This window comes from Mixophyes fleayi, chromosome 5, assembly GCF_038048845.1.
Source record: "Mixophyes fleayi isolate aMixFle1 chromosome 5, aMixFle1.hap1, whole genome shotgun sequence".
In the NCBI taxonomy this organism is placed as follows: Eukaryota; Metazoa; Chordata; class Amphibia; order Anura; family Limnodynastidae; genus Mixophyes; species Mixophyes fleayi.
Window position 1 is genome coordinate 144271572 of NC_134406.1, and position 72089 is coordinate 144343660.

Consider the following 72089-nt stretch of genomic DNA (forward strand, 5'->3'; position numbering starts at 1 on the left):
GATGTATATGTCAGGTACCGCAGGCCTGGTCAGGGCACCCTGATAGACAATGCCTGGCTTAAATGCACTTTATTGATATTGCATCAAAACAATACAAAAAGTGATTATAGTATAATAACTAGAGAGGATTTTTTGAACAGGGCGATTGAAAGGTAAGTATAGGGGGGATTTGAAAAAAAAGTGATATATATATATATATATATATATATATATATCACTTTTTTTTTCATATATATATATATATATATATATATATATATATATATATATATATATGTTAACTATGTTTTCTATGTTTTTTTGGATGATTAGCTATCGTTCTTGTTAGTGTATCTTATGTGCGGCCCAAACCAACTCGTCGTCTTCCAATGTGGCCCAGGCAGGGCCTGATTAAGGGTTCCAGCCGCCCCAGGCTAATACACTGGTTGATGCCCCCCACCCCCCCTCACCACGCGTGCCTCTGCCCCCTGCCCCAACCAATACCTATATTTCCATATTTTTATATATATATATATATATATATATATATATTTATATATATATATATATATATATATATATATATATATTTATATATATATATAAATATATATATATATATATATATATATATATATATATATATATATATATATATGCACAAAATTGTAAAGTATTACCTAATACATAAAAACACACAGGCCCTGATTCATTAAGGAAAGGAAATCCAAAAAATTGTAACTTTGCACGTGGACATGACCATGTTGCATTGGAGAGGGATGTAAATTAAAATGTGGGGACAGGTTTATAGTTGGGGGTAGGGCATGTCCTAGATCAACTTTAAATTGCAGTGTAAACATAAAGCTATCAAGTATTTGTGTGCTACATGAAAAAACAGCCAGTATTTACCTTATGTGCAAAATAATAAACTAATATGCATCCCTTGCATTGTAACATGGTTTTGTCCAGGTGAAAACTCACTTATTTTTTTTTAATTACTTACATTCATGAATCAGGCCCACATTAGTTTGAAAACACATTATAATGTCACTAAAGTAAAAATCCACATTAAAGTTAAACAAGATGTGCTGTTCTCTCTTACCTGATCTTGCAGTGTAGACTACCTGATGTTCTCTCTTGTTCTTGAAGTGTTGTTGTCAGTTGGCTTCTAGAACATTGGGGTCCTGTACTGAAAATGTGCAAAAATGCAAAATGTTAACAAACCCTGAATGATTCAAACAAAACAGTCCATTATGACCAGATAAAACAACCCCTTAGTATGGGCATATATAATAAAATAAAAGATATGAAAATTATTTATAATCATAAACTAACATCTACCAACCCCTGACAGTCAGTTAATTAACCCCCCAGCCCTTAGACAATTTATAATTTTTATGCCTTCTGCAGCTTATCCCCCCCCCCCTGAGCCATGATCTCTCCTCTGGCCCCCATATAGAAAAAAATATTTATCCCCCTGCAGCTTACCCCCCCCCCCCCCCCCCGCATCATGATATGTGCCACTGACCCACCCATAGAGAATAATAAGTAAAGCCACTGAGCCTATTATCCCACTTCCAGTCATGATCTGTGCCACTGCCCCCCCATTAATTATTTGTGCCTAAAAATATGATAATCCTTCAATGCTGCCAGTGCCAGTCCCCCCCCCCCACCCCCTGAAAATGCCAGGTTCTTTCCCCCCATATTATGGCTGAAAATGCTCTCCTGCTCCCCCCCCCCACATTATGGATCAAAATGCTCTCCTGCTCCCCCCCCATATTATAGATCAAAATGTTCTCCTGCTCCCCCCCATATTAAGGATAAAAATGTTCTCCTGCTCCCCCCCCACCATATTAAGGATAAAAATGCTCCCTGTGCAGCCATTGACTCAAAGTACCTTACCTGCCTGTGAAATGCAGCTGCTCCTCGTCGTCTGGCGGTGTTTGTCCTTTCACTGCGGGCGCGGTCTGTCTGATTAGTGTGGTATCGTGAGATGTTAACATCTCACGTGACCACACTGAACAGCGCACCGCGGGCGCACTGACGGCAGATGACAGCGTCTTCAGCTTACCTTAGCCTGTGTATGGAGTCATAGGCGGACTCCATACACCCGCGGCGGACCCCGTTTGGTAACATTTTCTCGGGTGGCGGGCTGGCTTGAATCGGGGAAAAAAAAGAAAGAAAATTTTTGTAATCCCCAGCGCTTCTGCGCCCCCCCCCCCCCCCCCCCGCCCCGGCCCTGGGCCCAGGGAAGCTAAAAGGTTGGACACCCCTGCTTTAGAGGGTCTGCCTTAGCACACATTATGACTGTGGTATTCAGTATGTGTGTTTTCATTTCCATAGTATGTCTGTGCTCACCCCCATCCTGTGTTTGAATATTAGCTTTAAGATTGGAAATGTATGAGATTGTGTTTTGTAATCTATTACACTGTAGATGAGGTATTCATGCTATTCCTAGGGCTTCCTATTGTTTACTTATGCCAACAAAGTAAGACTAGGTCTGCAGAAAGAATACATCAATTAGTTATATTATCAGGTAGAGCAGACTATTGTTTAATAGAAGCTATCTTTGTTTACCTAAACAACAGGAGATCTAGCTAGGAGTAGTGTCCCCTCCTCTATTAAAATCTAGTCAGACAAGTGTTATGTTTAAAACACAATGGAGTGAATAGTCACCATTATATTATGCTGTAACTATTTATATAGATTGTGTATATTTGTCCCTGCTATTTACATAGCTAGTTAACCCCATGTCACATGCTAAAAATGAGAAACTGTAATATTGTGCTTTTTGCTACATATGTAGGCAAACAAGATAATGTTTAGTATTGTTTTCACAAGCCACACATGGTGGCTTTCTGTGTCTAGTTTAAGCACCTTAATTAGGAAATATGTATTGTATCCCTATGCCATGATATCCTAAGACACAGCTGACAGTCAACACACCCCTACAGCATGAGGCTATTCTGTGGGTATAAGAAAGAGCAGTGGAGTGTTAGGGGGGGTTGGTGGAGGAAATATCAGGCTGGTGTAGGAGGTATGGTTCCTTCCAGCTGACAGAGGACGGAGGTCGGGCAAAGGACTGCGAGAACCCTTGTTCCTCTTCCTTTGGATAAGTTACCCCAGGTCTTGTGAATCTGACTGCTCGCCAAAAGCGAGGTGACAGTGAAGCTAGACCACTGCCCTGCTGGCAGTCACTGGGGCTTCTCACTCCCAGGAAAGCCTAAGCCTATAGGCGGATTTCCCAAGATGGCCATAATAGGATCGGTATTGTATTGTATGTACTACTCTCATGTCCATTGTGCATACCTGTAATTGTTACTCCTGTACATATGTTGGTTTTGTGCCTGTTGTTGCTGTTCCATTAATAAAAGCTACCATTGGTTAAGTTGGATATCTGCCTGGGTGTAAGTATTTACCCACTATTCAGCCTTGGTAGACTCCTTTCCCTCACATGACTCATAACAAGGGGGCCTGTCACTGCCGGAGAATGCCTTTCTCCTCTCCGGAGTTGGGGGAGGGGGGATATCACATCATTGCAGTCACCAAACAATGACCTGGCCCATTGTCATTCCAGCCCAGTGCTTGACTGTGATATCTGTGCATTGGTTCAATATGCCAGACTAAATAGACTAGCATGTATGAATCAGTTGACTGTAAATATCATTCTAAGACATGAACAGGCAATGTAAAGAAATATGGTTCATTGATCCTACATAAAAACTTTTTGCCACACTTGATTGCTTGTATCTCACTGTATTCTATGCAAGGATTTGGGTGGATTTACTGTTGCCCTGATCTCCTTAGAGGGCAAGATAAAAACTATCCAATTCTTAATGAGTTCATAAGTAAATTGCACTGTCACTTGAATTCAGAATATATGACAATAGTTCATATTAATAGGTAATTTAAACAAAGTTTACAATTGTGCTGTTTTGCAATTTGTTGTGGCCAAAAATATTGGTGCCTTTGTACTTGCCACTTCAGTCCAGTATTTTGTATTGAACCCTTCCTGTGTGCTTTTAAGTGAAACTTCTTTGCTGACACCCAGTGAAAAGCCTTTGTGGAGATGAAAATTTATAACGGAAGTGATACACGCTCTGTTTGAATCCACCTAGCCTTGTGTCACTAAATTACTTTATTAACCTTCTATACCAAAACTTCAGTATTTTTCATACTGCTTGTTATACCTGGACCAGTACGTTAGTTTTGATGCCCTCCCAACAATGATTAAGAAATACCCCTGTCATTACCTGCCATATTCCCAGAGCGAGCAGCAGGAGGGATAGGGGAATAGTGGTGCCAGAAATATCATGTGTGGAGGTCATGTCATAATCCGTTTTATACAAGACCTCCAGTTTCAGGTGAATCAGGTCCTTGGCACAATGTTCCAAATAATGACCCACATCCAGATGACGATCAGTCACCAGCCCACAAACACATTCATGTTACAGATCCAGAAAAAGAAGGAGATGTAGAAGTACTCATTTCCCAGCTTGGTACCGAAAGTAAAAAGGTAATTGAGCAGCTGATTCCAGATGATAAACTGCTGGCCCACTTCCCCCTCAGAGAGCCCCTGCACAGTAGCTGCTACTTGTCCTCATACACCTGGGGAGGGATAGTCCCATTCTCCACCTCATTACAGTGAAGGTTCCTACATGCCCCGCCTCCTCTGTGTACATATTACAGCACTCCTCATGGAGTAATGTGGTGTGACCAGGTGGACAAGCTCTGCACCCAGTACAACCACTAGAAGCGGTACACTTTTTCCAGATCTCAGTGGTAGTCCATGAACCACTGCAGCCTATTGCAATGGTGCCCTGCATTCTGATAGCAGCTGATGTCGCTTAACAGCCCAGGGCAAACACAGGCTCCTGCCAGTCACTCTCTGCATCTCCTGTTTGTCAAATACCAGATTGTGGGGATGGGTCTGGAGCCACTGCTTGTAAAAGCAGAGAAGGTGAATGTTGTGGTGTGTTATGAAACTGCCACTGATTTCAGAGTATGATCTTGTCTGTCCTGTGGTTTGAACCCATGGCAGTAATACTCATATATTAACCAACATTACCTAAGGGAAAATTGGAATTTTAACTACTTATATCAAATTCCTGCCAGCTGAATTTATATTCAATTTTACAGTGTGCTTCTAGTCTGCTTCTGCTTTTCCTACTAATTTATTATGCCGTGCACACTTTCAAGACAGCCAGTGCCAGATGCAACACAGCAACCCCAAAACATCACTGAAACACTTACATGTTTGGTTGTAGGGAAGGTGTTGTTTTGATTTTTCTTTCTGTAAACATAGGCATAATGTGTTTTACCATAAAGTTGTAATTTGGTCTCATCTATCCACAGGACATTCTTCAAGAAGAAATTTGCCTTGATCAGGTGTGTTTTGACAAACTGCAGTTGGGCTTTCTCATGTCTCCCACTGCTGTTGCGTCTTTCCAGGGCCTCCTACCACATAACTCTCTTTCATTAAGATGGGGACTGATTGTGCGAGTTGAAACTTTCGTACCTTGTGTCTGAAGGTCAACTTGAATCTGTTTAACAGTTGATTTGAAGGTGATTTCTCCACCATTTGGACAATCCTGAACACTAAGAAATATATATGTGTATACCAAAACATGTTTTAGTTGCAACATGTTTTTAAATGAAATGTTGCTTTGTTAGAAAAAAAACTGTAAGCACTGAGAAGACGGTCAAACTTGACTAGAGGAAGTAAAAGTCGTAACAAGGTTTCCGTAGGTGAACCTGCAGAAGGATCACGCTGTCATGGGTATTTCCCATACAGTATAAATATAGCTCGCAGCTGTATTATACTCATTAGCGTCAGGCTACACTGTACAAGCAGACATTTGTTTGTTTGTGTACTGGGTTTATTTTTTTCACAAGCATGTTCCGGATTTGGATATAAAAATATGGGGGTCATTCTGACCTGAAGATATGAAGACTTCAATCAACATGGACATTTTGGAATTACAAATATGGGGGTAATTGTGACCGAAGATAAGAAGATGTTATTCAAACATGGACATTTCGGAATACAATTATTTTGGGACATAGTTGTCAAGCAAATTTGGATTAAAAGCTGCTGATAAAAGAAGAAGACATCTTACTGGTGAGTATATTGGGATTTATTTTTTTTAATAAATTGATGTGGTAATAAAGAGGTTGTGTTATGTTTTTATAGGGTTTTTAATTATTATTACATTTGTGTGGTATTAATCAGGATGTGGTGGTTTGTTTAATATTTTGTTTTGTGGAACCACAGGTTGCAGCCAGCCGTGGGTGTTCAGGCCATGTTGGCACTTGTGGTTCTACAAGTGCCAGCATGATCTGGATGCAATGGATATGCTGGTACTTGTAGTTATACAACCATCAGCATGCCCAGACTGTTTATGGCACCCTGACATGGCTGGGACTTGTGTTTCCACAAAACAAAATAGCATCCGTTTGTTTTATTCTTATTTTAATCACCCTATTACCCTACACCCATCATCCAGGGGTGAAGGAAGAGCTCTAGTGCTTTCAGCACTGAGGTGGTTATTCCTAGAGGAGGGCACACACGTTTTGGTTTTTTTGCGGACCCCACTCCCTAGAGAATCCAGCCCAGCGTTGAACAGCGCTGAACAGCGCCCCTACCGCGTGTCAACCACCCCGGCTGATTTGCCCATGCAAATTTTCCAATTTTCACGCAACCAGCAGTAGGCTGGCAGCACTAGGGTTAATAGTGGGTGGACGAGGAGATCCCACGCATTTTTTTTCAGCATTTAGCCGTCTTTAAACTTTTGACAGTCGCTGGGACCTGCGGCTCTATAGACAGGCAGTATAGCAGTAGCAGTGATGTGTTTAATAATCTTGACACATTTACTCTCTTCTAGAAAATACCAAGGGCCAATTTCATATACTACATATGTGGCCTGAAGTAATTTTTTATCTTTTACTTTCCTGGCCAGCAGATATTGTCAGTACCATCACATCAATCTATTTTTGTGAATGATTTATTGAACTGTAGTGTTGCCCACAGATGGCTAACATGGTGTAAAATTGATTAGCAATTGTGAGATGATACAGATAGAAGGATTGAAGGAGGAAAAGTTGCCAAACAGAATTGCAGGGCTAATTTAAAATTTGATGCTTTGTGTGCTCTGAAGATATGTGTAAAATTTCTGTTGCAAAAAAATTACTTACATAAATGGTGGTATGCCATACCGCCATTTCTCCTACTGCCTTCTTTGTAAAACTATCAGATTCCATTGTCTTACATTTTCCACACCGGTACTTCTAAATTTTCTCTTTGACTACTGGTCATTTGGAGAGGTCAATACCCAAGCAGACAGTGCTGATAGTGTCATCCTCATTATAAAGGCAAGTACATGCAAAAGATATGCCTCCTAAGATGAATATTTGGGGATGCATTAATGTCTTATTAGGTCGCAACTCCAGGAGGCATGCTATACTTATGGGAACATACATATGCAGTAATCAACTTACTCTTACCGGCCTCATCCCTTCTCTCCAGGAGTAAGACGCAGCAAGTTATATATTTAGATACAAGCCCATTTTTATGGGCTAAGCATGGAAATGCGTATTCTTATGCCACAAAAATAAATGCATGCCCAAATTTAAATAAGGCACACATTGTGCAGGTGCTTACCTAACCAAGTGATCATTTTTTACTACAAGGCAAACATGTTTTTCCTGCAAAGTTGTTTGGCCCATGTCACTAACCGCGGCTCCACTGCTCGCTCCTGTCTGCCTCGGGCGTCCCGGCCATCACCATGACGACCGGAACATCACTTCCGCCTACACGTCCTGGTTGTCATGGTGAGGGCTGGGACGCTTTTTCCTTTCACCGCCATGGCCTGGCTAGAATGACAGCAGGGCGCTCGCGCACACACTGAGGGGAAATTAATTAACAGCCTTATGGACTGATTACTGCAGTTGTAGACCCACTATTCTGATTGGCCCAATATGTGTATAAAAATCAGGGAGGGCTTAGTCTCTCTGCCGGTTATAGTTCTCAGTCTCTTTTTGCTGACCTGCCCTGTGCGAGTATCTGATTTGGATTGGATTGCTCGAGTATGTCCCTTGGCCTTGTTTACTGGACTTTGATTCTTTGCATGTTGCACTGACCTTTGCTTTGTTTGTGGAACCTCCTTGTTTGCTGCACACCCTGACATCTTGCCTGTTACTGACCATGGTACCTGCTTCGGACCTAAGACCTCAGCTTGTTTCCTGACCATGCCTTATTTACTATCATATGCTACTCGGCGCTACGGTACGTTCCTAAACTTGTACTACTCTGAGTGTAAGACCTGGAGGCATCCGAGTACCTGTGAGCATAGCAAGCTCTACGGGAAAGGCGGCTGCAATAGGTGAAAACCTCTTCATCTTGTTCTACAAGTTTATGATAGGACCGATAGCCGTAACATTATAACTAGAGATGCTCACTGACCCCCGTGTTTTGGTTTTGGATCTGAATTACCTTCGGGTTTTGGTTTTGGTTTTGGTTTTGGCAAAACCACCCATGTGTGTTTTGGTTTTGTTTGGTTTTGTTTTGCAATTTTGTTTAAAATTCAATTTTTTGGGCATAAAATAACCGAATGTAGTGCTCCATCTGTTTCTTGGATAAGTAATGTAATTGTAAAGCTAATAAATTATGAAAAAAACAGTTTAATTCCTGGTAGGCCTTCATTAATTCTACACACAAACTAGATTGTCTTCCTCTCCATCTATGCATATTGGCAATGCAGCTATCGTCTTTGGTTGTATATTACACACTACACTTATAGTTAAATATATAAAGAAATGGACAAAGGGAGATTGGTTTCTGTCTCTATTGGCCCCCGACCACTTGTAGAAAATAGTAAAAAATTCAGCCGTTATAGACTGTACAATATAAATTGAAATGGACAAAGCCAGTTTGGTTTCTGTCTCTATAGGCCCCCCTCCACTTGTAGAAAATAGTAAAAAATTCAGCCATTATAGACTGTACAATATAAATTCAAATGGACAAAGCCAGTTTGGGGTCAGTCTGTGTATGACACCCTACCCTTATTGAGAAATTGCCAAAACAGCAGCCTTTCAAGACTGTGCATGATATAGAAATGCCCCTTTCCTATTTGGGGGTAGATTGCACCCTACTCTTATACTTATACTAATACTTCTACTGATACTTATTTTTTTTGGGTGTGTTTTTTTCCCTGATTTAAAAAGGCTATGTACTTTTACATAGGCTTTACCAGATGACGTACAGGGAAGACTACCATCAGGACTGGTGCCAGCACCTGTTTGCTGATCCTGCTCTATTGTGGACTGATTTGAATCCATTTTAATGAGCCCAAAGCACTTGACGTGCAAAATATTCAATAGATAGTGCTGCTAGATATGACATGACTTTTTGCAGCCAGAAAAATTATTGTTTCACACTGGGGAATATGGGACACCCCAAAGCACTTGTAGTGCAAAATATTGTATAGATATTGCTGCTAAATATGACTTTTGGCAGCCAGAAAAATTAGTGTTTCACACTGGGGAATATGGGACACCCCAGAGCACTTGTGCAAAATATTGTATTAGATACTGCTGCTAAATATGATTTTTGGCAGCCAGAAAAATTATTGTTTCACACTGGGGAATATGGGACACCCCAAAGCACTTGTAGTGCAAAATATTGAAAAAAAAAATGCATCCTCCATCCTCCTCTCTTCCTGCTCTAACAATTGCTGATAGAATTGGTAATAATAATAGAATTGAATAGAATAGAATTGAAATAATAATAGAAAGAATAGGGTGTACAATTATTGCTCTGTCCCTGCTCTAATACAGCCTGTGACCTAACCCTGCTCTCTCCCTCTGTCAAATGGCGATGGATTGCTGTGTAGGCGGGTATTTACGCATTTCAAATATCGCGAGAACTGAGCCCCGAGATCCGACGACATCACGATGACGTTTTGCCTCGATTTCGATTCCGAAAGGGTGGGAGAGTACCAAGCCTGCTCGGCTCGGTACTCGGATAGGCAAAGTTCAGGTGGGTTCGGATATCGGGGAACCGAGCCCGCCCATCTCTAATTATAACCAGCCTGTGAAGTATTTCAAGAATTTGCTTCCATGGATGATAAGCGGGACGAATCCCTCTCCAGCCCAAGGGCCAGATTCCTTATCACAAATGGTCTAAGGTCTGGCACAGTGATTGTCTACCCAGGAAGAAGCCTCCAGAAATTCGCAAGCCCAGCAAGCTTCTTTAGGCCCCGTATTGGAGCCCAAATTGAATTTACCTGACCGCTTCTCTGGTGATAGAGCCTCTTTCCGCAATTTTAAAGAGAGTTGTAAACTCTATTTTCGCCTAAGACCATGCTCTTCTGATTCTGAGCAGCAAAGAGTCAGCATTATTATCTCTCTCCTCCAAGGTGATCCTCAGTCCTGGGGTTCGGCCTTCCATCTACGAGACCCTCTCTGCAATCAGTTGACGCCTTCTTCAATGCCTTGGGTATACTTTATCAGTTGGTAATCAAGACTGACTGTAGGATCAAGCAGAGGAAAGCGGAAAGAGATATCTATGTTCCTTCTGGCTTTCTGCCAATTTCTTACTCCACCCAGCTGGACACTCTGGAGCCCATGCAGTTAGGTGCCTACCATCTCTCTTCAGAGGAACATTCATGACGGCGCTCTCTGTGCCTCTGTATGTATTGTGGAAACAGGGGTCATCTACTCCGTGCACCCACTAATGTCTCCGCTTTCCTTGACTGTGGTGCAGCAGGTAACTTCTTGGATCTTCAGTTGGCTCAGACTCTCAGAATTCTTTCCATCAACTTGAACTCAAGCATCACCGTCTATGGATTGGATGGTAATCCCCTATCTGGGGGCAGAATTCTTGCTAAGACTCCTCCTATTCAGTTGTCAGTGGGTGCCCATCATACTTAGGTGCTCCCATTCTTCTTTATCTCGTGTCCCTCCAGGCCATTGATTCTGGGGTATCATTGGCTTCAGAGCCATAATCCCTTCATTGACTGGAAGAAGGGAGAGATCCTTTGTTGGAGTCTTGAGTGTTCGTCTACTTGCTTGATTTTGCCTCTCCGAGTTCTTCAGCCTGATCCGGAACACGTTCCTGCTCCATACCAAGAATTCCGCAATGTATTTTCTAAAAGGAAGGCAGATTCTCTCCCTCCTCATCGGGAGTATGACTGTGCAATTGATCTAATCCCTGGCTCTAAGTTACCTAAAGGTTGTTTGTATCCTCTCTCTATTCCCGAGACTCAAGCAATAGAGCAATATGTGAAGGAGAATCTCCAAAAAGGATTCATTCAGCCTTCCAAGTCTCCTGTGGGAGCCAGTTGCTTCTTCGTAGCCAAAAAAGATGGCATCCTGCGGCCCTGCATTGATTACCACTGTTTGAACAAAATCACGGTCAAGTACCATACCCTCTTCCCCTGATTTCTTCCCATGCCATTCGGACTCCGGCGGTGTTTCAGGATCTCATCAATGAATTTTTTACTGGAGTTCCTAGGCAAAATGGTTATGGCCTACCTGGACGACATATAGTCCGGACAGTTTAGGATTGGGTGCTTCCTACTAATTTAAAGGCCGTCCAGAGATTTCTGGGTTTTTCAAACTATTACCGGAGATTTATATGGTCAAAATCTGGGAAAATGTAGCTGGAGAAATAGAAAGGTAGCCCTGTATCATGACATGTAAGGAAGGGTCAGAAAACACATGTATATTTGTTTAGGGGAATAAAAAGAGGGGATTGTGAGAGTATAAAACAATTAACAGTTATTAAAAGGTACAAATATATGTGTGAAATACCTTAAAAAAAACTATACTACAGATATTGCCCTATAAATACATATAGGGCAACATCCTTTGTTCAGTACTAAGTAGTTTCCTCCAGGCCGTTTTTTTCAGTCTGGCATCCTGCTATTGTCTGGTCCATAGGAAACACTTGTTTTTCTTGAAGGGCGTAGTTCTGTAGTATAGTTTTTTTTAAGGTATTTCACACATATATTTATACCTTTTAATAACTGTTAATTGTTTTATACTCTCACAATCCCCTCTTTTTATTCCCCTAAACAAATATACATGTGTTTTCTGACCCTTCCTTTCATGTCATGATACAGGGCTACCTTTCTATTTCTCCAGCTACATTTTCCCAGATTTTGACTTAAAGTCTCCATGTGGATAGAGAATTAATCATTCACAAGAGAAGGTATCCTTGCATCATTTATTCTTTCCCTAGCAGTATTTCACTGCAGTATACACATGTCATTTTTGCTTGATTGGGGTTATTGCGTTTACATGAGGTACATACTTTTTGAGCTTGATTAATCTATGTTGGTACTGGAGTCATGGCCTTATTAACCATTTGTCTAAACTTACAGGACAAATAACAATTCCACACAATCAACAGGATTAAAACCACTATTATTACCAGTATTAGATGGAGCATTACCTTAAAAATACATGTTGCAGTGGGGGAATTACCTGTGAACACATCCCACCAATGGTGTTGCAGATTATCTTTTAATTGATGAGCTACATATTTTTATTCCTGTGCTTCTATTATTGTCTGCATTTGTGCATGATTAGCTGAATAGTTTACCTGTGCCAAATGCTCTGCCAGGCGCTGGGTGTTGTTTATAGCATTGATTATCCCCTGATGATTAATAGTCAAGTTATAGGAGGGTAGTTTAATTGGGATAAATTACTGATATATATTGTCTTTCCTATCTTTGTAGAATATATAAGTCTCATTTCTCCATTGGTTTGGATCTATAACTGTGTAGCTACATTAAACATATTTCTATATACCAGTTTGTTGTTAGTCATTTACTGTTAATAGTGCTATGCACATTATCACAAGAAAAGGATTCATGGTGCTACAATTTTCACTGTCAAATTTTTTTGTAGTGAAACGCGTGTACCCAGGTGTCTCTTCCTCCTAACGTAACAAAAGTTGGATATGGACCGTGAAATCTGGGTTTTCCTCATGTGCCTTTTTAGGTAGTCCCAATCTCCTGGTTGCAAGGCATGAGTTCCTGTATTGTTATTTGGATCTGGAATGGAGGAGAAAACTTGAAAGTGCACATTAGTCATTATCTTTGTAAACTGTATTAAATAATCAGTTAGATCTGCATAATTATGTTGCAATTGCTGAGGAAAATAACACCCTGTCTTGCCCCCCCCAAACAATATTTCATAAGGGGACAACTTATGCTTCTTTCCTGGGGGTAAATGTATGATACTCCTGTTTCTTCAACTCCCGCGAGTTCGGCGAGATGACAGCTAAAATTTAAAGCGGCGCTGCCTTGTAAAGGGAAACTTGCCTTTACAAGGCAGCGCCGCTTTAAATTTTAGCTGTCATCTCGCCGAACTCGCGGGAGTTGAAGAAACCGGAGTATCATACATTTACCCCCTGGTGTTGTTTTAACTGAATATAGAGCTAAAGGCCGACAATATACCCAGGTTTTTCCTGTTTCTGCAATCACTTTCTGAATTTTTAACTATATTGTGCCATTCAATCTTTCCACATTTCCCCTTGCCTGAGGCCTATAGGGGGTTATGAAAGGCTTGCTATATCCCCATATCCTTCATTATATTTTGCATTACTTCCCCCGTAAAGTGTGATTCTTGGTCTAACTTTATTGTTTCAGGTATTTCATACCTGCAAGTTACTTCACTTATCAGTTTCTTGGCAGTGTTTTTAACTGTTGCCATAGCCACTTCCCAGGCCTCTGGCCAATTTGAGAATAGATCTGTACACACAAAGACATACTCTTATGTTCCTACCTTAGGTAGCTGTATATAGTCAATCAGCAATCTCTGAAATGTGTACAATGACTTTGGTGTGTTCTTCTGTGGTGTTTTCACTACCTGACCTGGATTGTATTTTCCGCATATCACACAGGCTGCTGCATATGCCATAGCAGCTGCATTAAATCCTGGTGCTATCCAATGTCCTAAGACCAATAGCCAAAAAGAATGACCCTCTGAATTTAAAAGGCTTTCTCGAATTTCAACCAACACAAATACTGTTACCCCTAAATCCTTCAGTGGTTAATTTAAATATTATTGTACACTTATCTTCAACAACAGACATTTAAACAGGCAATATGTAACAAATACAAACAATAAATCTTACCAGAACCAGAAGGGTGAGTATTCTTGAACCTTCACAGCAAACTGACGAATCTTAGAAGACACAGAAATAACAACAACCTTTTTAGAGCAGAATAAAACTTCTACCCACCGCGGTTTTGTCGTTCCTAGTTCTGTTTCTCCTCGACTCTTTCACAGTTTTCAGGAAGATTTTTGAAGCTCACTGTGGCCTCTAAGTATGTTAAAGGCAATAGACCTTTTGCCACAAGTAAAATCCCTTCTAATTCAGGTGTACATTGCGCACTGGAGAATTGATCTGAGACACACACAGTTGTCTGGAATAATCAGTTCTGTTTTACTGAAACTGGTATACTAATATTTATACAGAAAACATGGCATACCCCCTTGTGGTTACATAGTATAATAATAAAAAAAAATCCTTTACATTGTAGTTATGACCTTCAATCAATTGTACAAATGCATCTGTAAGTCTTTCTTAAGCTGGGTACACACTGAAGAATTGTTCAGACCGACATGCTATCTCAAACGATTATACCTACGACTGAAGGTCCAATCAGTCTGACGATTCATCCATACACACAGACACGATTTACCTTCAGATCTGTGCTCTTCATCTGGTCCTTTGTCTGGTCCTCTAGTCCGGAGAATGACAGCACAATATTCATTCATTCACCACTGTCACATTGTCACACTGATTCAAACCGCCTTGTTATAGCTATCCACATGTCCTAACAAATTTCGTTAGCTTCTGTGACTCTGAAATTAAATATTCTGTCTCAGAACAAACAAATGAATTATTCCTTCTACAGCACTCTCTACATTTATTCACTCTGCCATTCATCGCTAACATCGGCTGAAAAGAGCCTGACTCTGTAAACTCTATGGAGATCGTCAGCATGAGTGCATACACACTACATGATCATTAGATGATTGATTGGAAAAAATTGAACGGCAAACTTTCGACCATTGTGTCACTACCCACACTGACCTGACTTTCGAACAAGTGGTCATATGTCGGCTGGTTGAGCCGATTATTGGACAAAAACCCTGTAGTGTGTACCCAGCTTAACTTAGAGCAGGATAGACAGCTTATCTTGCTTTTCTTTACTGAAAGTAACTTATATCTAAGTTTTTGAAGCATAACCGCTCATCCTTAAAACAGTTGATCTAATTGGAATTTCTTTAGCTATGAAGGTCTGTAGTTAGTCATTTTTAACAATTGACTTCTACATTAACTATTTCTATGAAAGCTATATATTGTTTAATTAAAAAGATCATAATTTTTTTTACAGGGGGTAGTTGTCCTGACGTCCCTTCTAATGGGTGATTATGTGGGTCTGATGGTGCACTTGGGGTTGCCTGAGCAGGAGGCGGGTTTACAGTTGTATGTCCATGGATGTCTTCTAACATCTCCTTCTTTACCATTTGTTCTTGTTGTATTTGTCTACATGCCCTTACCCATGCTGATACTTGGTATTATTTCTTATTCCTAGTAATCCATATTATATGTTCTTTCTGAAAATTCCCCCATCTTCTAGGATCCAATGACCCTATATCTGGCATTCCTGCCTTCCTGAAGATGATATGGATTTCTCTAACAGCCACAATACCTTCTCTTTCCTTAACTAGATCTACAGGAGAGTATGATGTCCATGCTATCATAGCTTTATTGCCCTGGACCCCCATTACTGCAGTTTTGGGAATACCGGCCCCTCGTGTGCCTGAGAAGTGACTGTTATTCTAATTTTATACACCTTTACAAATAAATCCTGTTTGTATGGATTGTTTGATCAACTTGGGTACATACTTTCCTGATATTTTATTTATTGATGGACATGTATGTGGCCCTATCCTTGTAATGTTCTCTGGTAAAAAATGATATGATTTTCCACTATCCCAATCCTATTTGGGTTTTCATATAGTCTGGACAACCGTGACTTCCAACTAATGCTGTATATATCGTTGGATTAAAAATTCGGTACTTATGTTTATCATATGTTACTGAACAATCAGTGTCAGTTCCTATCACCGCTATCAATTTACTAGTTTGCATCGTCAATGTCTTTTGATTTATAACAACATATTTGCAGTGTGGACAACTAAGATTATTTTCTGACATTTATACTCCCCACAGCATGTCTCTGATTCCCTCCACTCCCCTTGATGTTTTTATAAAACAATATATTAAAACTAGTACAATTATTACTATTACAATAATTCTACCAATATACTCAGCTATTTCTTCTGAAGGTGTCATCTAATCTTTCTTAAGACAATAGACAGTAAACAGTAGACAGACCTATCCTCTGACCTCAGGTGACCCACCTTTCAGTTGTTACTTCTTTCAACTTCTAAGAGAGCTGAGGACCCTTGCAGATTGACAGCTGGCCCAGTGATTGCACGTTACACAGGACAAGGTCAAGCCTCAGTTGCATGTGCAAGGTACAGTCTTTGATCAGGTCAGACTTTTCAAGGATTCCTGTTCTGGTGGACCCAAGGAAAAAGCCTCTTCTTTACATAAACCTTGTTTTTAGAAGAGACATTATGTAATATTATGGGTTTATGGCTCCCATGTGTTCTTTTTGCTGCAGTTGTGTGTTTTTGCATATCAATTATTTATTTTAGTCCAGGTTGTTTAAATAGGAAAATAATTGAGAAATTCTTCTATGACAGCATTTTGTACCAGGTAATGTGAGATAAAGGAGGAGTTCCATGCTTACTGGAGGGAAGTATGGCCATTTCCGCTCTGCAAATTCACTTGAATTTTGCACCAACCGAGAGCTATCAGTCTATTCATCTTGTCCAAAATATTTAGTGGCACCAATTTTGCGCATCTGTTGCTCTTTGGCATCCCATTTTCAGAGAAACAATGTAGTATAAAGCTTCACATACATAACATTGCCACATGTAATCAAGACAGTCTTCATGCTCTTATAATTAATTTAAGCCATAAAAAGGGTAAATGAAAGAATTTTCAGATAAAAAATGTATTTAATTGAAACAGGGGAAACTAAAGTAGTAGGGAGTTGGACTTGTAAGTGATGTTTTGTCCAGTGCACCTCTGTAGTATTTTCTCCCTATCTGCACATCTCAAGAGAGCTTTGAAATTTACCTCTTAGTCTTATTCTGTATTAGATGACATGATATCTTACCTGCCATCAGGGCCGGATTTACCGCTAGGCAACCTAGGCACCTGCCTAGTACCCAGTGGTTCTCAGGGGGCATGCGGCAAAGCAGATGGGGGGGTGCCAGACAAGGAAAAAAAAAATTGCAGCCGTGGCAGCAAGTACTAGCTCCTCCCGCGTGACTCGTGTGGGGAGTGGGGGGTCGGGGGACACATCATAGGAGGAAGCAGGGAGTCGCGCGGGGTAAGAGGGTGGTTCTGTGAGTCGGGGGAGGGGCTGGTGTTATAGCTAGGCGGCTGGTGATCTCCTCCCTCCCTCCTCTATGTGTGGCCTGCTCCGTGTCACATGGGACATGCACCACATGACAGGTGCCATCCCATGTGTGAAGAGAAAGAAGACTGCACAGCGCGCGCAGATGGAAAAAGGTAAGTTGGGGGGTAGTATATTAATATACTGTGTTTGCGTGGGTTTCCTCCCACACTCCAAAAACATGCTAATAATTGGCTGCTTTCAAAATTTGACACTAGTGTCTCCCTCTCTGTCTGTCTCCCTCTCTGTCTGTGTGTGAGTGTGTGCCTATATTAGGGAATTTAGACTGTAAGCTCCAATGGGGCAGGGACTGATGTGAGTGAGTTCTCTGTACAGCGCTGCGGAATTAGTGGCACTATATAAATAAATGATGATGATGATGATGATGATAATATGTAAGTGTGAGGGGCCAGTGTATGTATATTATGTGTGTGTGTGAGGGGCCAGTGTATTTATATTATGTGTGTGTGTGTGTGAAGGGCCAGTGTATGTACATTATGTGTCTGTGTGTGTGAGGGGCCAGTGTATATACATTATGTATGTGTGTGAAGGGCCAGTGTATGTAAATTATGTGTGCGTGTGAGGGGCCAGTGTATTTAAATTATGTGTGTGTGTGTGAGGGGCCAGTGTATGTAACATAGTAACATAGTTGATGAGGTTGAAAAAAGACACCAGTCCATCAAGTTCAACCTATTTTGGATCTCCTGCGATCCTGCACTTATATTTGAAATTAGTCCAGAGTAAGCAACCGCCAATCTGTTTCAATTGTGAAAATCCCCCCAGACTCAATATTGCAGTCCTATTTTTACCCTATATCCACTACTATCCTTTATTTTAAATTAACGGTCGTAACCCTGGATACACCTTTCCGCTAAAAATTTGTCTAACCCTTTCTTAAACATATCTATTGAATCTGCCATCACAATCTTCCCTGGCAATGAATTCCATATCTTGACTGCCCTTACTGTAAAGAACCCCTTCCTTTGCTGGTTGTGAAATTTCCTCTCCTCTAACCTTAGGGGATGACCACGTGTCCTGTGTATGGTCCTTGGGGTAAAAAGTTCCCATGAAAGCTCTCTGTATTGACTTCTAATGTATTTGTACATAGTAATCATATCTCCCCTTAGACGCCTCTTTTCTAAAGTAAACATGCCTAAACAGGCTAACCTTTCCTCATAACTTAATGACTCCATACCCTTTATCAATTTTGTCGCCCTTCTCTGAACCCTTTCTAGTTCCAAATTATCTTTTTTATAGAGTGGTGCCCAGAACTGTACTGCATATTCAAGATGAGGTCTTACCAACGATTTATACAGTGGCAAAATTACACTCTCTTCCATTGCATCTATGCCCCGTTTTATGCATGCCAATACTTTGTTTGCCCTTGCAGCTGCTGCTTGACATTGAGCACTATTGCTAAGTCTACTGTCTACGAGCACTCCCAAATCCTTTTCCATTATAGATTCTCCTAAATTAATTCCATTTAATTTATAGATTGCGTTCTTGTTTTTGATCCCTGAATGCATAACCTTACATTTATCTGTGTTAAACCTCATATTCCATTTGGCCGCCCAATCCTCCAGTTTATTTAAGTCCCTCTGTAGAGAAGCTACATCTTGCTCTGATTTTATTACCTTACAGAGTTAAGTGTCATCTGCAAAAATAGAAACTTTACTCTCTAAACCATCACCAAGGTCATTAATAAATATATTAAAAAGGAGTGGTCCCAGCACGGAACATTGAGGTACTCCACTTAAGACTTTTGACCAATTAGAAAATGTTCCATTTATCACAACTCTCTGTTCCCTATTCTCTAACCAGTTTTCGATCCAAGTACAAATTTTGATTCCTAGACCCAGTTCCCTTATTTTGTAAACCAACCTCTTGTGTGGCACTGTATCAAAGGCCTTTGCACAATCTAAGTAGACCACATCTACTGTCCTGCCCTGGTCTAAGTTCCCACTAACTTCCTCGTAGAAACTAATTAGATTAGTTTGACATGACCTATCCCTCACAAATCCATGTTGATTCCCACTAATAATTTTATTGCGTACCAAGTAATCCTGAATACTGTCCCTTAAAATACCTTCCAGTAGTTTCCCCACTATTGATGTCAGGCTTACAGGTCTATAATTCTCTGGTTGTGATCTCGTCCCCTTTTTAAACAACGGCACCACATCTGCTATTCGCCAATCCCTTGGTACTGAGCCTGATGAGATTGAATCTCTGAAAATTAAGAATAGCGGTCTAGCTATTTCCGAGTTTAACTCCATAAGGACCCTTGGGTGTATGCCATCTGGACCTGGAGCTTTATTTATCTTAATATTCTTCAGTCGCCTTTGGACTTCTTCCTCTGACAACCAAGTATTAATTAATGGCATGGTTTAATTTCCATTTTTATGTATTACTCCTGCCATTTGTTCCTCTCTAGTAAATACTGAAGAAAAGAATGTGTTTAATACCTCTGCTTTTTCCTTAGTATCATTTATCAATTCACCCATCTCACTTCTTAGGGGTCCTATATTATCTTTTTTAATCCTTTTGCCATTTATATAGTTAAAAAACGTTTTGGGGTTTGTCTTACTTTCTTTTGCAACGTGCCTTTCATTTTCTAATTTAGCCAATCTAATTTCCTTTTTGCATGTTTTATTACATTCCTTTTACCTATGGAAGGACTCATCTGACTCTTCAGACTTAAACAATTTAAATGCACGCTTCTTCCTTTGCATTTCTTCACTTACCTTTTTATTTAGCCACATTGGTTTAGACTTAATTCTTTTACATTTATTTACCATAGGAATTAACTTATATGTGTATGTTTCCAACAACATTTTAAAGACAGCCCACATTTCTTCCGTATTTTTTCCTTCAAAGGCTTTGTCCCAGTCTATGCTCTTTATAGACTCCTTTAGCATATTAAAATTTGCCTTTCTAAAGTTTAAAGTTCTAGTTGATCCCTTATACTGTTGTTTCTGGAAACTAATTTCAAATGAGACTATATTATGATCACTGTTTCCCAAGTGCTCCTTTACTTGAATATTTGATATTACGTCTACATTGTTTGTTATTACTAGGTCCAGTATAGTCCGGTTCCTAGTTGGTTCCTCTACTAATTGGGACATGTAATGGTCTTTTAGCGTGCTCAGAAACCTATTTCCCCTAGCTGTACCGCAGGTCTCAGTACTCCAATCAATGTCCGAATAATTAAAATACCCCATAATTAAAATTTGACCTAGTTGTGTAGCCTTTTCAATTTGCTGTAAAAGTTGGGCTTCCTCAATCGTACTAATATCTGGCGGTTTATAGCATATCCCTATCAGCAACTTCTCTGAACTTTTTACTCCGCTGGATAGTTCCACCCTCAATGCCTCTATATTATCACCAATATTCTCATATATAACTTCTTGAATACTTGGTTTTAATTCTAGCTTAAAATAAAGACATACTCCTCCTCCCCTTTTATTTACCCTATCCCTCCTGAAGAGAGAATAGCCTTCTAAGTTGACTGCCCAGTCATGTGTATCATCCCACCAGGTCTCCGTAATACCTATAATATCATACTGCTCATTTATTGCTACTAGTTCTAACTCCCCCATGTACATTATGTGTGTGTGTGTGAGGGGCCAGTGTATGTACATTATGTGTGTGTGTGTGAGGGGCCAGTCCATGTACATTATATGTATATGGTGTGAGGGGCCAGTGTATGTACATTATGTGTGTGTGTGTGTGTGTGTGTGAGGGGCCAATGTATCTACATTATGTGTGTGTGTGTGAGGGGCCAGTGTATATACATTATGTGTATATGTGTGTGAGGGGCCAGTGTATGTACATTATGTGTATATGTATGTGAGGGGCCAGTGTATGTACATTATGTGCGTGTGTGAGAGGCCAGTGTATTTATATTATGTGCGTGTGCGTGTGAGGGTCTGTTTGTGGGAGGGAAATAGGTTTATTTACCCTATCCCTCTTGAAGAGAGAATAGCCTTCTAAGTTGACTGCCCAGTCATGTGTATCATCCCACCAGGTCTCCGTAATACCTATAATATCATACTGCTCATTCATTGCTACTAGTTCTAACTCCCCCATGTACATTATGTGTGTGTGTGTGAGGGGCCAGTGTATGTACATTATGTGTGTGTGTGTGTGTGTGAGGGGCCAGTGTATGTACATTATGTGTATATGTGTGTGAGGGGCCAGTGTATGTACACTATGTGTGTGTGAGGGGCCAGTGTATGTACATTATGTGTGTGTGTGTGTGAGGGGCCAGTCCATGTACATTATATGTATATGGTGTGAGGGGCCAGTGTATGTACATTATGTGTGTGTGTGTGTGTGTGTGTGTGAGGGGCCAATGTATCTACATTATGTGTGTGTGTGTGTGTGTGAGGGGCCAGTGTATATACATTATGTGTATATGTGTGTGAGGGGCCAGTGTATGTACATTATGTGTATATGTGTGTGAGGGGCCAGTGTATGTACATTATGTGCGTGTGTGAGAGGCCAGTGTATTTATATTATGTGCGTGTGCGTGTGAGGGTCTGTTTGTGGGAGGGAAATAGGTTTATTTTTTAAATGTGTATGCTATTAGTTTAATGTTTTGGTTGGAGGGAGGCCTACTTATAATATGTGGGTGCTATATTTATTTAACATTGGGGCTGGTTGGAGTTTACTAACTTTCATGTACCCATTTTGCTTTCCAAATAGGACCTCCAACATTCAGGATCCAGACAAGCAGCAACTGATCTAAAAACACCAGCAGCCACAAGTGGTGAAAGTGACAGGTAGGAGAGAGCAGGACAGTCTGCCAACTATCCTGAATCTGGTGGGATTTATATTATGAGGAGGTCTGACTTGTTTAAATGTTGCACTATGGCATTCATGAAGAAGACTGACATATTAACATGATTATAAGATTCCACAACTTTTTCATGTTTCTGTAGGTAGAGGGCTGCAGTCAGTAACTGTAGTGGCGGACGGTCTGTGACGTGAAAATGATAGGAGACTGCAGTCTTTTATTATTGGGCTTGCTAACCCTGAACTGCAGTGTCTTGACATGTTAATTATGATTAATACCTAAGTTTAGTTAAATATAAGGTACAATTTGCGTGAATTCAAAAGTAAGCAGTGGTGGAAGTGGGGTGTATATGGTAGTATGCAATACCGCTACTTCTCATACTGCCTTCATTGTAAAATTATCAAATTCCATTCACTTGTTTACATTCTCATTACATTTTCATACCGCCACTTCTAAATTTCCACTTCAACCTCTAAGCTTAATATTCATCATATGGCGTATATGACCAGTATAATTCAAAATTCTGCTAGATTCCTTGACAAAATATGGGTCCATGGTCATTATTCTTTAACTGCTGGGACCACAGTGTGATGCAGTGTAATGATAAAGGAGGGCACAGTGTGATGAGAGGGACAGTAATGAGGGGCCACAGTGTTATGCGGTGTAATGATAAAGGAGGGCACAGTGTGATGAGAGGGACAATAATGAGGGGCTACATGATGATGCAGGAGGAGCAGCGTGATGTGCGGCGGCACGTAGCTTACCCTGCTACTTAACTATAGGAGTATATGCTATGCTAAAAAAATATAGTGCTATGGATTGTTTCAGGGAGGGGTACCTAGGGCCTAGGGCCCCATGAGGTCTAAATCTGACTCTGCCTGCCATCATACAGAGGTGAGGTAGTGATCATTAATATTTATTTAGGGCTACACATCTCTTATGTCTCACATGTCCTCAGAACTGACCAACAACTGCCATTAGTTCAAATCACACATAGATAACTCCATGTTCAGAAGAAGAGAGTGATCACACTTGTTGTAAAGTAGGCCAAAGAACTGAGGTATTATGCAACAGTGGAGCCAAGAAGACAAATCCCAGGGAGACAACACGAACAATGAAAATAGAAATGGTATGGGAGGCCAAACTACTTTAAAACCAGGTTCCAGTGTGGGTGCCGCTATGACAAACCTCATGTTGATGTGTCCAGATAAGCCTTTATATTTAAGTTTTTAGTACAAGTTTACTTAATATATAGTACATTTACTTAATTTTTATTTTAAATACTACACAAAGATGACCTGTTATTGGTCTCTTTTTATCATTTTGGATATATCCCTGAGGGAAATGGCCAAAGTGATCCTAGTATGTGCTACATCCAGTCACTACTTCAGATAAGCTGTTCATTTATCTTCCTTAAGTATGCAAATTGTTAGTAGTGTTATGGATGATATATATAGTCACTATACTATGAGCACTCTATTATTCTTAACATTGTCTCTAGATCAATCTGCTAATGCCCGTTTATTTTAAAAGAAGATTCACTCTTTCAGCATATACTGTTGTGTACTTAACTAGTGGCAATTGCACCTTGTTGAGGAATTATTATTTTATAGGCAATTCTGTACCCATTTATGTGCTACAGTTTCTATGGTAAATGGTGTCACAGTGGGCACTGATGTTGTCATCAACTTCAACTGTTTTAAAGGAAAATGACTTATCTGTGAGTACTATTAATTCTCATTCTATTTGTCTATTAATGTTGTGTAAAACACATGGGCACATTATAATCTGCATAGAGAATCTTATTATTCTGCACATACAGTCACCCAGTCTTTTCATTCAAGGATCCAAAAGGATGTTATATACAATACATATGAAACGGTGCAACTCTATCCACCCTGTGTTCCCCGTCTTTCATGTGTCTCCACTTCTCCCTATGTCTCCCCTGTTCCTACATCTTGCTCATGTTTGCTTTGCGCACTTACATTTTCCTTCAACATTCCATAATGTCTCCCCTGTGTTTCTTCAATTCTTTTCCATGTGTCCCTTCTCCTTTCTGTTATCGATTTCCTTTGTCTGTTCAATTTACCCATGTGCCCCTAACTTCCAGTATCCCTCACTACCTGCTTCCCCAACCCCTTACTTACCCTATGCTCAGTCCCTCCCATACCCAATGCTCCTGTCTATATACCCCTGATCCTGCACCTATTTTCCATCTCACCCACAACAGACAAAATAGACATCATCATTGTCTCACTGAACCTTTTAAAAACAATGGTTATAGTTCCATTTCAAGCCGATTGCTATTGAATTGATTTTCATATGCAGAGTATCAAACTCTGTAAGTTTTCTTGTGATTCTTCACCCTAGTAAGTGACAATGCTGTTTCCTGCAGTGAAATATGGTAAAAGCAAACAGTGCCAGGTGTTGTTAATCAGCCTGTATCTAAATGACAGCTCCTCTGTCAGCCAGAATGGTGAGCCAGTTGTGCTAAAGAAGATGGGTCTATTGACCCTTACAAACTATTTGCCTGCCTACAATACAAAGTTATAAAAACTAACCTCTTAATGGCACTAGTTTATAGTGATAAAGTGATGAAGGCTAACAATGAGACTGCTGGTATAAGAAAGATATGGTTCTTCTCTCCAATGTGGTGAGTCACACAAAATAAAAGAAAATAGAGAAATTCTGTACTCTAATTGATAGACTGAATATTACATAGTGTGCTCTTGTAATGATAAAAGTAAATGAAAATCAGCGTAAAATCAATGTTTATTTTATTACAAATCCAATATAAAATAGTTAATAAGTGCATAAAAATAAGCAAAACAAGGTTTGTTTAATAAAAACAAAACTGTTTCCTGCATATAGAATGTGACTTCTAAAATGCTTATATCAGTCACTTACAGCCAACAGTAAATTTATTTATGCAACCTAATGTATATAGTCACAAAAACACAATCAAACAGTGAAATGATAGTTACAATCCTCAACCACACTAGTCTTGTTGTTGCAAAGGAAGAATGAATGTGTGTGTAATAAGTTTGCGGTTGTTAGCAGCAAGATATCACAACAGCACATTAAGCATAGTTTTAAACTAAATTAAATATATAACTCTTATGTTTAAAATTGCTGTAATATCAAGTTAAGAGCACTTTGGCCATTTGATAAAAAACATATAAGCAGTGCAATTGCTTTAAAGTCTCTTTATGCAGATCAAAAGATAAAAAGGTATTTCTACCTCTATTGTTGTGCTGTGTGATGACAGGAGTGCTACATAAATAAGAATGGAAAGAAAATGTCAGCAGTCTTACTTGGTGAAGATCACACTCTCATAGGAGTTGGACAATGTCTTACCTGTGTTCACAGCAAATTCTTTCAGTATATATTCAAGATTAATGCTGCCAATTTAGGTACCTGGCAAGTTCCTCCTGGTTTCCAAAATGTATACAGTAGTATTAGGCTCATACTTGAGTATAATCCAGGGTAAAAAGCTTACCAGGATGGTCAGATTTGCTGAAAATTTCTAATTAAGTCAACTGGAACTGCTATTTACAGACTCTCCAGTATCACTCTAACAAGAAGTGGTGAGAAGTGGCAGTATGTCATACCAACACATACCAGCCCACTTCTACCACTGTCTACAAAGATAAATATTTTAATTTATTTTTTTAATCAGTTTAAATCATGGATAGATAGGATTCGAACATTGTGTATTGTAATTTGGGCTACCTAAGTTTCTATTTATCAGAACAGCTAAGCCTGCATCCCAGCATTGTCATGATCTGCCCCGCTTCCTCTGCAGCCTCGCCTCAGGATGCTGCTTCAACTCATCATCTCCTGCCTCTGGGACTATAGTGGAATTTATTATTGTGCTTACCCTGAAGTACCTGTGAACCACCAGAGGTTCTGCTATCCTGCCTTTCTCTTCTCACTACTAGGGGTTAACTAGCTGCACTAAGCTTATCATTCACACCTGATCATCTCCTATTTATGCCTGCCTCTCCCAGTTACCTGTGCTAGTCATTGTTTTTTATGTTGCTGTTCCTCATTGTTGTGCTCACTTGTTTCTCCTGTTCTTTGGGACTCCTAAAAGCTGCTGCCACCATCTCTATCTGATTTCTCTTCATTCAGCCAATCCACCTGCACCAGTTGTATTCCTTATTACCAGTTCTCAGCATCACCCAGAAATCCTTGTTTATTGCCTGAAATTCTTGGCTTGTATCATTTCCTTCATTCTCTGGCTCATAACTGTTCAAATAAATATCATATGTTTTCATCATATCACAGGCACCATAGCTGTCATTTCCAGCTTCCAGCATTGATGTGTGACAAGTGTCAAGAGCACCTCATTGTATGCAGGTCCTACACTGTCTTATATGTTTTAAACACCATTAAAATGCAGTTATAATCAGATGGCTTGCATCTAGCAAGGGCTGGCTTGTGAGCCACACCCAAATGAGCCTTAAATAGGCTTGACGGACAGCTGGCAATACTTTGAAGCAAAACCAGAGAAAAAAGCCTGTGCTTGGTATATCCCATATTATATATGATACCAGCTGTATGGCAATTTGCTAGATACACACAGATATGCAGTGTTAAGGATAAGCGCTGACAACAACTGTCTTTTTGTTTTCTATTTAGCAACCAGCATTGTCCAGGAAACAATATAATGTATCTAACCAGGTACTATTTGTAAGTTTAGTCCATTACAAGCAAATTAAAGTGTGGGTTAAACAGGTGAATACAAATATCCACTAAATGGCTTAAACCAGAAACAGCTGCTGTAATCAGACAGCAACATTCCTCAAAAAAAACAATAAACAAAAAAGAAAAGAAGAATAAGAGACCAAATTAATAGGAACAAATCAGTCCCAAAAGTTCACAGACAGTTTCCCAAATAGATAATTCTTTAGCTATACAGCATATGTATCTGTGGTGGTCGAGTACTGATGGGAAATCCTTCCCTTACCTTGTCTCCCAGATACGAGTCAGGTTCTTTTCTCTTTTGGATATCCGGTGGTCAGGAGATAAATACTTCAATGAAAGGGACAAAGATTGGTCAAACAACTTGATTTTATTGAGAATGCGGTAAGGATAGTTTTGGTAAGCCACCGCGCCACTGACCCCTTCAGCTCAATAGTAATGACAAAATAATGCGTCTGATCAGCATAGAGCACAATGGCATTTCACATATAACATACACCTGGTGAGTATAAGGCAGAATAACGATAACATCTTCAATACACATTGTCTAAATAAGGCACACTGGTAATCACAGTTACTACTTTCACGTTAACAATATCTGACTGGTGATGATGCAATAACCATCAATAATAACCCATCAAGACTCTTACGGTCACTACCGCACCCACTAGAGGGCTACTTCTTATTCAGGTGTTTGGGGTACCGTGCTATTCCCTATGGGTCAGGTGCCCCACTTTTAGCATCTACTGCTGAGTTAACTTGAATTGCAGCGGTACCACTAACACTGAATGTCACACCTTCAATATTAATAAATCAATTCTTAGGTAAATCACATAACATTAACATCATCTAAAACATTTGGTTCACCAATATTATCCCCGGTAACGTTACCATATTTTCACTCAGTCCTGGGCTGACCTGTGCACAGGAATTTGGGTAGTGTTCCAATGTCCTGCAGAAGTTTCCATCAAGGGTTAAGTATTATAGTAGAAAGCAGGGCCGTTGCTCATTTAAGCCACAAGATGGCGCTGTTCTCTCAACAATCAATGAATATCCATGTGCTCTGCAGCAGGGTATAATGTCCAGATATCAGCACACACACACACACACACACACACACACACACACACACACACAGGATATAGCTGAAACGACCGTCTTAATTGTTCCTTGCAGCCTGTGTATAGGTATGATCTGGGGGAAAAGCTCTCACAATCCTTACTTGTACAAGAATGCAATGTCAGTTTTGGATAGATTCTCTCATCACTCTTCCCTCTGACACTGGGGTGTGTGCAGTACACTGCAGGCTGAGGCTTTACCTTGAAAAAAGTTCTGTAGTTAGTGAATACTGTCTTTGGTGCCCCGCTGCGTGTCCCCAGCTGTTCTCCGTCCGTTTTGCTGGCAATGTCACAGTTCTGGCAGCAGCTTATCTTCTCTCTGCTCGGCTGCACATCCTCCCCCTTGTTCCTTCTACCATGCTGCTCTCTCTCTCCCCTCCTTCCTGCACATCCTCTTCCTGTTACTCCCCCAGCCAATCAGGGCCTTCATCCTCCTCCTGTTAATCACTCCTGGGCACAAGTTTTCAGGAGCACAATTAACCCCTTGTAGCCCTGCGTTTTAAAAGCGTTTATGCACTTCTCTGTGCTGTTCAACAGGGCTTTGGGGTACCACATATCCAGCTTTCCTGTGGTAATTGACAGATCGTTTAGGAGGGGTGGAAAACATTAAAAATCTATACTTTAAAGTTCACGTTTTCTTCCAGGTCCTCATTTATAGATGTGCACTTATTGCAAAACGTCCAAATTATAATAAGAAACTAAAAATATAGTCCGACTTGATATCCAGAACTAGAGGATCCTCCAGTGCATAAAGCAATCCCCTATGTGTTTCATTTCTCTACTGCAACTTCTTCAGAGGTGTCTTCAGGAAAGCTCTGATTAGAGATTTATGGCAACAACCTTAATTATCAATCCATTAATTGGCACACAGCGGAGGATAGAGTAATATCTAAGATTCACAGCTAAATCAAAACAAAAAATGTATTTTCCTAGTTACTAAAAACAAGACATTATATAATCTAACGAACATAAAAATATTTGAAATCTATTCCAAAAATCACATTTATTAAGCATACTAAATCATATCGATACTGATTCATTCTGATAAGGTGATATTTAAATCTCCAGTTGATCAATCCCACAAACTAAACAAAGTTCAAATATGTATATAGAGATGGTCACTGACCCCCGTGTTTTGGTTTTGTATTCGGTTTTGGATCTGGATTACCGTCGTGTTTTGGTTTTGGTTTTGGTTTTGCAAAACCGCCATTGCGTGTTTTGGTTTTGGTTTTGGTTTTGTTTGGTTTTGTTTTGCTATTTTGTTGGAAAATCAATGTTTTTGGGCCTAAAATAACCAAATTAGTGCTCCACCTGTTTCATGGATGAGTAATCTAATTGTAAAGCTAATAAATTATCATAAAAACAGTTTAATTCCTGGTAGGTAGGCCTTCATTAATTCTATACACAAAACAGATTGTCTTCCTCTCCATCTATGCATATTGGCAATGCAGCCATCTTATTTGGATGTATATTACACCCTACACTTATAGTTAAATATGTAAAGAAATGGAAAAAGGCAGTTTGCTTTCTGTCTCTATAGGCCCCCCTCCACTTGTTGAAAAAACCAAAAAAATTAGCCGTTATAGACTGTACAATATTAATTGAAATGGACAAAGCCAGTTTGGTTTCTGTCTCTCTAGGCCCCCCTCCACTTGTTGAAAATACAAAAAAATTCAGCCGTTATAGACTGTACAATATTTATTGAAATGAACAAAGACAGTTTGGGGTCAGTCTGTGTATGACACCCTACCCTTAAGGAGAAATTGCCCAAACAGCAGCCTTTCAAGACGGTACATGATATGGAAATGCCACAAGTCCCTTTCCTCTTTGGGGGTAGATTGCACCCTACACTTACATAGAAAGTTTTAAAAAGATGTTATCATCATCATCTTCAGCTTCATCCTCACCCTCATCAGTGTGTACGTCATCATCACAGACTATCAATTCATCGCCGCTTGAGTCCGCCATTAGAGAACAGTCAGTGCTTGGATGTCTTTGATGGTGAAGGCCTTCCTCGTGGAAGATGTAGTTCATTTTTATAAACATCATTTTCTCCACTTTTTTGGAAGTAACCTTCGACGGCGATCACTGACTAAGTTCCCGGCTGTACTGAACACTCGTTCAGAGTACACACTGGAGGGTGGGCAGTTTAGGTATTGCAAAGCAAGTTTGTAAATGGCCTGCTTTTCCTGCCAGTAAGGAAAGGGACTGTCTGACATTTCCATATCAATTACCTCTTGAATATAATCCTCCACCATCCTTTGTATGTTTATACTCGTATTGGATGGAGTTATGGGCAAGGTGACACATTTTTTAGAAAAATCCTTTAAACCAGCCCAGATGTTAAATTGTTCTGGTCTGCCCCCTGCATCTTCCCTGCTTCTTTTTGGGAAATTTAATTTTTTACGAGCAGCAGCAGCTTGAGAAAGTGAAGGAGGACACGTCGTCAAGCCGAGGCCCAGTTCAGCGGCCAACTTGCTGAGCAATAGCTCCTTGCAAAAGTTCACATCTCGCTCATTAACAAGTAAAGACTCAATGTAGGTCTTAAACCTTGGATCAAGCACTGTGGCCAAAACGTACTGATCCGAGTTCAAGATCTTAATAACTCGAGGATCATTGTGAAGCGAATGCAGTACTTGATCAACAAGGCCAACATACTTTGCTGAATTGCTTGCTTTCAGCTCCTCCTTCAGTTTCTCAAGCTGCTTTTCCAATAGTCTAATTAAAGGAATGACTTGGCTCAAACTATCAGAGTCTGCACTCACCTCACACGTCACAACTTCAAATGGTTTCAGCACCTTGCACAGCACTGAAAGGATTCCCCACTGTGCAAGAGTGAAATACATCCCCCCCTCTTTTCCCAATGTCATGGCTTGTGCAATATGCTTGGATGGCTTGGCGCTGTTCCTCCATCCTCTGAAGCATGTACAGGGTGGAATTCCACCTAGTTACCACCTCTTGCTTAAGTTGGTGGCAGGGCAAGTTAAACTGCTCTTGGAGCTGCTGTAATCTTCTACATGCTGTGGCTGAATGCCTTAAATGGCCTGTAATTTTACGGGCCACCGAAAGCATCTCCTGCACCTCACGGTTATTTCGTAGGAAGCTCTGCACCACCAAGTTGATGGTGTGAGCAAAACAGGGAATGTGTTGGAAATCACCCAGCTGTAATGCTCGCACTATATTGTTGGCGTTATCAGAAATGACATAACCTGGGGAGAGTCCAAGGGGTATAAGCCATGTATCAATCACATCTCTTCGTTTGCGTAACAAATTGTCAGCTGTTTGCCTGTTAGTGAAGCCGGTGATACAAAGAGTGGCCTGCCTGTGACAAATGTTACGTAGTGGTGTACATGCTGCTGCTGTTCCTGCTGGTGAATGTGAATGACCAACCCAGTGGGCTGTCACAGTCATATAGTCTTTGGTTTGGCTACTTCCACTTGCCCACATATCTGTGGTTAAGTGGACAGTGGGCAGAATGGCATTTTTCAGCGCAATCTCTACATTTTTACACACTTTTTGGTATAGTTGTGGAATTGCTTTACGGGAGAAATGGTGTCGCGATGGAATTCTGTAATGCGGACACAAAACCTCAATTAACTGTGAAAAAGCAGCTGCATTTATTGTGGAGATTGGACGCAGATCTAACACTAACATTGCAGCCATGGCGTCTGTGATTCGCTTGGCGGCTGGGTGACTGCTATCATATTTGCTTCCCCTCGCAAATGATTGTTTCACAGTTAATTGCTGAAATGTAGGACTGCTCATTTTCTTGACCTGCCTCTGGGATGACGATTCACCCCCAGCAGCACCAACAGCAGCAGCAGTGGGACTAACGCTATCTTCAGAGGAATCAATAATAGTGCAGGGGTCATCCAGCCTTAATAAGTGGGATGCCGGGCTAACTCCGAGCGCTACTGAGGATATTGATGAGGATGGTGTGGTGGGTGTATTTTGTAGCCGTCGGGATGTAGGTGACCGGAGGGTCTTAGCTGATGATGGAGTGCTTGTAATTTTTTTGGAAGAACTTTCAGCTTTTCCCAACACTTTGCCATGAACTCTCGTTAAATGGCGTAACATAGACGAGGTTCCAAGATGGTTAAGGTCAATCCCTCGACTGACTGTGGCTTGACATACACTATAAATGCCTATACAATTGTTGTCTGGATTTGGGTAGAAATAATTCCACACATAAGAAGTGGATTTTAATGTTTTATGCCCAGGCATGACAATGGCCTCTTTCTTGTCACGTGCCAGAACTGCTGCCACTGCTGCAGGACTTACACAAACAACCTCATCCTCATCAACATCCTCATTAGCGCCCTCGTCGCCTACACAAATCTCCCCCTCATCCTCTTCTAATTCCAAAGTGGCATACTCAATTTGTGTAACACTGGCTACACTCGAGCTATTAAGGCACACATCAGCAGAATGCTCATGATTAGACATCCCACTGTTGGATGGACTCTCCACAGGGATTGGTGTCATTTGTGAATCAGAGCAAACATTATCCTCTAATGCCTTACTGTTATTTGGCAGCTCGGCTTTGACGCGTAACAGTAGTTGTGCACCACTTGTAGGCTCGGTAACATTTTTTGATCTGCCACTAATAGACAAAGGTGAAGGCCTCATTCTCTCTTTGCCACTGCGCGTGTAGAGTGGCATGTTGGTAAAAAAAAAATTATCGGCACTTAAATTTTGATCAGTTACACTTCTTTTTCGCTTCAACACAGTAAAAAAATTTTTGGTGTGTGTTTTTTGGACTGATTTCGAAACACTGTGTAGTTTGACATCGCCTTGCCCATATGACGTACTCGGAACACTACCATCAGGACTGGTGACAGAACCTGGTTGCTCATTTTGCTCATATGTGGACTGCTTTGAATCCATTCTGAGCCCAAAGCACTTGTAGTGCTAAAAATTATTTGGTAGATACTGCTGACAAATATGACTTTTGACAGCCAGAAATATTTATGCACAACTATGGGGGACACCCCAAAAGCACTGGGGAGTGCTAAAAATTATTTGGTAGATACTGCTGACAGATAGTAATTTTGACAGCCAGAAATATTTAGGCAAAATAATGGGGGACACCCCAAATGCACTGGGGAGTGCTAAAAATTATTTGGTAGATACTGCTGACAGATAGTAATTTTGACAGCCAGAAATATTTATGCACAATTATGGGGGACACCCCAAAAGCACTGGGGAGTGCTAAAAATTATTTGGTAGATACTGCTGACAGATAGTAATTTTGACAGCCAGAAATATTTATGCACAATTATAAGGGACACCCCAAAAGCACTGGGGAGTGCTAAAAATTATTTGGTAGATACTGCTGACAGATAGTAATTTTGACAGCCAGAAATACTTAGGCAAAATAATGGGGGACACCCAAAAAGGACTTTGAGTGCCAAATATTGAAAAAAAACAAAAACTCCTCTATCCTCCTCTCTTCTCTAGCGATTTTTGTTAGCACAATTGGAATCAGAATATTGTATTCTCTGTCCCTGCTCTAATCAGCCTGTGACTACACCCTGCTCTCTCCCTCTGTCAAATGGCGATGGATTGCTGTGGAGGCGTGTATTTATAATCTTCAAGTATCGCGAGAACCGAGCCCCGAGATCCGACGACGTTCGGCCGCGATTTGGATTCCGAGTGGCCGGGAGAGTACCAAACCTGCTTGGATCGGTACTCGGATACCCAAAGTTCGGGTGGGTTTGGTTCTCGGGGAACCAAGCCCGCCCATCTCTATATGCATATCTTGTTCAAATAGCATCATTTTCAATAGTGTATAATTGTGTTTGCTTCTCAATGGCAATCTTTGAGTTGTTACACATTGCAATAAAAACATTTTTTTAATATCAAATTATCACTTTAATAATTACATTTCTTCTGTGACCATCAAGATCTAAAGTACAACAGAGTGATCTTTCAAACCTCAATTGATAAAGAAAAGCTTATAACCTTTGACCTTTCTTTGATGTACTTCCCATTCAAATGCTCTTTATATTAGTCAAATGAAGACATATTTCTACTTCTAACTTTCCCCATTCAATACATTCCATAAATACACATGAATACATATTTAGTAAAGAGATTTAGTTGAAGTTACTCAACAAGCTGTAGCCCCATATTTGCACTAATAATAGGCACTTGTGATATAATCCAGATACCAGCCCTTTTAATTTAATTATTGTGTTCAAATGAATATAAAGAAAACCTTCCACGCATCTATTTTCATCTGGACAAAAAATATCTGAACAATTCAGTTTTACTTTCATTTGAAATGAAAAACAAAGTTGTGAATAATTAAACACTGCCCATAGGTGAAATGCTCTTAAATTAAAATGCATTGAAATACAACAAGAAATTGATTATTAAGTATATCAATATAACATTCTTCAGACCTCATTTTTGTTAGAAATATTTTCCTTTTAGATAATCATTTGGTTAACAAACCAAATTTATCTAGATTTGAAATAACTTTATCTATTACAAAATTCATTGAAGCCATATAAAAAAAATGAGCATCCGAATGGGACAGGCTCTACAACCCAATGTCAATCCATGTATATAATTTCAAATGCATAATTGCAAAATTAGTCTATCTGAAGAAAATGGTATAACAGTATTAAATTTGCAGTTGCCCCAACCTTAAAGAACATATTCAAACAGTATCACAATAACTAGGGGCCTGATTCATTAAGGATCTTACATGAAAAAACATTCAGTATTTAACCTATGTGCAAAACAGAATACTAATTTGCACCCCTTGTGTTGTAACATGGTGTTGTCCAGGAGACTGAAATAAGAAGTTTCTCAAGTTAAGATCCTTAATAATTCAGGACCTAGATCTAAGGACATTTACTATAGTTAAACTATAATATAAAATTATATAATAATATGTATATTTGTTTGTTATTTATTTGTTGCTATGATGTAAACCAGTTTCATTTGTGTTATCAGTATAAAGTATCAGTTGTGATGATATAGAAACTGGAATTGAATTGTGCTTATTTGTTTAAAATGTTTATTTTAGCAGCAAAACAGCACTGAATAATTATTGTTTATTTTCATCATTATCACATTGTTACTTAATGGTGTTATTATTTTGCTGGCTGGACCACATGTTGATCTGATTTGGGATATTATGTGCATAGTTACTAGTTCACATAAGTCGATTCTGATGCTGCATCCAGAGGTTGAAACAGCTTGGACTGCCCAAGAGAGCTGGGCTTCCTAATGGAGCATTTCAGAATGTAGAGAATGCAATTGTTTATGAAGGGTTGCTTGTTATATTCTGAATTGTGGTAACTCAATAACTAATAATGTCTACCTATTATAATTGTGACAGTTTAAAAACCATCAGTAAGTTGATATTTTGAATGGATCCAATTTTAATTAAAGTGGTCATGGCTCTTTTGGGATTTCTCACATCTCCTTCTGGATTAACAAGACACGGTATTAAACTGTGGAACTCATTTATGTGGTGCACTAGATTCACATGACAAAATGCCTCTATCAACTCAAAGCTGCTGTGAATATTGATTCCTTTGCAGTTGAAAGGGCAGTGCGCCACTCCAGACAGCAAGGAACGCTTCTAAAAATGCACTTTCTCCACTCCTTCGATAATCTTGCTCTACAAAATACTCCTGTCTTCACAACTCCACAAAACTAGGCACATCAGTGTGATACTCTGTACCTTGCAAGGACCATCCTTACACCTCCCAACTCTTGTCACCTGCAACTGGAAGCTTGTATTCTTTCGCAAAAACTGCCATCTTATTCCACAAACCGATATGATTTGGCAGATCGAAAAGATCACCACAGCCACTTTGTGCTTTGTAAATCAGGCCCCTTGTATATTTAAAATTGTTTACCATATGAATTTTATGACCATATCTTTTATGTCTGCTGTTCAGCTTACTACATGAGCAATGTCATTGTAGGTATTTGTCATCCCTAGTATTTACTAGACATATGGAAAGGCAAACAAATTCAATAAGAAGGGAATTGGTCATGATTAAGTCCTTGCAATCGATTTCACATGCATGAGACATGTATGAGACAAATGATACTTGTTTTAATGATTGTGTGAGATAAGGAAAACCATGCTGGTTGTGGGTGAGCCATGCAGCTTAATATGTCAAAATGTAAATCTATGCAGTGCTTGTTTTGGTTTGGGTAACCCCTAATTACAGGTATGTTCAAATGATAAAAATGTTTATAATGTTAGACTTTAAAGAATTAATTGTGGAAGCCAAACTAGTGGGATTTACAGCCACTGTAAGTGCCAAATCCAGGGTGCCAGGTGGTGGCAGCAGGTTTGAGATCACGAGGAGTGGGCTCACATCATTATATCAACCTAAACAACATAACTTTACGGCTACATTTGAGCTGCAAAATTGCAGTCGACTCTTAATTAGGCTCTTTTTTCTGTGTATCTTGAATAATATTTTTTACTACTAGCAATGACAGACCATTAGTCAATTACATGAGCTCATCTACTCTTTTATTATTAAAGATATCATTTTATAAAATACATAGTAGATGTCCTTGAACTTTATTTAGATCCATTACATGACTAGACAAATATTTCAAAGCCTGATAAAAGCATTTCCTACAGTGGTCTAATTAAATAATCTCAAAATGCTGCTGCTTGGCTTGAATTAGGGGGTATGTTTACACTGCTTTTCTTACTTATCAATTGACTACTGGGAGGGAAATCTTATTTAAAATGGACTGTGCACAAATTTAATGTGGTCTGTGCAGACTCACCCTTTAAAGTGTTGTTAAAAAACTTTTGTTTGAGAACTCTCTCCCCGTTCATCACAAATAACAAAAAACACATCCCACAGAAGATTTTTTTAATGAATGGGCAAAAGGGGCTTTTGACCAGGGCCCAAATAAATTGTAACAACAACTGTATTTAATCCTCTCCATTCCCAATAGTATTACCTTGTTGGGGGATCGTCCTCTGGGACCCCCACTTGATTTAGCAGGGTGTCAGCACTCATATATAGTCAGAGCTTCTGCTGATCTCCTTGAGCACTTTTTAGGTCTCTCCAATGCCTGGAACATGTGACACTGCAGCTCCATTAGGGAAGGAACCCAGAGCAAAGTACTTTTATTGGAGATGTAGGTGATTTAGCACGGGGATTAAAGTGGAACATATTTGTAATAAATGTTTGTCTATTATTGTTCTGCATAGAAAATTAATAGGACACATTTTGCTCTTACTCAATAAATAACTGTATATTTTGTGTGGATCTACAGTATGTTGTTCATCTCCAAATGCACAGTTAATTGAATGGCAAGCTTTACATCTCTCAGTAAAGATGTACCTTGGGCAAAATGTACTTTCAAAGGGTCATTCTTCAGTTTCATAGAATTAAGAATAGAATGGAAATTGTTATTGTCATAATTGATTCTGAAAATATTTCATATGCGTTTAGAACTGGCCATTATAGAGCCATTATAGGATCACTTAATCTTAATGATTATTGCTTTAGCTAAATATAGACATATTCACAGTAGTCTTTGGATCATTTGTTGTCTATTACAATGACAAAAATAAAATGGTATTCAATGCATTTGGAAAGTTGTAGCCAGTGATATTACTCGGAAATAAAAACTAGTACACTGGGAAAAACGCTATAACTCATAGCAACTAAACAATCTACTTGTAATTTTCCTGGTGTAGTTATGAAAATGAAATAAAAATCTGATTGGTTGCTATTTTATTAACCTTTATTTATATAATGCATTCATATTACGCAGCGCTGTACACAGAATATGTAATCATACACCTTGGCCCCTTCCCCATTGTAGCTTACATTCTAAGTTCCCTACCACACACACAAATACAGACTATGGCCAATATTGTCAGCTGCCAATTAGCCTATCAGTATGTTTTTCGAATGTGGGGGAGTCCAGCGTACCCAGAGGAAACACGCACAAACACAGGAGAACATACCAACACTCCACAGATAGGGACCTCGTTGGAATATGAGCTCATAGCCCCAGCACTGTGAGGCAGCAATGCTAAGCACTGTGACATCATGCTGCTCTGGGAAACAGTAGCCTTTTGCTGTGTACCAGTTTCCAGAAATATCTCCATTCTTGTACTCAACAATATCACAAGCATATTTCTCTGTAAATATAATGAATTTTGAGTAGAAGGTAAAATAAGGGATTTTAATACATGTAATGACTGTATAAATGACTATAAAAAAAGTGAAATCACATATTACTCTGAAATTGATATTGCACTGAAAGCACTACATTTTCATGAAAACCACTGTAATCTGTGCAAAGTGTTTTTGCTCAGTTCTCAGCAGACATAAATCAAAAAGTATTTTACACCTCGACACTTGCCTGACAACCGTGAAAATATAAATTGATGTAACCGACAGAAAGTGATAAAAAGCTGAGAAATTGCTATTAAATACTAACAAACAACTAATAGTGAAATGGAGTATCTGAAAACTGTTGTAATTAAAAAGATATTGAGGGAAAAGAATCCATTTAACAAAATAAAAATAATAGTTCTAAGTAAGCTACATTTCATTGGAATGTTCCTTGATTGGTATGGGGTAAAATGCACCAGAAGAGGAAGGAAAGAACATGTTAAATTCAGATTTATGTGTGAGACTTTACTGAGAATAGGACATTATTATTATTTGGGGCCCTTGTACAAACTAGCTATGGTGTACTTTTGCTGCCCACTCTCCAGTGTGTACTCAGAAAGAGATTTTAGCACAGCCTACATTAGTACACATTTTCTTTACAAAAATAAAATACGAACACAAACATTTTTTAAACAAAGAACTTTTTTTATTTTTTACAAAAAAAATTTAAAAACACAAGATCAAATTTAGCAGTCAGAAGTAAAATAATATTTTTGCAAAAGTTAAACTTTTTTTAAAATTTTATTTTTTATTTTGTATTTCGTTTGTGGTTCAAGAGATGTGCTGGTGGAATTTGTTCGCTACCTGCAAAAAAAAAAAAAAGAAGAAAATGTTTTACATATGTTACGTCGTTGAATGTAGTTTGTTCAACATTTTCAAAGCTCAGCAGAGTTCAGAGGTGGTGCATTAAGTGAAAATCTCTGCAAAGGTGCATCTTATTTTTATCACAATAGAAGCCAGAGGACAGCCTTTTGGAGGCATGTGCAGATATATTGGGGTAAAGGGGGATTGTTTGGCAACAAACACTTATTATGTCAGACGCCTATGGAATGGTACAATTTGCCTAAGCCTAGGGAAATACATTTATTAAAGACAGGCTTTCTGAGGCCTACAATTTTATGCTGCAAAACAAAATAATTCATATTATACTGGATTATATATATACTTACATTATAAATATACTTACATTCTTCTGCATGGCCCTGGGATGCCTCTGTCTCCTCTTGCTTCTCCAGGGGCTCTTCCAGGGGCTGTTTAGACTGTGTGTAATTTGTGTATGAGTGTGCTGGGTGTTATTTTTTTTAAAGAAGGGAGCAGTCTAGGGCTAGCGGGGAGGAGGAGAGAGAAAGAGAGGAGCAAGTAGGTGAGGAGGGTCATAATGAGGAAGAGGCAGAGTCTTTTGCTGCTAATGGGAAGACTAAATCTGAGCGCAGTGTGCGCTTCAGCTTTAAGGAAAATTGTGTGCTTTTGACAAACATAGTTCCACTGTATGACAGGCTTTTGGGCAGTCAAGCTTCAAAAAAACATTTTCTAGAAAAAGCTTTTGTCTTCTGTATGTGCTGCTGCAAATGTCGCCCCGTCCTGTTCATTGACTATACCTCCTATGAGGAAATTTTAAAGCAGCTGATACCTCGAAAGATCATAGAAGGGATAAGTGACTGGAAAACGGACAGGCCTCTGTCCCAACCTAAGGCTGGTGAGTATTCTCTGCATTTAATGAATAAAACCCTTTATGCAACTTTCATAATCCAGCATCATGTAAAAGTTATACATTTTTACACATTGAATTCAGTAGCCTGACACATATAAGATGATGTGATAATACCGTGTGGATGCCATGATTTTATTTCACAGCTTTAAAATAATATGTGAATGAAATATATTAATATCAATCTTCTCCCAATTTCAAATACACAGGGTTATTTCAATTGCAGCCGATTCCACCAACCGCTCAGCATGACGATGATGAGTCATTAGAGGATAAAAAACAAAGTTACATATTCACTGACACTGTAATTACACATTTTCTTAAAGACATAAACTTCTGTAAATGTTTTTGAATAGGTAATGTTGAATATTTAAAAAGACCATCACAGCTGTATGTGTCTCAAGAGTCCAAGATGAATTTTGCTGAAACAACACCAGCACCATAAATTGCAGATGATCCAGAAATTATTTCTCAGAAGAAGTTGAGTCTGGTGAACCTGCAGTACAGATCCTTCCTGAACCTACTCCGACCAAAACCAGCGGAACCAGCAAATGTTCCAAATTTGGCAACTTTATTGAGCACTTTAGGGAAGTACAAACCAATTTGCTTACATTTCATCAGAATTCAATGGGGGAATCCAAAGACAGCTCACTAACAGGCCTATTTATCAAGTAGTGTAAGTACATTTACTGTCATTCCGACGCAATTTAGAGGATTCCTCAAATTTATGAATGTTGTATCGCAGCAGCAATCAAGGATATCTGCTGCTTTGCATTCTATTTTGTTTTTATGAGCAGTCACCATAAAATAGTATGGTGACTGCTCCGTAATGCAATCTAACAAGTTCCGAAAAAAAGATTTTTTCGAAAACTTGTTATGTTATGTTTTTTCGGAAACTTGTTATGCTGAAGCTGGTGTACATCATCATAAATGAAGTCTTCATTTCTCTTTTCATTTATGTCCAGCTCTGCTCCAAAGAACAGAGCTGGACAGCGCAGGTGCAGAGGGATCATGTAATCCCTCTCTATCACATGATATAATTTCTACTGGAGGGTTCCTGTGCGCAGGCTCCAGATTTTCGTTCGGGACATCCGCACATGAATTCTAAAGAGGAACGAATAAAGGAGGAGGAGATCCTGACACGAGCGATTTACAAAGAGGACATGGTAAGTATTTTTTTTTAGCACTGAAACAGCAGTTTATCGCAAATGCTGTTCTGTATTGGATTTTTAATAAATATGAGAAATAGGTCAATCCTTATCAATGCGATAAGGATTGAAAACTATTTTTCATTTTTTGTGTTGTTTGTTAAATAGACCCCAATAGGAATAAAATATTTACATTACATCTAGGCTATCCACTATGGGCCTGATTCATTAAGGAAAGTTAAACAAAAAATTTAGTAAGTTTTCTTACTCAATGCTTCTGGACCAAACCATGTTGCAATGCAAGGGGTGCAAATGAGTTTATTATTTTGCACATAAGGAAAATACTGTCTGTTTTTTCATATAGCACACAAATACTTGATAGCTTATTTGTACACTGAAATTTAAAGTTGATCTAGGACATGCCCTACCCCAACTATAAATCTGGCATCACTTTTTAAATTTATCTCCCCCTCCAATGCAACATGATTTTGCCTTACTTGCTTACTTTTGCTTAACTTACCTTAATGAATCAGGCCCATAGTGGCTCTCTGCAAAATCACAGCTTCATACACATGACAACTTATATTCTAAGGGGGGGAATTCAATTACAATTTGCGGCCATGATTACTCATGGCTGCACTTATAAAGCGTTATTATGGTAGTGCAATATTGTGGGTTTCTTTGCGCACCTGGTGCACACAGAAATCCACGATGTTGCGGTATCGGGACCCGTGCGGCCATAAATCGTAATTGAATATGCCCCTAAGAATGGCAAAACATCAGGCTGGAGTTTTGTAATGTGGTGTATTTGGTAATATCAGTTTTCTATCAGTTTGCATTGTTATACATACTGTGGTTGGAAATCAGTGGAAAAAAATGCGAAAAAGCGCCAATTTGGGAAAATCACAGGTTGTTACATTTTGCCTCTGGAGTTGTACAATAGTTCACCTGCTGCCATATTGATGGCGCAAGCAAACTTTTGCAACCCTATAGGCTGCATTTTTTCTCTCCTCGTTACATCAGTAATGAGGAGATAGTCAGAGAATTCGGTTCATAGTAAAGGATAGGGCCCTGATCTCCATCCTAGAGAAAATAGCAGCCCGCATGTTTGCAGGTGAATGAGACTTTTCAACGTTTTCCTCACTGATTGACTCTCAGGCCTAGGTATCTCAGTCGTGGATCCCTTATATATATTTTATATATATAAAACTGAATTAATCTCACCTGTCCTTAATGGAGCATTTGTCATTCAATCACAATAAATAGCTATAACCAGGCAACTAAGTGTATACAACGCCTAGCTGTTCACACACAACCAATCACAGGAGAGAATGCAGCTGTGTACGCTTTATAACAGCTGGAGAGGCAATCATTGAGCCCTGACATTTTTGTTATCCAAAACCTCGTACTTTGATTTGTACCAGATCCTACAGCTACTGATTAGTGACAAATAATCTAGTTTTGCGTGGCCTATATTTTCTTCAAGTGGTGAGTACAAAGATATATGTGGAACATATAGTATGGTGTATCAGCTACAAAAGGAATTATATTAATTACTGTCTTTTCTCCGTGTTTAGGATCCTACAGCTTCTGATTAGTGCCAAATTATCTATTTCTGTGTGGCCTATATTTACTTCAAGTGTTGAGTACACGGACATATGTGGGATATGCCCGATCAGCCACAACATTAAAACCACTAACAAGTGAAGTGAATAACATTGATTATTATCTTGTTACAATGGCACCTGTCAAGGGGTGGCATTTATTAGGCAGCAAGTGAACAGTCAGTTCTTAAATTTGATGTGTTGGAAGCAGGAAAAATGGGCAAGCGTAAGGATCTGAGCGACTTTACAAAGGGCCAAATTGTGATCTCTAGATGACTGGGTCAGAGCATCTCCAAAACGGCAGGCTTTGTGGGTTGTTCCCGGTATGCAGTGGTTAGTACCTACCAATAGTGGTCAAAGGAAGGACAACCGATGATCCAGTGACAGATTTGTGGGTGCCCAAGGGCATTGATGCACGTGGGGAGTGAAGGCTGGCCCATCTTGTCCAATGCCACAGAAGAGCTATTGTAGTACAGATTACTGGAAAACTTAATGCTGGCTGTGATAGAAAGGTGTCAGAATACACAGTGCATCTCAGTTTGCTGCATATGGGGCTGCGTAACAGCAGACCAGTCAGAGTGCCCATGCTGACTTCTGTCCACCACTAAAAGCGCCTACAATGGGCACATGAGTGCTAGAGCTGGACCATGGAGCAATAGAAGAAGGTGCCCTGGTCTGACGAATCACATTTTATTTTACATCATATTAACCAGGTGCGTTTGCATTATCTACCTGGGAAAGAGATGGCACCAGTATGCATTATGGGAAGGCAAGCCGGCGGAGGCAGTGTGATACTCTGGGCAATGTTCTGCTGGGAAGACTCGGGTCCTGTGGATTTTACTCTGACGTGTAACATCTACCTAAACATTGTTGCAGACCAAGTAAACTGCTTCATGGCAACGGTATTCTCTGATGGCAGTGGCCTCTTTCAGCAGGATAGGGCACCCTGCCACACTGGAAAATTGAAAATGTTTGAGGAACATGAAAAAAAGTTCAAGGTGTTGACTTGGCCTCTCAAATTCCCCAGATTTCAATCTGATCGAGCATCTATGGGATGTGCTGGAAAAACAAGTGTGAGCCATGGAGGCTCCACCTCACAACTTACAGGTCTTAAAGGATCTGCAGCTAAGGTCTTGGTGCGAGATACAACAGGATACCTTCAGAGTTCTTGTGCAGACCATGCCTCGTGGGGTCAGAGCTGTTTTAGCGGCACGAGGTGGACCTAAACAATATTAGGCAGGTGGTTTTAATGTTATGGCAGATTGGTGTTTAGTACATAGTATATAAAATGAAAGGCTTTTTATTAATTACTGGCTTGTTTCCCTGTTTAGGATTGTTTAATGATGGTTAAGCCACAGCAGCCTGGGCCAAGCCAAGGCTCAGGATCCTCCGCATCTAAGTGGAGACAATCCAATTTCACTGACAGAGAGGCTGAAGTACTGGTGGTGAAAAGGCTGCACAGTACCAGTGGTTAGCTCACCGGCCTAGCTAAACAGCGTGCATAGGGGTACATTACGGTACAGGCCAGTGCAGTAGCTCCAAAAACCAGTCAGCAATGGGGTTTTTGATTTATATAAATTATTATATTGTGCTCTACATACTACTACTATAAGTATGGCAGACCAACATCTTTAATAAATTTAAAAACTTGTACATTATCAATCCTAATTTGGGACCTTTTTTAAGTCTTAAAAAAGGAGTGGGCACCTTTCTGTTATTGCTATGTGAACTTTGGGCCCAGTAAATTTCTATCTATATGTATGTTTGCACGTCTTTGGAAATTATTTTGGAAAGTATACATTACAAAACATTCTTAACTTTGAACATATCACACAGGTTCCAGATTTTAAGCATTGCCTCAAGGACAAGTTGAGGGACCATCACGACATGCTAGGTGCACTGCTGGTGGCAGTTGAAAATAAGGAGCATCTGCAAAACATCAAACATAGAATGACTGAACATAGCTTTCTGTGACATTTTGCACAGGAACACAACATAAATATTGGGAACTAGAATTTAGAGCTTTGCGAACATGCCCGGGAAAATGTAAGAAGAGGTGATAGAGACCTTTTGTTTTGTAGAAAATAAATTCTCTTGATTTATACCCTTGATACCTTGACCCCAATGGGTTTAAATGAAGGACTTGATATAATATCTTTTATAGGAAATAATTACAGATAAATACTAAACTGAGGGATAAAATAACCTCAGATTGAAAAACAGATGTGTGTTTCCATTCATACCTGATACAAAATTGAAAATGTTTGAGGAGCATGAAAAAAAGTTCAAGATGTTGACTTGGCCGCTCAAATTCCCCAGATTTCAATCTGATCAAGCATCTATGGGATGTGCTGGAAAAACAAGTGTGAGCCATGGAGGCTCCGCCTCACAACTTACAGGTCTTAAAGGATCTGCAGCTAAGGTCTTGGTGCGAGATACAACAGGATACCTTCAGAGGTCTTGTGCAGACCATGCCTCGATGGGTCAGAGCTGTTTTAGCGGCACGAGGTGGACCTAAACAATATTAGGCAGGTGGTTTTAATGTTATGGCAGATTGGTGTTTAGTACATAGTATATAAAATGAAAGGCTTTATATTAATTACTGGCTTGTTTCCCTGTTTAGGTTTGTTTAATGATGGTTGAGCCTCAGCAGCCTGGGCCAAGCCAACTTTTTATAGGAAATAATTACAGATAAATTCTAAACTGAGGGATAAAATAACCTCAGATTGAAAAATAGATGTGTGTTTCCATTCATACCTGATACAATAATGTTGCAGGTGTGATTTGTAATGTTATTCGCAAAGATAAGTAGAGAGTAGAAAACGTGTATATTAGGGGCACTCTATGATTGTTTATTTATATAAAACATACATTTTAATGATTCATTTAAAACAATAGTAAAGTCCCAAAATAGTACCTTAGTACCACTAGTAGCGAAATAAAACCAAAAATAATAACCAAAATAAATTTATTAAAAAGGCAGAACCAACTGCCTAGTCTCGCTGTGTAATTTGTATTACAATTTCCCTAATTATATTATATCTGGGTAATATCGATCATCATGCTGTCCAGGTGTCTGGCATAATAAGCAGATTAACCAACTCAGTGTAAACACTATATTGAGGTGCAAGAGAGATAAACTAAACCGTTACAAGCAGTTCCTACTTGCACACATATGATGTCATAAATCTAATGCAAATTCATCACGTGATATCTTTGTCCTATAAAAGAAACGTCAAATCCTCTCCTCGGCTTGCCTTGTTAAAGCGAGTAAGCAAAACGCGCGTCGGCATTCGCCTCGCTGTGTTGCTTATATGTGTGACTCATGCTGCCGCTATCTGTAAAAGTTAGGGAGATATGCTTCAATATATAAAGGGGCCATAATAGAATAGAGGGGATCTGATATTATATGACAAATCAATACAACCCCACAGCCTCGTCTATAGGGGATCGTGGCTATAGCTAGTACGTAAGGGATCTGTTTGTAGTCCTTGAGAGGGACATCAGACTCATATTATAAGGGAGTGGTACTAGATAGCAGCTATTTTGGTACTCTTTGCAAGAAAGGAGATTACAGTCCTGTAAAATGGGATACAATACAATCACGCTGCCAACTCCTATCATATTAGACAATTTAGACCAAACAATCTTATAAGCGGGTGAAGAAAATATGATGGTTTTGATTTTGTCTTTAACATTTATGTATTCAACTTTATTAAATCGTTTCTCTCCCTATCAATAAGGTGCGATTGAGAGGATATTATCCATTTGCATTAGATTTATGACATCATATGTATGCAAATAGGAACTGCTTGTAACGGTATAGTTTATCTCTCTTGCACCTCAATATAGTGTTTACACTGAGTTGGTTAATCTGCTTATTATGCCAGACACCTGGACAGCATGATGATCGATATTACCCAGATATAATATAATTAGGGAAATTGTAATACAAATTACACAGCGAGACTAGGCAGTTGGTTCTGCCTTTTTAATAAATTTATTTTGGTTGTTATTTTTGGTTTTATTTCGCTACTAGTGGTACTAAGGTACTATTTTGGGACTTTACTATCGTTTTAAATGAATCATTAAAATGTATGTTTTATATAAATAAACAATCATAGAGTGCCCCTAATATACACGTTTTCTACTCTCTACTTATCTTTGCGAATATCAGTCCAACGTGTGTAGGGTGCACCAACCCAGTCATATGATAACAAATATTACAATAATAGACCGGGTATATGATTATCTGGTTCGTCGGTATATTTCTTTGTGATTTGTAATGTGTAGCAGTTTTTATATATTATCAAATTATTTGGTAAATAGACCAAAAATGCTATTTAGAAAATAACATTTGTTGCTTTGAGATGTTGTTGTTATGTCGTGTTGTCGCGAGGATTCTATCCAGCATTCAAACAATTGTTTACAACCAAACAATTATGTTTTCACTATTTGTCGCTCTGTTGCTTTGTTGCATTTTGCACATTGTTGCTATGTGCTCTAATAGGTTACTATCAATACTAAATAACTATGTAGGATTTTGCATCTTTACCTTGAGAGCTGTGGAAGATATTCACCAACAAACTTCTTCTTTTATATATATAGAAAAAAAGATAATAAAGTTATATTGAGGAAAAATGTGTTTATATCCTTTATATTTATTGAAAAAAGTGGTCCATTCTTTATTTTGATCAATTATGTGTAAACCAAATTCAAATTAGTATAATGATGGATTGGTGGATTATTTGAATATGTGTCAAATATATAGTCCTTATATGGGGTTCAGAGAAGTCATCTCCATTTAATTTGGTGTATTTCAGCATTTAATAGTCATAAATATGGATTATAGCATAATTACTAAATAGCATAAATAAATTAGAATTACCTTTAAATATGTTTATTAGATGGCTAAAACATCCTTTTTTTGGACCTAATATTGTTTAGCATGTATGCTATCTTTTTTAAGTATGATCTATGGAATCATGGCTGACATCATGTAAATATTAAATAAATCATCTGTAAAATGGTGGGGATTATTGATTTGAAATTAATATATTTAATACACACATATATGTCATTATCATTTAATATTTCCCATTAAGACTAAAAGCTTTTTATATCCAAATGATCCTTTTATATACAAATGGCTCTTCCTATGATATTTTATTATACATAAACAATATAAGCTAAGATCAAAAGTGTTACTAATTTTGTGCATAACATCCTATAAAAAATGTCCGCTTCGATTGTCCACGACACCATAGCTGAAATTATATGAGAATGGAGAATTTTGGGTAAAATGATTGGGACCTTGTTTCCATGGAAATAAGGTAGAAGTCACGTGAGCACTGGGAATTATAGATAATATCACCAGGAAGTAAACATAATGATGTCAACGTAATTAGAAAGAATTGTATGAAAGTCTGCAAGGATGCAAACTTATGGTAACCACGAGGAATTGTGTTTAAAAACAACCAAATTATTGCTAGCAAAAGTAGTCAATAACATCTCACTACTCACACTCAAAATATTCTAACAGTGTAACTCTCTCTTTAATTGAACAATACATATATGTGGCCATTCTGTCTATGGTTTGCTTCACTGAAGATATCTTGATGTAACTGATTTATATTCAATTAATGCAATTATGCAAATAGTATATTTATTAAATCAGTAGTAAATGTTTTAAATTCATCACTTTCCAGGTTGCATATTGTAGTGATATTTATGGAACCTCCCACTTGAAACACAGAATCACTTGGCACATACTGTAACTTCACATGGCATTTGCTAAGTTTCAGAGTCTCCCTCTCAGAACAGATGCAATCTTTTCTCCAGCAGAGTAGGTTCTCTATCTTTGCCTATATTTTCCCAAGTAGCTGGTCTTTCTCTTCTCGTCCTCCAGAAGAGTATGATGTTGGTGTGCAGGAGTGTTTATGCCACTTCCGACATAAATATATAGAGGAGAGAGGGGTACTAATAGTGTATTTACATTTAAACACTTTATTTCACATATCATACAAGGCACATGTACAATAAAATAACTTTATAAATTCACATCCAGACATCCCCAACAGGATAATGGAATGGTCCCCTACTAAATTCAGATGTAAATGGACACAGTACAATTAGGAAGGAAGAGTCCAGAGTGCGCCTATCCTCCAGTCCATGCTAGATCTCTTTTTAGAAGTAAATGTCCTGAATTGGATCTCCTCCAACGTGTTTCAACTCAAAAGTCTTTCTCAAAGCTACGGGAATCTGAGTCTTTCTGATTTATAAAGTTTGTGTATCCAATCAAACTTTTATACCTCATCCTCCAATGGAATAGATGCAAAATCTCTTAGCATATATTCACATAAAACCAGACTTCTATACGGGCAGAAGCACCTTACCAAATTACAAACAGAATCTCTGCTCTTAAGATAGAGATAGTGAGACTATGCTTGTCCTCCACACAAAGTGAGGTACTATTAGTTCAAACCTCCGACATATAAACAAGAACATGGTAATTAAATCATAATAAATATAAAATTGCGTAACAAGCAAAATTTTATAAATCATATATATTCAATATTAAAACAAAAATACTATCATTCACAAACTGAATAATAAATAGTAAAATTAAAATTATTCAGTAATGATCCTCCTCCAAGTGAAAAAGGAGATATTAAGGGAATCATTTCAATTCAAAATCTAGGTTTAAGCCTTCTGGACTCAATGTTTTAAGTTGATGAATTAACCTAATTTCTGACCTGGCTAACCTGATATCCATATCCCTATTATCCCTATTTCTCCAATTTTATTTAATTGCTGTTTTAACCCAAAATGTCACTATATATCTCTCAGTGCACTAATGGTGGCTTTATGTCATGAGGCAATCAATGATTATGACAGAGACTATCGCAGAGGCAAGAAGGAGATTATTTGTGGTTATTAGGTAAATATGGTAACTAACATTTTGCTTACATACTCTAACAATCAACATAGTTAAATTAAATTTGGTTTGCACACTAATAATCTAAAAGGTGAAATTATAAATTAAAATTAAGTCCTTTAGATGTGTTTAAATTCTGGTTTGGCTAACTAAGCATAAATTCAACCACAACTATTATTCACTTGACTATAAGCGCATTTATATTTAAAACTTTTTATCTGACATTGAAGGACTCCTAACATTTTAATTTTTTTGCATTTTTAAATTGCAACAATAATAATAGCCAGACAAGGTGCCAGTTTAATCTGATAGTCATGTGTCTTGCCACATCTGAAAGTAATGAAATGAGGATGTCTTCTATTTTTGGACTAAATCTTTTAACCAGTATTTGTGCATATTCATTCCTCACAAATTGAAAGCTGGCCCTGTAACAATCTAATATTGTAAGCAAACTCTTGTCTTTCATTTTTTTAACACTCCTCCTGTGTTTGCTATTGTAACCTTCTAGTAATGAATTTGTAAATGGACTTACAGACTTTGTTTCAATAGGTTGTAAAATGTTGCATTCCTACTTTTTGTTTTTAATTTATTTTTTAAATGTTTCTATGAATATTTAGAGAATGCTGTGTCCTAAATGTGTTGGCCTATATAGGCATGTTTTGAATAATTTCTTATTTTTTCTACTCCATAAGAGATAGCGCCTAATCTTTTCGCTTTTGATACCTCACTCCATTGTTACACCCATGCACAGAGCAAAAAATTGGATATAATTCCAAGCATACCCCTACCAGGTCGGCCATAGAACAGACATTTGGTCTTTTGAACAGTGAATTCTGTTACCTTGACCGGTCTGGTGGAGGCCTTATGTATGCGCCAGAAATTGTGTATGAGATTATTACTCTATAGGCAATAGTCCATAGCATCACCATCTGGAGTAGGGTTCCTTGGGAGGAAGAGACAGAGGTTGCTGGCCTGGAAGCAGAAATTAAACACCTGGATTTGCTGGAGTCGCAGGACTATTATGCCTTTAAAAACTATGTGTTCGAGCATTTTTCATGTGAGCAATTAATGTAACCATTTTTTAAATTATAAATTAAACATCATCATTGACATCATAGTACATAAAAAACAAATACCAGGACCAAAAAAATTATATAATTATTTCATCCTTTAATTTAAAAACTAACCTAGCCCAAAAACCAACACAAACATAGCCAATAAATTGTTGAGGTCTACTAAATATAGCTTATATAAATAATGTCAACCAAAAATAGTTTCATGTATAACCTCAACAAAATTGTTGGCATACACGTAAATTATAATAATTTTTACATCATATGATGATGATCTCCCAGAGGCAGGTTGTAAAAGCTCTAGTTCCTCTTGCCTAGGCTCCACAAAAGCAGTTGTTTTTTAGGCCCTAGGGAAAAAGGTGGCAGCGAAGAAGAGTCTGATACCAGGGTTGCTGCAATCCAGAGCACTTAATAGTTTCTTTAGCTGGTTTCTCCTTACCTGAAGGATTTTTTCAGTGTTTCTTATGCCTTGATTTGAGGATTTATTGTTTTTCCTTATTTCCTCCGTCATCTGGTTTGTTGTTAATGTGTCAGAACCAACAGGATTCGAGGTGAGAAGTTCCCAGAGCATCAATTCCGAAGCGATATAATCTATATCTTCATCCGGTGGTGTTCTAGGGTCCTTATCACCCTGAACAATTGTTATTGTCTGTCCTGCACCTAAAAAAGAACAGTAGAAAAGTGTAAGAAAATATTTTTGATCGTATGAAGGATGGTATTTTTATGTTTGGATTGTAACGAACCTGAAATAATTGGACTCCTAGTGCAAATCAGAGAAAAAGGAGGTTGAGCTGGGGAGAAACTAAATGTGGTCTATATCAAGAGTAATAACTATAATAATGATAATAAATGTAATATATACGAAATATCTCCCAAAGAAAGAGAACAGGGGGTAAATGTATCATACTCCGATTTGTACAAGTCGCCGGAAATCGGCGAGTTGACAGCTAAAATTTAAAGCGGCGCTGCCTTGTGAAGGGAAACACATGTTTATGGTGGAGTTAAATGTTTTGAGAAAAAATGATGTCATCCAAATATATAACCAGAAATTGATAGAGAAGAACATGAAAAATCTCATTCATGAACTTTTGAAAGATCGCATTCCAGTGGAAACTCAGATTCTTTCAGATTGCAAAGAGTTAAAGACTCGTGACCACAAACTTCAAATATCAATCTTTATTACAAGCAAGTTAAAAAGATAAAAATAAGGTACTTAGCTTCCAATAATTTTCTTAGAAATATGTTCAATCAGCAATTATCCAGGACCCCGTTCTCTGCCCGAGCTGGATAGACAAATGACTGACGCTGCTACAGACTTTGCTTTTAAAGATAGGAAACTAAGGGTGCCGGACATCACTAACATATAAGTTATAAACATGATTCGAACTTCTTATTGGTACAGCTATGAGTATTAAACAGTTTCAAACACCTATTAAATGCAGGTGCATTAGCAGGACTTTCCAGTTCTTCCTGTATATGTGCAGTTAGCACTGGGACAGCACCAGTATATATATATATATATATATATATATGAAAAAATAGAAGACAGGGGGCGCCACACATAGTGCAATTATAAGTGATACACAGTGGTATTCATCCAGAGATTTACAATCCCCGTACCAGATATTCAGAGTAATCAAGCCAGTAATTTATATGATGAAATCCTTCTGATGGCACCACGAGTAAACCTGGTAATCAAGATAATCCTGGATAGCAGATATCGTCTCCTGACATAGGGCAAGATGAACAGCTGCAAACTCAAATACAAGCCACAATAGTGTGATACCGTAAATGAACCAGACCTAAATGCTTAAAAAGCCATGAAGTTTAATAGCACAATATTTCACACTGCAGGCTCTATAAAATAAATGCCTGTACATGAAACATAAATTAAAACAGCTTATCTGTCCTATGGACACTCGCAGGTGAGGAAGGTACCAGCCGGCGACAACCAAGACATCCAAAAGATGATCACAGGACTCAGATATCAACACATCCGACGCGTTTCATCTTCAAGAAGACTTTTTCAAGGAGTCATAGTGAAACAGATAACAGCCCGCTCTTAAATACTTGAAACATCTTAGTATGGAGCCAATACGATCGTGATTTCCGGAGTGGGCGGGATTATCGCTATCCCGATACGTCACTGCCGGTTGGGCACTTCTGGTAAATCGATGACTTAATCCATGGTTGTCCAACCCGCGGGCCGCATGCGGCCCAGCATGCCTGTAAATGTGGCCCAGCAGGAGTTTTGGTTGTGGCAAGGGGGCAGCGCTGAAAAACAAATACTGCAAAAAAAAAAAAATACTTACCTTGCGGTCACGTCAGCTTGCACTCCGGCTCCCTCCCTGGTCTCCTCCTCCGTGTGGCGCTCACAGTGAATGTCGGGGGTGACGTCATCACACCCGACATCCATTGTGTAGCGCAGCACAGAGGAGTCACCCGCGTGAACTATCAGCAGCAGTGAAAGATTATCCAGCATCTTTCCTGTCTTTCCTCCACCCAGACTCCCATCCTATCACGACCTCTCTATTGTCGTAAACAACATCACCATCTCCTCTGTCACCCAACTCCACTGCCTAGGCGTCACCCTTGACTCCTCTCTCTCTTTTGCCCCCCACATTCTTTCCCTTGCCCAGTCCTGTCGCTTCCAACAACGCAACATTGCCCGCATCCGTCCCTTCCTCTCTCAGGATGCCACCAAAACCATCATCCACGCACTCATCATCTCCCACCTAGATTATTGCAACCTTCTCCTCACTGGCCTTCCCCACTCCCATCTCTCCCCCCTCCGCTCTATACTCAACGCGGCTGCAAGACTCATCTTCCTCTCACGCTGCTCCTCCTCTGCCTCCCCTCTCTGCCTCGCCCTACACTGGCTTCCCTTCCCCTATAGAATCCTCTTCAAACTCCTCACCACCACATACAAGGCTCTTTCCCACTCTACTGCCCCCTACATCTCTAACCTCCTCTCCATACACACTCCTGCCCGCTCTCTACGCTCAGCCAATGATTGCCGCCTCTCCTCCTCTCTTATCACTTCTTCACACTCCAGAATCCAAGACTTTTCCCGTGCAGCCCCCCTTCACTGGAACGACCTCCCTCGCTCCATCCGTCTCTCTCCTACTCTGTGCTGCTTCAAACGTGCACTGAAAACTCACCTCTTTTGCAAAGGCTACCAACCATCTACTTAACCACCTCACCTCCTCCACTCGCTCTCTCCCTTCTCTCTTCTGGCTCCCCTTGTGCCTGGTTCTGTCTACCCTCCTTTAGGATGTAAGCTCACATGAGCAGGGCCCTCTTCCCTCCTGTCTCCTCACCTGTTCTTCTGCTCCATGCTAATTGCAGCAGCCTGCCTGGAGTTTCTGAAGTATTGGTATTTTTGTTTATTGTTCTGTACTGTTTCACCCTGTATAGTCTACTGTTTGTACTGTGTACGGTGCTGCGGAAATCTTGTGGCGCCTAACAAATAAATGATAATAATAATAATAATAATAATAATAATCTTATTGTTGTTACTCTGAATTTGGACTTTCTGCACCATGCAATTATGAACTAGCTGTGTTCTCTGTATGTATCTAATATAAATATTAAGAGATAATTGTATTTTTTATATTTTAAACCATTTTAAATGTGCAGTGCTGAGTAGGGTGAAAATATCACCCACTGTTACCCTCATCAGAGGCTGCTCCATGAGCAATTTTCCCCGCCACCCTATCTTTAAATCTCTGTAGATTTCTATTAGTCCTCCTGATGCTACCTATATCGGTGACCATTTCAAACTGGTCAATAAAAAAAATGATTCATGGGTGCAGAAAGAGAGGAAAAAAAAGTTTTTGGCAGATAATTCCCCGAACCCCACTAAGGGGCAGATGCAGGTAAGTTAAATTGTAGCTGGTAATGGGACTACTGCTTTAATCATGATTCTGCAACAGGTTTCCTAACTCTTACTAACTTCATTTCCAAGTAAGTTTAATATGTTAACTATGTTTTCTATGGTTTTTTCGATGATCAGCTATTGTTAGTGTTAGTGTATTTTATGTGCGGCCCAAGCCAAATCGTCACCTTCCAATGTGGCCCAGGGAAGCTAAAAGGTTGGACACCCCTGACTTAATCTATTACAGCGGTAATCAGGATAAATACTATACTGCATAAATCAATGTGCATAGAAGGAACACATAATCCCAGGTTGAATGAGATGAATAGCATACATAAAATGAATGGCATAAGCCCATCAATATACAATACATACGGTATATCAAATACAATACATATAAATATACATAAATACAGAAAAATACAGGTGGGTCCTCATAACTGGGGTCCCCACTACATCAAATACATATAATTCATAAAAATGGCTATCTAATACATCAAGTGTCTGACTACTAGATAAATACATTAATATATAATACCCTGATTGGATATAACATATCAGGGAGCACCTACGAAGAGAAAGAAAAATGTAAATTCATATGCATAAGACATCATATCAAGAAAGAGGTAATTTCAAAGGCTTCATTAAGACCATTGGGTGCCAAAGTATCCAATCTATACACCCAATACATCTCTCTGCAGGTAATTTTTTTTCGCCAAATCACCACTTCGTGCACCCAACACCACATGCTCAAAACCTTTAAACTTAAGACCACTAGGGTCCGATTGTTGACATATCATAAAATGTCTAGAGACTGTATGCAGGTGTGACTTGCTTTTAAGAGCCCTCACATGCTCCTGAATACGTAGCTTTAAAGCTCTCTTTGTCTTACCTATATAAAACTTTCCACAAGGGCATTCTAATAAGTAAATGACTGACGTCGTAAGGCAGTCAATACTATCACGAATCTTATATTCACTCAAATGTGATGAATCATAGAATACATGGTTTAAATGGGAAATAAATTTACAAACATTGCAGGTATTGCATTTAAAAGAACCTTTGCCTAATTGATCCAAGAGTGTCACCTTATTATCCATCACACCCTTCAGTAAGCTAGGTGCTAACAGAGATTTTAGATTTTTAGTTTTCTTAAAAACGATATCTGGTTTGGGCGGGACCACAGGGCCCAAAACTGGGTCCATACGGATTAATTTCCAATGTTTATTAAGGATAGATTTTATTTTCCTATCATCTTTACTAAATTCAGTAATAAATGGAATTACCTCCTTCCGCTCCTCCGTATTTTTATTCTTATACACCAGCATATCTTTTCTATCCACATTATTTGTTTTCACCAATGCGTCTGAAATGATTGAATCCGGATATATATATATATATACACAGGACTTTCCAGTTCTTCCTGTATATGTGCTGTTAACATAATACACACCATGAAAGTATAAGAACAGTAAAATTGAGTTCAGCGGTCATTTTGCTTGGCCTGCCACACCACAGGATCGTTGCACACGCCAAAGGGCATAACTAGATATTCGAAGTGGCCATTGTGGTGGTGAAGGCCTTTTTCCACTAATCCTCCTCCTTGATACAGATTACATTATATGCCCCCTGGAATTCTCATTTAGAAAAGACAATGACCCCTTTAATATGGTTCAAAATATGGATACCAGTTCTTAATTGTAATGACATTTAGCCCCCGATAGTAAATACAGGAATGGTGGCCACCATTTTTTTTTCACAAAGAAGAATCCTGCTCCTGCAGGAGAAGAGGACTTATGGATAAAGCTCCTTTATAAATTTTCTTCAACATAATTGGCCATGGGGTTAATCTTTGATAGAGACAATGGATATACACTTCCTCTAGGGATAGGTTTTCCAGGAAGGAGGTCAATACCACAATCCCAAATTCTATGAGGTGAGAGATCAGTGCCCTTTTGCTCACTAAAGACATCAGCAAGAGGCAATGTGGGAAGGGTGTACGGAGATATTGTGGAGGCGGAATTGAAGGTACCTGCAGTACCCGAGTCTAGGAGAGCAGGGAGAGAAAAAGAATTAGAACCTTTCAAAAGAACAATAAGGATGACAAGAAGAACCTAACGTGACCTCTCCAGCCCTCATTGGGCCTTGTCATTTTTTAGACGTTTTGAATAGGTTCCAAGAAGATGACCATTGTCTTCATAGTATAGGCATAGCTTGTTTGTAAATGTTCATTCTCTCTTCAGAAGTCAGACAACATCTTCCCAGTCACGTGGGTTCCTCTGGGAGGAGTTTGGGAGTTTGGAAATGTGGAGCCAAACAGAAGGTTCTGCATCAGCTTTGTTCCTTCTCCTGTGTTCATTCCATAAAGCACAGATCTACTTTGATACACAAGGAGATGAGATCATCAAGAGAAGATGGAAGCTCATTCTTTATCCGATTGAATAAACCCTGCTAAATAGCTGCTACCAGTAGGGAAATTATATAGTCAACTTTAGCCTTTTCATATGGAAAATTCCCTGGAAAATGTTTGAACTGTATAGCACATTGATTTAAAAATCCTCTGCACAGCTTGGGATCCCCATCAAACTTAGCGGGATTAGGAATACGCATATGAGAGAGAGTTACTGGTTGAGGGTAGACAGGCCCTGAAGAAATTTCTTAAGATGCTCCTGATTGGCTTTATGATTCTCTACTCTTCCTAAAAGGTGTTGTAGTGGGTCTCTGGGTGAGGTATTGTCCTCAGAATCCATGTAAAGGTCAGAGCAAACTGTAACGAACTTGAAAGAATTGGACTCCTAATGCTAATAGGAATTAACATTGGCTGACCAGAGGTGCAGTTTTTAACAAGTTCCCCGGTGTTCACCAAGAACCGCCGCAAGGCAAGATGAGCTCAGCTGTCAAGAACTCACAATTTGTGGTCCGGTGGCCAGCCTCCAATTGTAACACTGAATGCGTTTGGTAGACATCAGCATGGAAGGTGAGAAGTTGTATGCAGGAAATAGTAACAAGATCAGGACAAGCCGGGTACGGTACACCTGCTGGCTATGAAGTACAATGTAGAAGGTATGTGCAAGCTCAGGACAAGCCGGGTTCAGTACATATGCTCGCTGTGAGGAACAATGCAGGAGGCAGAGGCAAGGTCAGGACAAGCCGAGTTTGGTACACAAAGAGGCAGCTGAGAATAGGAGCACTGGGGAGGAATCACCGGGAAAGAGGTCCACTGGAAACGCACAGAGAGTCAGACAATTAACATACGATTTGCTCTGACACTGCAGGAGTGTCAGAGTGGGGTTTAAATAGGAGCCCCTGTTTGAATTACCCGCCCCGAAATGCGGTCACATGACCACCGATAACCAGAAGAGCCACGCCTGCAGAGAGAGGAGACAGTGCTGGAACTTCGACGGGTAAGTGATTGTGACATGGATGTGTGAGGTTTATGGGTTGATGTACATAACAAATTAGTTCAACATCCTGTTTTTTACTGACGTTTAAAAGCTCAACTGTGATTGAATTTTTGGTAGGTTACAAAATCATTGTCCTTAGTGTAGCATACATATTTGCCTTGTATGGACCAAAATTCTTTTCAAACCAAAATTAGGAACACATAAGGACAAATATTTATGATGAGGAATGCATTTAAAAAAATCCTCAGATCAATTTATTTTAGAATAAAAATTATCATTAATAGTGGATGTTTCATTTCCTGTGCATTCCTGTTGTTTTCCTGTTGGGGAAACTTCCTCTGTCTGAAGCCCTGAACTTCCTAATCATCTATGCAGGTCATCGCTATTCGCTCTAGAGGTGACATGGCTAAATTGGCCATAGGGCCATTACCGATCCTCCATGCATGATATTGATCCCTCAGATTGTCCTTCAAGCACCTCTTAAACTAATGCCAACTGTTGAAAATAAAAACTTTTTTATGTTTTAAGTTGAATAGTACTGCAATAAATCTATTTCTCTATACACTGTATATATTTGCTACCATTTATATTATTGAGAAAGATAGATAGATAGATAGATAGATAGATAGATAGATAGATAGATAGATAGATAAATAGATAGATAGATAGATAGATAAATAGATATCAGTAAAAGTTGAGCAGATGGGTCCACAGCAGAGCCGGATTTAGACCTCATAGGGCCCTTGGAAGCATACTGTTTTTGGGCCCCCTCCCTGAAACAATCCATAGCACTATATTTTTGCAGCCTACCATATACCCCTATAGTTACGTAGAAGTGAAAGCATGTGCCGCCGCATGCCTACCATATACCCCTATAGTTAAGTAGATATGAAAGCATGTGCACACCGCCACCAAAGGAGGTGAGGGCGTGGCTTGCATCTTTGGGGGTGTACCTAACATGTGAAAAGAGCAAGGCCACCCTGCTGCAGAAAAAGGCACCCCTAAATAATTACCAAGCAGTCCCGTTTTTTTAAGTAGTTGGGTCAAAACAACTTAATAAATATTGAAGTCAGGGCAGAAATACTTACTTAAGTTGTTTGCAAAAATAATACGCATAAATCCAAGTATGTGCTCTTGTCAATTTTGTCCCTCTATCATCACACTGTGCCCCTTCATTGTCACTTTTGCCCCTTCACAATATCACATGTGCCCTTTCACCATCACCTCTGTGCCCATCACCATCACCACCTCTGTGCCAATCACCATCACCACCTCTGTGCCAATCACCATCACCACCTCTGTGCCCATCACCACCTCTGTGCCCTTCACCATCACCACTTCTGTGCCAATCACCATCACCACCTCTGTGCCTCTTCACCATCACCACCTCTGTGCCCTTCACCATCACCACTTCTGTGCCCATCACCATCACCACCTCTGTGCCTCTTCACCATCACCACCTCTGTGCCCTTCACCATCACCGCCTCTGTGCCCATCACCACCTTTGTGCCCATCACCATCACCACTTCTGTGTCCCTTCACCATCACCACCTCTGTCCCTCCGTTGTTTTAATTACCTTACTATTGCCTTTCTTCTCCAGCGCGCTGCTCCTCCTCGGTCAGTCCAAACAGATTTAAAAAAAAAAAAAGAGTCACGTGATCGCTCGTCGGGTCCTGGCAGCCTCTTCTCCTCTCTCTCTATAACTGAGACACTGAGAGGAGAAGAGGCTGCTGGGACCCGATTCGCGGCACTCGCACCCCGCTCCCCCGATTCGCGGCACCTAGGTTGCCTAGCGGTAAATCCGGCCCTGGTCCACAGCATTTACCTGCATCAAAATATCTTCCATATTCTCAGCTTGGCCCAAGCCAAGAGCTGCCTGGTGGCTTTATACTGCTTCCCCAGCACAAGTTACACCAGTACTCTCACCTATTTGCATTGCAATGATTGTAGCCACAATAGTGCTTTATATAGTGTCTGAAGAGCTATGTTTGTGGGTGCAGGCGGGCATATATTCAACAAACTTTGGAGCTTTTTTCATTTAATTGTTTTTGTACAAACGCTTGTTGTCCATTTGCCCCATTATCTAGTGTAATCAGTGGTCGAAGTGGGCCAGTATTACTTATTATTATTTATTTATTTGTAAGGTGCCACAGATTCCGTAGTGCTGAATACAGAAGCAAGTAACAAATAGATGAGGTAATACACATAAGGGCACAGATGTGCAGCCACTTCTCCCCACTGTGTTTGAAGCTCCTCTATGCTCTGCAAGCAGGTGCTTTGCTTGTAAGCACAAGTTTAACAACCCTGCTGCCCCAGCAGCAGAAAGAGGCACCTGAATCATCTATACTATGGGGAGGGAGAGGGTGCAAGATGTGGGACCACCAGTATCAGACAGAGAGGAGATCTGGAGATCTTGCAGACTTTATGTGTCATCAGTGGGTGGCGGGGATGAGCTACAACAGCACTGCTGTGTGACAAAGTGGATCAGTCACAACTGTCACTCTGCACTGCACCTACCAGTGTGGACCCTCTTTCTCCCTCATTGTTTAGCGCAGTTGTTCTTGGCACTAAGCAAGCAGCTGTTCTCTGGCACCAAACTCTTGTACAAACACAGCAAGGCCTGCAGACATGAAGCACCCTCTGAGGAGAGGACAGCTGGCCAAGGATTATCACAAGGAGTAATTCATTTCTGCAAGATGCGAGCATTGCAAAGAAATGTAGTTTTGTAGCAGATCAGTTATAAATACAGTATATTATATGTATTATAATGCAGATCTAAACACTTTGTCCATAGTAACATAATATTAGTAACAGTAACAGTGATGTGTTGTAGTGCAAAAATTCAGCACAACACGCATGGTGTTACTGTTACTCTTAGCATCTACCTATAAGGCTGGGCACACACTACAGAAAATTTCTCCTAATGAGACATCTTTAATGATATTACCAACGACAGAAAAAAAGTCCATGATCAGCATGCCGATTCGTGTGTACACACTATACACGTTTTACACAATTTACTTTCAGATCTGTGCTCTTCATAACCACTGGTTGAAATGATTGTGACTCTGCCCACTCCATAAAGATCTATGAACACCGCAGGTCAGAAGTACATACACACTGCAGAATTGGAACAATACCGTTCCATCATTGAATGATTTTTTTCAGTCCGATTCAAAAGGCAAATGAAACGATATGATGTGCTTTGGAACAATAATCGCTCATCATTGCAGTGCACACACTAATGCGAAATCAGGCTGATTGGTCGTTTATCGTTTCATTTGCCCGATAATTTGCTGAAAACACTGTAGTGTGTGCCCAGCCTAACTCTGTGCACCAATGTTTGGAACCAGGTAAAGAAAAGCTTTGCACAGCACAAATATTCCACCCCTACTTCTTAATACCCCTATATGCCTACAGAAATGGGCTATTTCATCCAGAACGCTTGGGATTTTTCCCATGATCCCAACAAGGCATGTCAATAATACACATGTTTCCTACCTCGAGACTAGTGCTAGAGGTAAATGTATTAGCATAGATGTTGGTAACACACACACAGATTTGAGCTACTGTCTGCGAACATGCACCCAAAATAATTATAGATACTGAGCAAAGTGCTATTATTTCAACATTATTGTTTATGAAATAAGAAATTGTAGCTAATGTCTACTGTGTGCTCATGGGATAGGGCTTACTTTTCTGCTAGTATCTGCTGTTCATTAATTTTCACATTGAATAGGACTGGCTGAACACTTGGCAGCATCCCACTTTGAATCTCACAGGGAAGTGTATCAATTAAGGCATTTGGTAATGGAATGCGAACATTAAGTATATCATTACAATTTACCTGAACAGATATGGCAACAGTTTCCATGTCTGCAATATACTAGTCTAGTTCACAGGTAGAACAGAAATAGCAACATAACCCAGGATAGGGTAGATGCTTTCATTACTCAGAACTGGATACTACACACCATTGATTTATACATAACTCCAAAACTTTGTCATTGGGATCCAGGACCCAGTATTCTTCCCTGCTGTTTGCACCTATTATTATGTGAATTCAAATGATTTTATGCAGCATGCATGGATACTGCATGTGAAAATGGGGATGTCTACAACTAAATGAGTGCTCAAAATTCCAAACGCTTCTGGGGTCCTAAGTGGCCCCCAGACCATTCTCTTAAAATTTTAATACCAGCACTTCTAAATTCCCACTTCGACCACTGAGTATAATGTTTAATAATAAGCTTCACTTAACAGCCATTTTAGTTATGGTATTGAAGAGAACCGCAGAGTGCGTACCTATGCACCTCTGCCTCCTTTTTAAGCCAATGAACAAAAGACCATTCACTTGCAAACATGAGAGTTGGTAGCTTCTCCTGTAGTGACTTAGTGGACTTGGTGGGTATGATAATATTACTACAATGATTATAATAGGAGTATTGTTATTTGAGTGTCATCTCCCATGTCAACACCATGTGAAAGTGGGCTAAGGTGTAATAATATTGTTAATATCTGAGATACACATGCCCTATGGGAGGAGTGGCTGGAAATAAAAGATTAGATCTTCTTATCCTGACATGTAAGGACATTACAGAAAATTATATTAATTTAAAATAGATTTTTCAGATGTGGCTTTAATGGGGTTAATTAAATGGAGGATAAAATTATATATCTATAGATATGTAAATGTGGATTTTCACATTTTAAATAGAATGGCAATGCCACCATCCCCGTGAACATCAGTAGGTCACATAAAGGAATGATGGGCCAATAGATGAGGCCTACATGGAGGAGTAGGCTGTCACTATGGCCCAGGAGGAGTTGGCCCATATGAATCAGCGCAGGAAGAAGAGGAGGAAAAAGAGAGGCCCAAGAAGGGACCAAGTAGCATAAGAATGTAAGTATTCAAGGAAATCTATATGCTTCTAAGAGTAAGCCTAGCCATGTATGGAGTTTGTAAGTGTGTATTGGCCAAGAAATGTTGTAGTAGCTTGTAGGTGATTGCATTAATTGCATTTTATGTTTAAATTCTGTCATTCTGTGAAACAGTTTGTTGAACACACAATGGAAGCTGAAATGTTCCTTTAAATGTTTTACAGCCTACACTTTGGAAACATATGTTTGCTGAAATTAGAGATGGTCACTGACCCCCGTGTTTTGGTTTTGGATTCGGTTTTGGATCTGGATTACCGTCGTGTTTTGGTTTTGGTTTTGGTTTTGCAAAACCGCCATTGCGTGTTTTGGTTTTGGTTTTGGTTTTGTTTGGTTTTGTTTTGCAATTTGTTATAAAAATTACATTTATTGGTGCTAAAATAACATAATTTAGGTATTATTTTGTAGCTACATTATTATTAACCTCAGTAACACTAATTTCCAGTCATTTTTTATTCAATTTTGAACACCTCCTATGTCACAATATGATTTTCATACACTTGAAAAGAAAAATTGCTGCAGTTCTTGCCAGTGATAACAAAAAGGCCATTGTCATGCCTGGGCATAAGACCAAAAATCCACCTCTTAAGTGTGGAATTATTTTTACACGAATCCTGGCAAGAGTTGTCTATCCATTTGTAACATTTTGAAAGCCACACTCAGTAGAGGTAGGGACCTTAACCATCTGGGATCCTCATCCATGTTTCGTCATTTTTCAGCGAGTTATTGGCAAACTGTTGGGAAAATCAGAAACTTTGGTTAAAAAAAAATTAACAACAAGCATTCCAGCATAATCTACCTCCCTTCTCTCATCTACATCCCAGCACCTGCAATCTTCCCCCCCAACAATTGGCAAGTAAACAATCCTCTGCAAGAGGAAGCAAGAATGAAACCTGTCACCCAGTCGCAAAGCGGATCACAGACGCCCTGGGTACTATGCTAGCGTTAGATCTGTGTCCAATGTCCACTATTAATACAGTTGGTTTAAGACATTTAATTGAGGTGTTATGTCCCTGTTAGCAAATGTCATCACTATACCATTTTACTAGAAAAGCTTATTCTCTCCTGTACCGGAAAGTTCCTAAAAATGTCATTATTGGGTGACAAAATGGTATTCTACCCACTGTACACTTAACCACAGATATGTGTACAAGCGGAACTGGGCAAACAAAAGATTATATGACTGTGAAAGCCCACTGGGTTGGTCTTTCGCCTTCCCCAGCATGGACAGCAGCAGCATGTACCCAGGTGCATCACATTTTTGAGAAGTAGGCTACTCTGTGTATCAGCAGCTTCACTAAGAGGCATACAGCTGACAAACTGTTCCAAAAACTAAGGGATGTCATTGAAAGATGGCTAATCCTGCTTGGAGTCTCCTGAGGATATGTCATTTCTGATTACGACCCCAATATTGGTCCAGCATTACAGCGGGGCTGAATTCCATCACATTTCCTGTTTTGCACACACTATCAACTTGGTGTTACAGAACTTTTGAAAAATGACATGCAGGAGATGCTGTTTGTGTCCATAAACATTTAGGGTCAATTTGTGGTTTCTGCAACAGCATGTAGGAGAATACAGCAGCTGCAAGAAGACTAGCATTTGAGGGGAATATACTTTAGTCCAGCGAAGTAGTTACCTGTGAAGAAAGTGCAGACACAGTTAGCTTGAGTCAAGTGATTGCCTTAATAATAGATTTTGAAAAGGTGCTACATAAAATTATAGTGTGCAATAAAACAAAGTAAATGTGCTAACTATATTTTAATTGTAGATGAAATACTTAATTTTCTTTGCAAGGATCCCAGACTTATCAACATCTTGTTGGGACGTCTTCTCCTTCAGTTTCTCTGGCAACTGCTTGTAATAAAAGAAATTGCTTTCCCAAGACACCCAGTGGTGATGCAGATGAGTCCGCTAAACATTTTGATATTTGCTGTGCTGTAAAAGAATTGCCCAAAAACCGTGAGAGCTCTGCCCTAAAATCAACTAGTCATTCCCTTTGGAAGGCCATTATCAGCAATTACATCATACTACACAGACTTCTATGATATTGGGATATTGGGATGAATTAGTATTGTTGGAGGAAGATTATCACTAAACCCTGCCACCTCTCCAGTTTCGCAATGAGCTATGGTACAATAAAATGTAACTGCAGATTTAGACCAAGACTGTCAGCCCTATTATTTCTATTTCAGCAATTACAATTAGCAATGGAGCAATGGAGCTCTTCTCTTTGGGTGTTACCTATATAACGCAGCACAATTTGCCTGCAAATTCTACAGACAAGCCTGCTTGTCTTCCTCTCCATCAATGACTCTTAGCAATTGAGCACTCGTCTTTGGGTGTATATTACACCCAAACATTATTAGTGAAAATTATGAAAAATACAGTTTAATCCCTGATAGGCCCTCCACCATCCTTTGCATGTTAATAGTAGGATTGGTTGGAATTATGGTCAAGGTCACACATTTTTTTGATAAATCCTTCAAACCAGCCCAGATGTCAAACTGTTGTGGTCTGCCCCCTGCGTCATCCCTGCTTGTGTTTGGAAAGTGCATATTGGTGCCAGAACCTCACATGCCAGAACTGCTCCCACTGGTGCCACACTGCTGCAGGACTTACACAATCAACCGCATCCTCATCGTCGGATACCCAAATCTCCCCCACATCCTCTTCTAAAGACAAAGTGTCATCCTCACTTGGTGTATCACCGGCTACACTCGGGCTGTTCAGGCACACATCAGCAGAACTGCTGAAAGGGCCCTTCTTTATGGGTAGACTAACAGAATGGTCACGATTAGACATCCCACTGTTGGATGGACTCTCCACAGGGATTGTTGTCATTTGTGAATCAGAGCAAATATTCTCCTGTAATGCCTCACTGTTATCTTGCAGCTCGGCTTTGACGCGTAACAGTAGTTGTGCACCAATTGTAGGCTGGGTAACTTTTTGGGATCTGCCACTAATAGCCAAAGGTGAAGGCCTCATTCTCTCTTTGCCACTGCGTGTGTAGAATGGCATGCTTGCAATTTTTTTTTTATCGTCACTTAACTTTTGCTCAGTTACACTTCTTTTTCGCTTCAATACAGTAAAATTTTTTTGGGTTTTTGTTTTTTGCACTAATTTGAAAACACTCTGTTGTTTGACATCGCCTTGGCCAGATGACGTACTGGGAACACTAACATCAGAACTGGTGACAGAACCTGGTTGCTCATTTAGATCATATGTGGACTGCTTTGAATCCATTCTGAGCGCAAACCACTGGGGAGTGCTAAAAATTATTTAGTAGATTCTGCTGACAGTTATGACTTTTGACAGCCAGAAATATTAATGCACAATTAGGGAGGACACCCCAAAAACACTGAGGAGTGCTAAAAATTATTGAGTAGATACTGCTGACAGATATGACTTTTGACAGCCAGAAATATTAATGCACAATTAGGGAGGACACCCCAAAAACACTGAGGAGTGCTAAAAATTATTGAGTAGATACTGCTGACAGATATGACTTTTGACAGCCAGAAATATTAATGCACAATTAGGGAGGACACCCCAAAAACACTGAGGAGTGCTAAAAATTATTGAGTAGATACTGCTGACAGATATGACTTTTGACAGCCAGAAATATTAATGCACAATTAGGGAGGACACCCCAAAAACACTGAGGAGTGCTAAAAATTATTGAGTAGATACTGCTGACAGATATGACTTTTGACAGCCAGAAATATTAATGCACAATTAGGGAGGACACCCCAAAAACACTGAGGAGTGCTAAAAATTATTGAGTAGATACTGCTGACAGATATGACTTTTGACAGCCAGAAATATTAATGCACAATTAGGGAGGACACCCCAAAAACACTGAGGAGTGCTAAAAATTATTGAGTAGATACTGCTGACAGATATGACTTTTGACAGCCAGAAATATTAATGCACAATTAGGGAGGACACCCCAAAAACACTGAGGAGTGCTAAAAATTATTGAGTAGATACTGCTGACAGATATGACTTTTGACAGCCAGAAATATTAATGCACAATTAGGGAGGACATCCCAAAAACACTGAGGAGTGCTAAAAATTATTGAGTAGATACTGCTGACAGATATGACTTTTGACAGCCAGAAATATTAATGCACAATTAGGGAGGACACCCCAAAAACACTGAGGAGTGCTAAAAATTATTGAGTAGATACTGCTGACAGATATGACTTTTGACAGCCAGAAATATTAATGCACAATTAGGGAGGACACCCCAAAAACACTGAGGAGTGCTAAAAATTATTGAGTAGATACTGCTGACAGATATGACTTTTGACAGCCAGAAATATTAATGCACAATTAGGGAGGACACCCCAAAAACACTGAGGAGTGCTAAAAATTATTGAGTAGATACTGCTGACAGATATGACTTTTGACAGCCAGAAATATTAATGCACAATTAGGGAGGACACCCCAAAAACACTGAGGAGTGCTAAAAATTATTGAGTAAATACTGCTGACAGATATGACTTTTGACAGCCAGAAATATTAATGCACAATTAGGGAGGACACCCCAAAAACACTGAGGAGTGCTAAAAATTATTGAGTAGATACTGCTGACAGATATGACTTTTGACAGCCAGAAATATTAATGCACAATTAGGGAGGACACCCCAAAAACACTGAGGAGTGCTAAAAATTATTGAGTAGATACTGCTGACAGATATGACTTTTGACAGCCAGAAATATTAATGCACAATTAGGGAGGACACCCCAAAAACACTGAGGAGTGCTAAAAATTATTGAGTAGATACTGCTGACAGATATGACTTTTGACAGCCAGAAATATTAATGCACAATTAGGGAGGACACCCCAAAAACACTGAGGAGTGCTAAAAATTATTGAGTAGATACTGCTGACAGATATGACTTTTGACAGCCAGAAATATTAATGCACAATTAGGGAGGACACCCCAAAAACACTGAGGAGTGCTAAAAATTATTGAGTAGATACTGCTGACAGATATGACTTTTGACAGCCAGAAATATTAATGCACAATTAGGGAGGACACCCCAAAAACACTGAGGAGTGCTAAAAATTATTGAGTAGATACTGCTGACAGATATGACTTTTGACAGCCAGAAATATTAATGCACAATTAGGGAGGACACCCCAAAAACACTGAGGAGTGCTAAAAATTATTGAGTAGATACTGCTGACAGATATGACTTTTGACAGCCAGAAATATTAATGCACAATTAGGGAGGACACCCCAAAAACACTGAGGTGTGCTACAAATTATTTAGTAGATACTGCTGACAGATATGACTTTTGACAGCCAGAAATATTAATGCACAATTATGGGGGACACCCCAAAAGCGCTGGGGAGTGCCAAATATGAAGAAAAAATAATAAACCTCTATCCTCCTCTCTGCACTAGCGATTTTGGTTAGAGCAATTGCAAGAACAATATGGTATTCTCTGTCCCTGCTCTAATTAGCCTATGACTACACCCTGCTCTCTCCCTCTGTCAAATGGCGATGGATTGCTGTGGAGGCGTGTATTTATAAAGTTGAAGTATCGCGAGAACCGAGTCCCGAGATCCGACGACGTCACAATGACGTTCGGCCTCGATTTGGATTCGGAATGGGCGGGAGAGTACCGAGCTGCTCAGCTCGGTACTCGGATACCCAAAGTTCGGGTGGGTTCGGTTCTCGGAGAACCGGACCCGCCCATCTCTAGCTGAAATTGACATTTTAAATTCTGTGTTATTGAAACAGTATGAGGCAAAGAAAATGTGTTCTTGAGACAAGGGAAAGAGGGTGTATGATATGCTAATGTGCAGTGAAGTTGATTGTTCAACAGGATGCCTATCATTGTACAAATATTTAGCCAAGGACTTTTACACTCTTTAGGATAGCCAATTGCATGATGTTATGGTATGACTCTATGGGTCGGAGTCATTAAGAAGAGCAAAACAAACAAAAAGGAGTAACTTTGCACCTTGGCAAAACCAATTTGCATTGGAGGGGCAGGTAAATTTAAAATGTGGGAAGAGATTTATAGTTGGGTTAGGACATGTCATAGACAAACTTTAGATTTCAATATAAAAATAAAGTTATGAAGTATTTGTGTGCTACATGACAAAAAAGCCAGTATTTTCCTTATGTGCAAAATAATTAACTAATTTGCACCCCTTGCATTGTAACATGGTTTGTCAAAGATCAAATTTACTCCTTTTTTTGCTTTTTCTCCTTAATGACTCAGGCTCCTTGTGTGTTAACCTATAAAAATCTGTGTGAAGCTATATTTGAGGGCTTGCAATCATTTTGAAATGTGAGCTCTGTGCATGCATAATAAAGAACCTTAATAAGACTTTATCTTTGTTCCTATATCATTCTGTGACATTCTGTCATTCCCCCTTCCACAGTCTGTATGTAGCTACAAATTGCTGCTCAAAGGTTACAATTATTTTCTAACTAACAATTGTATTATCACTCAAAAATAATGCTCTGTATAGTTTTACAAAAGTGTCCAAACACAGTAAAAACACAGAAATAGAGACTGTTTTAAAAAGCAAGGCCGGGGGAAGTGAGAGGGGCTTACCTGCCTTGTTGACCAGATGTATCTCTGAGCAGCTCCGGGTACTGAGCTACAAGTCTGCTAACTACCGGTGGCTACCCCATCTCTGCCTGCTACCCGAGGTGTGTGGATGAGCTGCGCACTGCTGCTAGGAGGACTTGTGCGCTACACCAATGGGGGACCCCCATTGAGCCCGCTGCCCTGGTGACAGACAGGACCATCTCTCATTAACTGCTGCAACCCAGTCAATCTGACAGCCGGGTGCATGCACACCAATACCTAATCTTTTAGCAGCCTTCTGAGGCTGATTGTAAGTTGCTGTGTTTCCCTTCTCCTGATTGGCCTAATATAGTATTTTAGTATTTAAGGCAGGGATGGCTTAGCCTCTCTGTAGTTTATAGCGTCCTGTGTGCCACATATCGCTGACCAGCCCTAGTTCTGTGGATACTCTGCTGACTTCTATTGACTCCTGTTGTGACCCCTGGCTTGTTTCTGGACCCTGCTTGTATTCTGATTGCCCCTGATCTCTGCCTGTCTATTTGGATTATCCTTATAACAACCTACCCTGACCTCTGGCCTGTCCCTGTTTATCCCGCTCGCTACTGACCTCACTGCTAACCTTTGGACTATCTCTGGTATCTTTCTCCTGTATTTGAGTTACCCTCCTCCTCTATGGTTGCCATTGATAAACTTTACTACGCTAGAGTAAAGTCCTGGGGGCATCCGAGTACCTCTAAACGCAACTAGTTCTACGGGAAAGGTGGCTCCTATAGGTGAAGACCTCTATCAAATCTGTTCTAAATTTTTATCTAGGTAGCCATTAGCCCTAACATATACATACATAAAGGTGACCTTATTGAGATGAAAGTGTTAGAAAAGAGCCTCTTATGAGCTAAAACGACAGGTGTTACATTTTAACACATTGATAACTATGTTTAGAGAATATTTACTAATGTGCTAGCACTTATATTTACATACCATTTACATATCCTTATCCTTAAGATCTCTTAACTTTTAGGTAATGTCAAAGTGCTATTTATCAAGTGTTAGGGACAGGCCATTTTGCTCTCCAAATGTAGGTGTAAAAATTCTGTTGTAAATAAGTGTACTTACATGTGTATGTTGAATTGATATGTTCAGCTAAAAAAAAGCGTGCGCCAGGCACACTATTACATATACTTACGTCCCACAATAGTATAGAGATACTTGACAGTGTTAGTAGTAAATGCAAGAGTTGCATTACCCTATTCATACACAATAAAATGTTATGAAGTGTCATATATAAAAGAGAGAATAGTGGTTTGACAGTGTTATGAATAAATGTGAAAGTCACATTTCTCATATAAAATGTAATGAAATACAAACACACTCACATCCTTTGATCCTCTAAGGACCCCTTAAGAGCATTAAAACATCACTCTAATTTCATTATTCTGACTGTCTCCTATTGCCTTCTGTAACCTATGACCAACAGATAATAGCTAACACTCTAATCCGTTCCATGGCTGTCCTGTGTTGAATCAAGCATCCTGCATTCAGCGCTCTGCCCACTAACCAGCAGTCCTAATCCATAGTAAGCGTTTAGGAGGAATAGCCACAGCCACCAGAAAGGAGACACTGCAACAACTATAACAACCACCCAGAAGTAAGCTGCTCCAGGTGTCAATGAAAGAGCCTGGTGGTGGCAGCAATTACTCTCCTACAACTAGTGTACAGTTGGCATTCGCAATCAATGAGTGTCTGGTGATAGGTGACACAAGTAGGAGGGGACAATAACAGTGGGTTACTGATAGAAGGAAACCAAAATAAACTGTAGTGAGACCAAAAAGGCATGTTGGCAGAGTAAGCCCATCCAGTCAAATTAAATTTTCTGTGGTGGGTAGAGGATGAGATTACCTGCAATTCTTTGGAGCTCCTACTCTGGATTGTGAAATCCTTCCATCCCCCTCAACTACCACTGTCTCATCCCCATGAGCATTTTGTTACCATGATTGTCCACCGGCATGACCACAATTCGGAGTTAGCCAGTGCATGACTAGGCCAGTGCATGACTAGGTCTTAACATCTTTGTTGTCTTGGCTCCTATGACTCTATTATTACACTTATGTGACCCTTGCAGGTAGCTCTCAGACTTCTCAACTTGCTAGGCCTGGTATCTGTCACCCTGTGCAGCCACATTTGGCATCTCCATGTTTGTCCAGGACCGCTACACCACTCAATTGAGCTTCATGGCTTGCGTCTGGAGGCACTATTGCCTACTCAGACCTGACCTGCGGCTCAACCAGGGCCTCACATTATTTAATCCTTGTCACCAATCCCTGGTGAGTTACTATGCTCCCTCAGATCACCTGGTGATGTGACCTCACCCTGAATGGCCTTGACCCCACTATTGTCCCATTTACTCTTATTGTCTTATTACCACCCTTCTTTTAGAATGTAAACTCTCATGGGCAGAGTCCTCTACCCGATGTCTCTTGTCAATACATTCTCCGT